The following is a 72089-nucleotide window of genomic DNA, read 5'->3' on the forward strand; positions in this document are numbered from 1 at the left end:
ATGAAATCTAGCATGGTACCATGACATGGACTTTGGTTTTAAGATAACAAATAGTTTCACAAAAGCTACAATGTGTAAAACCTTCCAAAATTATTTATAAAAAATGCTACCTTTTTTCTACATGGAAAAAACTACATTAGATTATTATTGTCAAAGTTGGGCATTTTGCTAAATTCATTTATATTAGTTAGTCATTAAATGAATCCCTAGCTATTTACTATATAATTCTAATTTGAGATACATGTATATTAAGAAATGCCTGACATTTGGAAATTTGAGTTCTTAAGTACCATGGTAGATGTTATCCAAGAAATGTATGCAAATTTCAAATATTTGGTTGGGAAAATTCTTGGGTCCCGATAACTGCCACACGTGTGGGCGTAAGGGATCTGCCCACACATTTTGTGTGGTGTCTAAGAGGAGCAGCCCACACGCCTGTGTGTGGGCAAAATAACTAGCGCCCACACGCCTGTTTTTCCCTCCCGGTCCCTCTTACACGCGTGCGTGTGGGCGAAATAGATAAGGCCCACACGCCCGGTACGTCAGGCCTCATACCTCGTGGTCCCGCACGCCCCACGTACCACTTTACCGCGCGCCCGCAGTTGCCATGGGCCGAACCCTCGTCCATGTTCGTTTAAGTGCAGTTGCCATGTTTTCTCAACTGCAGTTGCCATCTCAGGTCAAAGTTTCAGATTGCCATTTTTTGGACAACTACAGCTGTTGTCATGTGTGGTCTGGTCTACTGCAGTTGCCATGATTTCAAAACTTTAGGAGTTGCCACCTACTAACACTAGGCAGTTGCCCATGTAGCACTACAAAAAAAGGCATGGCAAAAAAACATGTTCGGGTAAAAGAGAGAGTTGCCATGTGCTCACAAGCACGCTAGGGCAGTTGCCATGTAAAAAGAAAGAGTTGCCATCTGCTTACGTGCACGCTAGGGCAGTTTGCCATGTACCATACAAAACATATGGCAACTGACATGTTCGGGTAAAAAAAAAGAGTTGCCATCTGCTTACTGGTTGCCATCACACTAGGGCAGTTGCCATGTACATTGCAAAACGCATGGCAACTGGCAGGTTGGGTGTAGGAGAGGAGGCGGGCGTGTGGGTGAGATGTCAAACGCCCACACACCAGCCCTTGTACGTGACTGAAAACTGGTGTGTGGGCGAACTGCTAAACGCCCACACACCGGCCCCTCCATGTGGTAAAACAGATGTGTGGGCGACCTCTCTCACACACCACACACGTGAGTTGTCCTACGTGGCATACAAAATCAGCTAATTCGTGCCAAGATTCATGCAGAAGTTACTGGACGGTGATGGAGGCGTGTGGGTGAGTTGGCTACCGCCCACACGTGTGGGCGTTAACATTTCCGAAATTCTAACATTTACTTGCATTTTTTATTTTCACTTAAAAAAGGTAAATGATGTAAAATATAACATTTAGTATGGTACCATGATATGACCTCAAGACTTTTTTGTTTAAAATTTCAAATAGTTTCACAAAAGCTGGACTATACATTGCTTAGTAGCTGGAGCATCTCAGAGTAATCATCATATCATTCAAATGATTTTCTTTTTGAAGATTGAAGTCCACATCGAATTTTATTCATCATTTGAACTGCCATTTGGAGGACTGTAGTTTGATATTTGCAAGGAGAAGTACCCTATGTATAAAAGAAAATCAGATGTTTGCAAGCAGAAGTTGAAACATTTACGGTGTCTCGTGCATATTTGCACACGGCAGTCACTGGTGTATTGACTGTCAATCGGGATGGGGGGTGTCCCGGGTGATTGTTGAAATCGCGCACGTACAAGTACAAACCGTGATGGCGTTTGATTCAGAGATGGATCTCTTCGAGGCGGATGGTTCTGTACATATTTATTGCACGGTTGAGTAGGTAGCACTAGTAGTGTAGTGGAGTGTGTGTTACATTCGTCGGGAGAGCTCTCGTGATCGAGCCCACACTGCACACTGATGTACACAACACTACTGCAAGACGGGGGGAGAAGAAAAGGTCGAGCTATATGGACAGATCGATCCCAAAAAAAGCCCCACGCCTCGAGAAACTGAACCTGATGATCCACCAGTGGTACACTAGTCTAGTGGCTACACCTGCACCTGGCTGGCTAGCTTGGCCAAGATAGAAGCCCCGTGCTGATCTCGACGTGCTCCGTCGTTGGTGGCTTGGTTACTCAGTTGAGTGAGCCTGGCGGCGGGTGCGTGCCGGCGACGAAGAAGCGGCCGGAGGCGGCGTCCTGGCTGGCGTAGTAGACGGTGCTGGGGCTGACGTGGCTGTGCGTGCCCTCGTACGTGGTCACCACGTACGCCGGGTCGTCCCGGTCCCGCTCCACCCGCTTCTTCACGCTGCACCCCTCCGTGGAGCACCGGTAGTAGTTCCTTGGGTTTGGGCTGTTCTTGACGGACTTCTTGCCGTACTTGCGCCACTTGTAGCCGTCGTCGAGGATCTCGATCTCCGTCCTCGTCCGGAACGCGATGCGCTCCGTCCGCGGCCGCTCTGCCGCCGCCGCCGACTCGGCGCTCCTCGCAGTCACCGCGGTCGCCGAACTTGCAGCAGCCGCGCCAACGGCCGGCACGGAGACGACGGGCGGGAGCGTCGCGGCGAACGCGCCCTCCTCGAAGAGGTACTCGGAGATGTCAAACTGCGCCGTGATGTCGGCGGCGATCGCCGGTGCAGCGGGCGGGGTGGCGCCGAGCGCGGCGGAGAAGCTGGAGGCCGGGCTGGAGGAGGTGGAGCTGATCCCCCCGTGGGAGAAGTGGGAGGACATGGAAGAGAAGTAGCAGCCGTCGCCCACCGCCTGCGCCTGCTGTTGGTAGAGCAGTGGTGCCGCTCCGACTGCCGCCATGACCGAGTTTGACACCGGCGAGAGCGCTTCGTATTTATAAGACCCCCTAAACCGCCGGTGCGCTGCTGCTGCATGGATTGAGTTGGGGAGTGAATTTGGCGGGTGGATTTGTACTCCGAGGAGAGGCGCTGGCCGTGAGCTCCTGGGGATTTTGGGCGGCTTCCCGGTGAGCTTCGTGCTGAGAAGGTTCGGCGATGGTGAGTGGGTTTCCCGCCCGCCGCCGCAGACAGGCTCCTCGTGCCACTTATCACTTATGGCAGAGTGGGGTGGGGTGGGAGGGAGAATTGTCGCCGGAACAAAGACTTGAAGAAAGGTCTTCCTCGGCCACGTAGGAGTGTGTGTGGCCCCTCCGGTCGGACTCAATTCAAGCAATCAAGCCGCATTCTTCCTTTGCGTTGTGCTCAAAATCTCTTTTCTGAACCAGCTTTACTTGATGTGGAAAGCCCACATATTCTAAATCGGTCCACAACAACCAATATCTACAGGCTTATACAAAGTTTATGTTTTCATATTTTATAAACTATGGTCAAGTTTATAGGAAAAATGCATTAACATATACAACACCAAATTAGTTTCATTAGATTCTTCATAAATATATAGTCTCGTATTGTGTGCTCGCTCCGATCCAAAATAAGTGTCACAGTTTTGAACTAGACTTAATTCAAAACTGCGATACTTATTATGGATCGGCGGTAGTATATATGATGTTGCAAGTTTTTCTATAAGTTTTGTCAAACTCAAGTTTAAGGCAGGATAACATAGAACTTCAATTAATTTGAAATAAGAGAGTATTTGCTATCCCGAGTTATATTCACTGGATTTCTATACTGGATCAAACAACCTCTAATCTCTGCTATACTGTGGCTAACTGAAATTTCGCAAATAAAATCACAATATTTCTTAGTTGTTTGATTCTTCACGAAAACATAGGTGAGCATGGACAGAGTCGGAAGTGGCGATTACACTGAGCTTGTAAGGTGCGTGGGGGTGAGCTTGGACCAAGCTAGATGCGGCATCGACGTGGAGCAGTGGTGGGTAGGGTGGAGGTAGAAGGATCGACGGTCACGTTACCAGACTAACAGCTAGGGCACTAAGGGCAGCCACCAGAATTAAGGAAGGAGGGTCACGACAACCAACGGTTTCAAATATCTAATCCCTCTACTCGCAAATCTCAAATGTTTTAATCATCTGTCAAATATTTTTCTTCTTTTTTTTCTCCCTCTCGAAGGCCATAAGCCATTGTTAACCAAATCCAAGCCGTGCAAGAACACTCCTAATAAGAAATTAATTATGAACAGAGCCAGTGGGAATTCGTCATCATATTCAACGTGCATATATTAGCCGATGACGCGCAGTGAGCCTAGTTGGTTGCCCCATGTGAGGGAGTCCTGGACTAAGGGGTCCTCGGGCTGCCGGCCTATATCTTTTGGGCTGGATTAGTGGGCCGCTCTACAACTACTAGAGGGCCGAGCTACAAAGTGACCTCGTGTCCGGACAGGAAACCCTCGAAGCCTTGGTGTGTCCTCCAAGTCAAGATAAGAGAATCTGCATGTTTATTCCTTCATTGTAATCGACCATGTGTAACTCTAGGACCCCTGATGTCTATATAAACCAGAGGGTTCTAATCCGTAGGGGCTAGAAGAAGAACCATCATCCTACTTACCTAGGGAAACCAACACCCACATGTCCCATGGCAGTGCTGACACCAGGGCCACTTCTACGGGATGAAGCTAGAGGTACTTGTTCCACTTTGTCATTCTCTGTGCTACCCGGACGAACAACACAATGACACAAAAACCTAATAAGCTAAAGCAAGACTTGCGACGAGCACAAAAGTACATGGTCTCCCCGCCTCCCAATGCTAAAATCGGCCAATGAAGAGAGGGAGATCTGACGAAACCCGGATGGGATTCTGCGACAGACAAAACCAATTAAAAACGATGAAACCCGGATGGGATTCTGCACCAGATGAAACCAATTTAAAACGGCAAGCAAGAGATCTTGTGGCGGATAGAGTCTAGATATTCTTAAATTTAACCATTGCTATAGAAAAACTACCCAACATTCTTAAGACCAAATATACTTTTGTAATTAGGGATGTAAATGACAAATAAGCAACATCCGCAAGTCCCTTTTAGTTAGTTTTAGCTAGCTCCATAATTCATTTTCCTAAAAAGAGAATAATTTTTTGAACTGTCAGATTATTAGTGGGTTTAAACGGAATTAAACGAGACCCGATTGACATCCCTATTTGTAATGTATACATTTTAAACGAAATACTTGTATGGAAAGCTGATGACCAAAACATCATCACAAGGAGTGTGTCGTTGCCCAAACTGACATACATTTGTGTTATCACGTTATGACATGTGTGAACATAAAAAACTTTTGTTAAGGCATTTTCAATGTGGCTCACCATTTCTCTCCTATATATCTAGATCGGATGATCCAGATACTTTTAGGCCTTCAAAGCTATCGTTCAATAGTTCGTAAACACATGCGGACACCTCAAGTCCGAAACCAAATCTTTGGGAGGCCAAGGAGAGTTCACTGTCATCCACGTCTCACTCAACCTTTTCTCTCTCAGTCCGCCTAACATACAGTAATTCATTGTCCACGGTCTTGAAATGCAGGATATCGTTGGAGGGCCTCCACTCAACCGGCTGTCCGTGAATATGTCCGGACGGGTTCGCGAACATCTGACCCATCGCCTTCGCATGAAGAGGCGCAAACCAACCAAATCCACCCCTTCATCCGGAAATACTTGTCCTAGAAATAGATAAAATGGATGTATCTATAACTAAAATAAGTCTAGAGACAACTATTTTTAAGACAAGTATTTTCGGACGGAGCGAGTATAAGATATCTAGCTAGCCACCATCCTGAACATCCAACACGACGTCTTTTCCCATAGCATAGCCATGTCAGGCGTAATAAAGAAACCGGTCGGTGCTCAGGTGCACCGTATACTGGACGTCGCTTTCATTTCGCATCCAATAATACAACTGAATGAATGGAATTACCGCACGAGGCCGCAAAACGGTGGCAATCAGAAAGAAGATTGAGTGATGTAGAAACCGTCGGATTCCCCGCAGTTTCCTCGGCGATATTTTTTCTACAGTCCTAGTATGTGCATGTTCACTATCGATGCCCGTTGCCATTGTCAGATTGTCACGGCCGGTACTCCTTAAAAAAGTTTGTCACGGTACTTCCGGAGTCCCTGTCATCCCCGAATCTTTCTATGTTTGGCCATCGATCACACACATAGGCACGCAGCTCGCTAACCTCTGTTTTATCTGTGGCCTGAGATTGGTTCGCTTCGCGGTTCGTTCAGTTTTCTTTTTGAAGTTCAGACCTCCACTTTATTATACTAAAATAGCAATCTCGTATGATACAATGCTAAGGATACAATCAGGGGGGACTGAATCCCAAAACACTGAAACTCTACTACGTACTAACCCCTACACGCGCCAGCATATGGGCAGCCCCATTTGCTGTCCTACGTACCCAGGTAATCTTGATCTTTTTTCCGTCGCGTGCGTCGTTCCTTGCTAACCACAACGCATAGAGGCTCTGGGTTCATTTTTGTGTTTGTGTGTGGGCTACGCCCTCCTCACTTGCTTCCCGAGTCGGCGAGAGCTTGTCTGTTTTTCTTTTTTCTTTTTTGACCCCAGAGAGAGGAGCTTGTCAGTCGGGCGCGGCTTGATAGCAACAGAAGTGGCACGCCAGCAGAGGTGGATTAATGGCTCCAGGGCAGCGACACAGGGGCGTCGCGCTCGCCCGCCCGGTGGATTGATCGACCGGAACCTGCCACGAACGCCGGCTGGGGTCGAGCTGGGTGGCCTGCCGCGCTCGTGCTAGACCGATCGATCAGCCTGCGCCATCTCTACAGGTCACCTTGTCTACGTATTGCTCTCCCCACGCTGGTGTTGGATCGATCTCGTCTGCAGTCTGCACGTCCACACCACAGGGGTGACGCCCATAGCAACGAAATTACTCCACCTACCTGGTTGATGGTGACGGGATAATTAACAGAGAAATTACCGTCGATCGCCAACTACCGTCACTTTGATCAACTTTTTTTAATCTTTGCTTTGACCGTGGATATGTCGGTAAAAAGAAAAACTATCACAAGTAAGAGCATCTAGCCGATCTCTTATAATTTAATGAAGCAAACGGCCTTCTGTCCTTCAACTCTTTGTATATTTGCTCCTCTAAAAGATGTGGTTTCTAATCAAATCTCTAAACTTAGCTCCAAATTTTTTTTCTACTAACACAAATTCATTTAATTTTGGGCCATCGAGTTAAACTCCACTGTTCAATGTATTTCATTAAATGATATCTTGGTCATATGCTTCACCAATTCTTGGCTAAGAGACTCGTCCAACGAAAACAAATTACACACTTCAATAGAAGCACCACTTTCTTAACTGCTCCTACTAATCCTATCAATATTTTCTCCATTTCTTCATTGCCTGCATTGTTACTTTTCTCTATTGGTACGACGCACTTGCGCCACTAGCTTAGCCTCCCACTGAGGCTACCGAATAAGAGATCAAAGCTCGCAAAATAATAATACTAGTAGTGTATATATTAGCACAAGCGAGCAGGGGAATTAGTCAATACCCAATCAAATCAACTTGCCATTATCCACGCCAAACGTTGTTTATAAAAAGCTCACCTGCTGCGTAAAATAAGATAACAGGATGTATTAAAGAAATACAATTTGGCTGTTATTTTCGTCTCCATCACCATCAGGTGGAGTGTATTGTCCGGCGCACAACCGATCGGGCGAGCACGTGAGGGTTCAGAAGGGGCCGGGAAGCTCGATCCGTCTTTTAACGTAGTTGCAATATAAGATCCTGTAGTTAGTGGCAACTTTGCTTTGTACAGTATGTACTACGTACATCGCCATCCTGCATTGTTCCTGATAACGAAAGGAACCCGATCTATACCAGCAATTTGCTTTACATACATACGCTGATACGCATGCATGCGTTCATCCCCCACACGCCCACATGCAGACATGCTAGCTAGTCGAATGGATCTGTTCAAATCACTGCAGCCATGATATACGTACGTCAACTGTTTGACAAGTCCAATGTGCACACCTACTAACTTAAACTGTCTCTCTGTCAGATATATGACGTTTTTGTAGTTTAAATTTTGAGACAGGGAGTGGCTTCCCCACACACAAAAAAAAAGAGAGAGAGTAAACAGTAGCTTGCTAGGTTCAACATTTTTTGTGAAAAGACCCTCAGATCTATTGAGAAGCTCAACCAGATACAAGCAGCACCCCACAAAGAACAAAAATTACAACAAAGCCCCAAAGAAAACACACAACAACCGCAATCACCAGAATGAGTCAAGGACACGCCGCCGCCGTCGCCGCACCATATGTTCCCCGGTGAACCTCCATGCCAGACGGGAAGTTCCCTACTTAGGCACAGAGGACAACCACCCCGACGAAGAAGCCGTCTCAAGCAAAGCTTCTATCAAATCCGAACCCCCCACCTCGACGAGGTAGCCGGCCACACCAAGCACCTATACAAAACTCTACCCGAGATCCTCGGCATCGCAAAAAGCAAGCCGGCGACAAGGAAGGGACAGATCCTGGGAAGACAAAAAGCCCAAAATATGAAAGCCATGTCCACGATAGCAACCATACCTGCGCACATGACACCGCGAGCTCCATCGAGAAGGGGCTGGAGCTCCAGCAACATTATTGGACGCACGGCCACCGCCACCAACCAAACGCCCTCACTCCACACACCTAATCTATATCTATCTACACGCCAAGTAGACATATATGAGGTTCTCTTCCTCTCTCATCGCCAAAGCGACGACCGGAGAGGGGAAGACATGCCCGTTGATGAGGGAGGCCAAATTGGCCGACCGCACAGGGCCCCAAAATTTTGGGGGCCCCTAGTCCAGCAAGTTATATGTGTACATATATGTGAAAAGTAGAAGGCCCAGTAAAAAACACACTCCAGCCAGCCCATTCTAGCAGCCATGCACGCAGCCCCCTGCAGCACGCCAGTTCATTTCCCTAACTCTCGTCTCCCAATTACGATTATAGCATCAGAAATCCAGATAATTTCTAAACAAATCAAAATCCCGATCGCACGTACATGAAAAGGCAACAGGGCGGCGACGGCTGGGTCAAACAGCTGGCCGACGGCGATAGTATCGAGCAAGGCGACGATAGCAGAAGGAAGACACAAGGTCAAACTAGGAGTGCGTACGCGGCAGCCGATCGGCCAGGCGGCCACGCCCCACGGCGCATCATCCTGCCAAAAGTAAGTCCTTGTAGAGAAAGCCCTAATTTATTTTGCTAGTGTAGGCTACTTTTTGGTTAAATGAAAATTTCAAAATCTTACATGTAGGTGACTCCGGTGGCCCTTGACGTGCCGCGACGAGAAGAGTCACGGTCCCAACGTTTGACCTCCTGCCGTCCCGCGCCCCCTGCCTCTTTTTTCTTCCGAAGCTTCTGGCCGGCGACACGGCAGGGTCCGGGAAGCAGGTCAGCAGGCTCCAGGAAGCCAAGGCACGGCTACATCCACCTTTTCAGTTCAGATGAACGACGACGGCGACCGACCGGTGCAACGGCAACGGCAGCGGATGCAGGCGGATATTAATCAGTAGTGATTTATGTGTGCTGGGTGAGTGCTGACAGCAACGTCTCGCCAACTCAGTAGGATTGTCGCTGCATGCGTCGTGGGCAAACGCCTGCCTCGTGGTTTCCCTCTTCCCAGCAGGCCAAGCCGTCCTCGAGCTTGGAATTCAGGGCGGCGACGGTGCACGCTGCGGCAGACGTACGGCAGGGGCGGTGCACCATTAACGACGGCGTTTGACTGTTTGAGAAGCACGGGCTGCTGCACTTGCATGGTTGGACGGCTGATATTTTACTCGAACTGTGCAGAACCTGGAGTCTAGCTAGTCGGTGGACATTTTTTTTGGTAGCTAGTCCATTGTTTGGTTCTCGGGGATTTTCAACTTCGAATATGCAAGTATTCATAACTACGTCTCTCTTTCTCTCTCTCTCCCCCTCCTGTTTGGCGGAATTCAGAACCACGTCTCAGAGTCACGCGCAAAAATTTATCCCAGATTATCATTGCTTTATAGGGCTCTTTTGAAATAGTTTGGATTGTTTACCACATGTGTCACGCGGTCTATGTGTAGGACTCAGGTGCTCTTGTTTTGGAAGAGATTTTTGCAAATGGCAATAATCCTTACATATGTATCAATACGATGAATTCATTCCACCAACCCTAGCCCTCTCGTCGTCCCCCACGGGGACTAGGGTGGCGGCACCACTTTCCTCTTCCCTCGCCTCTGCACCCTCTCTTCCCCGCCACCATGTCGGCCGGAGCCGCCAGGGCAAAGCCCCTTGTGGTGGTCGACAGCAAGGCACTTCTCTCCTTGGCTCATGGGTGGCCGACGGTGGGCGGCTGGACTAGGCGGAGGCGCTGAGATGTTATGGGACTTGGAGGAGCGACGACGAGCATCTGTGGTGGCGGCGTGCACACGTGGTGGTGGCGCAACAGCGGTGTGGGTGGTTGGTGGTGGCGCGGCAGCTGCGCGTGAATCTGGCGTAGGGCCATGCTCGGTGGCGGACCGTTGTGCCTCGGCATGTGCGGACTGTCGTGCGATGGTGGGGATGGGGTTTGATGAGCAGCAGCGAGCTGCAAGTAGTTCTTGTGGTGGTGACGCGGAATCGGGCCCCGGCGTGCTCGAAAGCGGCACTCTGGTGCTCCAGCGTGCCAGATCCTTTGGATGGCACGAGGCAACCCCCTCACCGGTGCGATGCGGGGCGGTGGCGTACCGAGGCCAGGCCATGACCAGCAGCAGGCGATGGTTTTGTGTGGTTCTCCGGTGGCCCGCTGGGGTTAGATGTAGGGTTAGGTTGTGAGCGGGTTTTGAGGGATAGACCAGACCTGGCCCATTGAGTCCCGCTACTCCGGCAACCTGTCTTCCAGGGCTGCCCACAGCGATGATGCTGGCGGGCCCCAATGATCCGCGCCCCCGACTGAGGCGGGAGTTGGAGACGGATCTGCCTCCCGTGTCTGGTTTCCTTTGCACGTGTATTGGCTTCGTTTCTAGGCGGTCCGACATGGCTACAACATTCCCACCCATTTTGGTGCCCATGTCTATGCGTGGGCTTCAGTGCCCTCGAGGCTTGACAGTGGTGGAGTATCTGTCTTGCAAGCCGGTGCAATGGTCATGTATGGTGAGGCTGCTCGGTTTGGCTCTCCGACGAGCGGCGTGGTAGTGGGTATCAATGGTATGTGTCGGCCATGTGTGTGGCGAGGCATGTTGTGGCGGGTGATCCTGGTGAGGCTACCGCCGACGGTGGCGGTCAAGCCCTAATCCGAATCTAGAGTACCCGGTACACTGATGTGAGATCCTCGTCGGGGTGGGTTTGCGACCTGTTCCCATGATGTGACAGATAGAAAAGGTCAAGTGAAAGCTTTGCGCCTTGATGCCGACGGCGGCAATGCATGCATGTGGGTGTCCTTATCCTCTCGGGGTGCCGCCTTGGCCCTCTCCTTACCCTCTGGCACTCCAAGTGAAAACCTTTTGTCTGCTTCGGTTGACGCGGCGGCGGCAATCACGTTGTGTCCCTCCCAGGGACAGCGTCGCTGAGTTTATTGATCCCTCGGACGTGATGGCATGCCTTATGTGCTTCTTCTCGATGGCACGCTGGAAGCGTTTAGTTGTGCATGTTTGTGTGTTTTTAAACGTTATTGGCTTGCTTTATCGTGTATTGTTTTTAAACGTTCTTGGCTTGCTTTAATGTTAGTTGTGCACGTTTGTGTCGTTTGACCATGTGGCCTTATTTATATTTTATCTATTATTAGGTATTATAGATGTTGTTATTTTATTCTACAATCTTGGTCAAACATTCAAATGGTTGACTTGCACAGAAATCAATACACCTTATATTCTGGAACAGAGGGAGTATAAAGTGCGATGAAAGACTGTTTCGAGTTTGTATGGTCAATACAATTTATTTCTCAAGAGCAGCTGGACAAGGCCGAGGTGGGTGAGCACGTAGGCCCCAAATAACCAAGTATTGGTACACAGGTATACATATAACTAGCTTAATCCAACGACACAAAACGCCATTTTTAATGAACAAACACACTTAATTTCAATTATTAATGTTCAATGGGATACAAATGCCAATAGGAGGCTCGAGGAACCAGACATGGCGCCCAACATCTAAAGAAGTAGCTAATCTAGCTAAACGATGATCCTTCATAATACATATGCATTGTTCATGGCTAAAACTACAAGCCCAAAACTGATTTCTTCTAGAAAGAACCTTCTTCATGATCATGTAGTAATCACCAAGATGTGTTAAAAGTTGATGACCTCAGAAAGTCAAAAGCAACCATGAGGTTATTAAGCATAAGATCTCCACCAAACACCCAGGCTGCTCTGCATGCATAAGCTTCAAGGGCCGTCGGCTCAGTAACTCCCTCGTATACCACTGTTGACGCTCTGAGGAACACTCCATTCTCGACTCTGCAAACCAATTTCCATCTGAAACTTATCAGGGTCTAACAATGTTGGAGAAGTAGCATTGCTGCATCTTTTTAACAGAACAACTCCCTTGTTTGTCGACTTGGCGACATCCCCAGCAACATTTAACTTCGACACTCCATTCGGTTTGTTTCTTCGGTTTATTTCATTGGATTTTCTTTGTTTTTTTTTGTTTTTTCTGTGTTTCTTCACAGGTTTTTTTCGTTTTTCCTTTTCCTTTTTCTTCTTTTTAACACATGTCCACATTTTTCAATACATAATGTACGTTTTTTATATATTTGTGGAACATTTTTCGGTACACATTGATTTCTTATTTAAATAGATGACGTACATTTGTTCGAACACATGTTAAACATTTTTTAGATACACATTGAACATTTTCTAATGGCATGAAACATTTTCAAACTATGTGAACATTTTTCTTACAATGTATAAACATTTTTAGAAACAACATGAAGATATTTTAAATATGCGTGAATTTTTTTTCAAGTGCCACATACATTTTAATATTACTAAGTATTTTTAACTACACAAATATTTGTTTTTACATTTTATAAAAATTTATTCAAAAATCATGAAAATATTTTGAAACACGTGAACATTTTTACAATGTAAAGTAAATTTTTAATGCTATCACCATTTTCTAAAAGTTGTGCGACCATTTTTTATACACTGTGTTAGCTTTTTTTAATGCGTGATGAATCTTTTAACTGAATGAAATTTTGAAATATAAAATACTCCTTCATTCGAAAATGTAAGATTAGTTTTTACACTATGGTAGTGTTAAAATAGTGTCAAAATGATCTTACATTTTAGGACTGAGGGAATACATTTTTATAATATTGTTGAAATATAAACTATGGTAAAAAAGAAATAAAAAGAACCTGACAATACTTGGGCCAGTCCACTGTACGCTCGCTTGAGGCGATACAAACATTCCGTCTTGCTTCAAGCGAGATATAGGAGCCCACGTATAGCGAGAACAGTGTATGATTTATAGGGACCCTCTAAATTGGCACGCTTCGTTACATATGTGTTGATTCGTTCATTTTGTTTCTTGTTTTAACTTTATTTATTTTTCAAAAATTCTAAAACATATGTATTTTCAAAACTACTTACTATTTTTAAATCATTGTACATTAAACAATAATTTATATAATAATGTAACCAGAGTGTTCACGCAACTTTTAAAAAATGCTGATAAAATTCAAAAAAATATTTGTGACACTTCAAAAAATTCAAGCCTGTCAAAACAAATGTTTGTGACATTTTTTCAAAAACATGTTTATGCAATATAAAATAAATGTTCATGGAATTTAAAAATACATTTGTACCATTAAAATTTGGTCATGTATTCAATAAATATGTTTGTGGATTTTTTTCAAAACATGTTCATACAATGAAAAAAGTTTGTGTAATTTTAAAATAATTTGAGTACATCATGAAATAAATCTTTTTATGCAATATAAAATAAATCTTAACATTTAAAAAGGTTCACTTGTTTCAAAATTGTTTGAGTAAATTATTCTAAAATGTTTATACAATGTAAAAAATGTTGACTTAGTTTAGTTTTTTTTCATACTAGTTTCAATGGGTATGTGAAAGATGTTTAGCATGAAAAAGAGAAATGCTCAAACTTGTATTAAAAAATGTTCATCATGTATTCGGAAAATGTTCAAGGTGCATCCAAAAAGTCTCCATGCGTATAAAAAATGTAGAACATGTATTCAAAAAAGTTGATATGTATCTGAAAAAAGAAAAGAAAAAAATGAACAACAAAAAGAAAAACGGATGAAAACCATAAAGAAAAGCACATGAAAAAGAAATACCTGCACGGATCCTTCCCGAAACCGCTCGACTGGGTCGTCCCACTAAGACAACGCAGCAGCAAACGCGAGAGGCGGGGTAGGCCTATGTCTCACAATAAGAAAATTGTAGGCACCATGTCTACCAAGCACACATGTACTATCCTTTTAACTTGTTCATGTATCGCTCGTTCTTTACTTATTTTGTGCCTTTTTTCACATGTTCTCTTTTACCAATCATCCAAGATGTGATGTGCTTGCCGCATCTTCCTACTTCGCCGATCGGCAATTGCCCACTAGTCCACCACACATGCTTCGTGCCTCCACTATTAGGTATTGGTAATGAATTTTTTTCTTGATTACCAGTATTTCCTCTGATCTATGTTAATTGCCGCTAATTTAGTATAAATTACTAAGTCGGTGACAATTAATATGTTTTGAAGGGAGTACTTGATTAATTTTGATCTCCCCGGAGCTAGATTAGGGCTAGGAATAGGACGAATTATTTGTTTATGAGGCTAGCTATTGGTAATGAATTAATATTTCTACGGAGGCAGGTTTGGAGTTGGATGAGTTGAGTTTGTTTCTGACCAGTTTAAATACTAAATGAAGCCTCTCCCTCTAGCCCACTCTCTATTGGTCCATTTACTGTTGGAACAGGATTTCACGATGCTTTATATTACTAAAGCTAAACGGCCAAATGGTACAAGTTATTGAGACCCGTTTTCGCACCGGAGGAACACCCCAACTCATAGGTGACACCCCCAAGAGGGTCACGCGCAAAGCCACGCTTCTGCCACGTCAGTTGAGGCAGGCAGATGTTTTCACTCTTAGCGCGGTAGGGAAAGGTGGGGACAAAGGCGGTGCCCCAAGAGGATCAAAACACCCACAAGCATTGCCACAACAAAGATGAAAAGCTTTCTCTCGACCCCACCCCCATCGCACCGTACGAGCAGAACACATGCCCCTCCACGATGGGACCCCACCATGACAGAACCAGGAGCGCATATCCAGATCAGGACTTGGCTACCACCGACGATGACAACTTCACCAGTATCGCCCACCACATCACACCTCGCCACCCACATGGCCGAAGCACATCACTAACACTAGCCACCGCAATGCTCGCTGGAGAGCTAATTCACGTAGCCCGCCATCCAGGGCTGCTACCCCGTCATCCTTGGCCCCAAGACCACCCATGTGCCATGTCTACATCGACTGACCACTATAGGAGAGGACGAGAAGGACATGCACATGTGCCATGTCTATAGCCACTGACCATTGTAGGAGAGGACGAGAAGGACATCAATTACATTTTAAATTGAACCCATATGCCAAGTATATGAGATAAAGTGAACCTATATGTTAAATGAAAGGACATCAATTACATTTTACTCTTCTATTTTATTTTGTAAAGAGGCTAATCAGGTCATGTTCTTCTCAAAACATTTTGTAAAGAGGCTAATCAGGTGGGGCCTTTGCATGAAGCTCTCGCTCCTTGCAGTTTCTTTTTACATCTTCCCATCTGTAAGCATGCAACATTTGCGCCAGAACGTGATTTTCAAAGAAATGAAAGAAGAAGATAAATCATGCCATAATGTGAATGTATATAGTGTAAGTGTGTGTGTGTGTGGGGGCGCGCGCGCCAAAGTCCACCACTAAATTGTCTGTTCAAATGCTAATGACTCTATTTGTCTTTGAAGGTATGTTCATCACTTCTTGGAACAAGGATGAGTGGTTTCACAACTCAATCTTTAAACCTAGCTTGGACTCCTCCTTCCAAGAGGTTTGTAAAATTAAATGTGGATGCATGCTTCCTGGACAACACGAGTCAAGGTTTTGTGAGTTTAATTGCCCATGTGGCGAGGCCTTATGTGCATGCTACCATGTCCTCGCGCCCTACTCCGACGTGTAAGAGGTGAAAACCATGGCTATCAAGTCGGTTTTGCATTAACTATTCATATTTTGGATACCACAATTTTTAGTTGAATCTGACTTGGCTACGGTGGTGAACATACTCGGTTGTGATGGTATATACATATTTATCTAGGCTGTGGCATATTTATATAGACATTTGCCATCTCATCAATATTTGTTCTGACTACAAAATTCAAAAGGCTTGAAGAGGACAAAACTCTATTGAACATGATTTGACAACTTTGATGGGCCATACGGGGATCGATAATCTGTCGCTGCTTTCAATATTGCCCCCTATTTGTGACTTGGTTTGTAAAGACTTTGTATTCCTTATTTGTAATATGCGGAGACGGTTTGCTACATGGAGTGCATAACCGACCATTCGAGGGGGTGATGGGGCTAAGGAACAAGAAGGTGTTTGAGGTGTGGCTCAACTCCTTGTTGGATTCATTGTGCCATTGTCGCGAGACTAGATGATTCTGTGTTTGCTTCACCAACATGCCTGTCAAAATGCTTATATTTTTGTAGTATTAAATATTTTCTCAAATGCCATGGATTTGGTGGATGGGTCCATCATGTGACTTACTTTAATCTAGATGCTAGAGACATCATAATGGTTTATTTTTGTGAAGACCCATGACTTTACACAAAAATGCATGGCACGGCTAGTAAGGTCCAAGTCAGCACTGATGTGTAAAATGCTTTCCAACACGTTCAATTTTTTTTTACTAAACTGAACATATATGCCGAGTTTAAGGTGCCTATTTAACCATTTTCAAGTTTATGAGATAAATTGAACCCACAGGTCAAATCAAAGGACACCAATTGCACTTTATTCTTCTTAAATCTTTTTTCAAAAAGAGGCTAATCCAAGTCTGTGTTCTTCTCGAAAAATTTAGAGGACAACAAGTGGTTCGTTGCATGAAGTTGTCGCTTCCTGCACGTACATATTTTGATTTCCCCATGTGCAAGTTTGTACCCAACACGGTCATAACATGAGTTTTAAAGACATCTAAGAAGAAAACCATGCCATAACATGGATCTATATAGTATAAGTGTGTGCGTGTGCCTCCGCACGCCACCGCCCACGGCCGGAGCAACAGCCACGCGCAGGCCGCTGCCCCACCCGTGCCGCCCACCCGGATCCCAGCGTCAGACCGAGGACGAACCCGCCGGAAAACGCGAGATCTGGCAAGGACGCATCGCCACCACCGCCACCAAGCGCCCGAAGCGCCGGTCACCTTGCTGCCCAGGAACGCCAGGCCGAGGCGCCCTCAGCCCATGCCGCCCGCTGGTCACCGGCCAGGGAGGTCGCCCGAGCCAGATCTGGGCCGGGGACAACCACCGCCGCCACCCTGCACGGGCACGCCCCACCACACCCCGACGCGCAGCCGCCCACCCCGCCGCACCAGGACGCCCCCGACCGGCCGCCCCGGCCACCGACGCGCCACGCCGCCCTGTAGAGCCGCGCGCCTCCGCTCGATGCAGCTGTCCCGCGCCAGCCCACCACGAGGAAGGGGAAAGAGGCCCCGCCGCCCTGTAGAGCCGCGTGCCGGCGGCGGCGAGGGAGGAGGAGGGAAGGGGGGAGTAGGGGTTGGAGGCGCTAGGGTTCGCCTCCCCGCTCGCGGGAGCGGGGCCTGAGGTGTCCACGGCTAAAAGTTCACAACAGCTTTCTCAGAATCTGCAGCTCAGCCAAACACAACCTATTATTGTAAATTTTTTCTTCTTCAGGTCTTTGTTAATCAATGCCAAACTGAAATCGTAGTTACTCGACCGTCGGATCTCATCGCAAGCTAAACGCAACATTTCAAATTTGGTGCGTCCCGTTCCCTTGGGTCACACTGCCACAGTGCACCATCGGCGCCATTCTCCCCCACCTCCCATGGATTTTGGCGAAGGCGCCATTGGTGGCGGGCGCTCCCAGAATCGCACGTTCGCCCGGGCGGCCAGACTCGTCCTCCTCCCCCTCCTCCTCCTCTCCCTCCCCCTTCCCCCACCCCATGGTGCCAAAAATAGATGGGAGTCGCCTCGCCTCTGTCCGCGCCCCACGTTCCCGCTCCCCTCCCGGCTCCGGCCCCGGCTCGCCTCCCTCCGCCCGCCCGCGCGCTCACCGCCGGTGCCGGCATCGCGCGTCTCCCCGCACGCGCGCGCTCGATCCACGCGGAACGCACCGGGCTCGGGCTGTTCCCTCCGCCTCCGCGGCCGCGAGGCGACCGGCGAGCGGCCCAAGGGAGGGAGACACCGCCGCCGCCCCGCCTCCGGCCGCCGCCGCCGTCGACGGCTCGATTCTCCCCCACACGGTCGTAGCATTCCGGCTCCCCCGCGCGTGACCCCATGGTGAGTTGTTTGGCCTGTCGCTGTCTGACGAATATCGGACGGTGAGATCCCCTTGTTTTTGGTTTGGTTTGCACGGCGCGCGCCTCGCTTCCCGTAGTTTTGCATCGTCGTGACTTTGTTTATTGGACTCGAATTGTGCGTCAATGGTGCGAGGAAAACTCAGTACATTCAGGTCAGCACGCGCGCGGCGTGTCCCATGCGGTTTGATGCACGCGAGACCGAACTGATTATGTTTGCTATAAGTATGGGCAATGAACGGAGGATCGATTTTGTGTTGCTGTCAATTGTTCGATCTGTTGGGGGCAGTTCAAAGCTGAAGGACGCGGAGTTTTGCGCTAAAATGCACTTTTAGTTAATTTGCTAGGTTCGTTTTGCTCTACGAGTGTATATCAGAAGAAGGCCTCTTGTTTTTACATGGGAAAATTGGCTGAATTTGATTAAGCAACCTTGCTTTTCTGGTTCCGTTGTGCGAGACAAATACTTATTTCTAGTTATTATCATGTTAGGCTGCGCTTAAGCATGCTGGACAGTATTGGCTGAAATCTAGTATGTTAAATTATTGACAACGCTGTTAGTGTACTGGGTGTTTCCAGATTGAGTGCGTTAGTTTCAGTTTCATCATTTGACAGGCCATTCTTAGGTTTACTGCACCTATCTGCTTTTCATAAACTATGTCCCTAATGGTGTTTTGAGCCTTCTTGCCAATACATTTACCGCAGAAACTACAAGAATTTTTTCTGACTTGTTTTTCTCTCCTACTTGCCACATGTGCAGGCTGGGACATTAAACATTGTTGTAGGCTCCCATGTATGGCTGGAGGATAAAGATTTAGCTTGGATTGATGGTGAGGTCTTCCGAATTGAAGGCCAAAATGCCCATGTCCGCACTACTAACGGAAAGACGGTATGTGTGGGCGTGTGGGTGATGTCGGTTACAAGCTACATGCATCAGTAATGGTTCTCTGTGTTGTCCAAATGTGCCCTTTCCTTGTTCATGATGGGCTACATTTCTAGTTTTATTACCTAAGGCACTCGCTGATTTTTAGGTATTATAGCTGTTTTAGATATCCTTATACAACACTTGTACCTATAGTACTACTCCCTCCGTTTCCAAATATAAGTCTTTCTAGAGATTCCAACAAGTGACTACATACGGAGCAAAATGTGTGAATCTACACTCTAAAATATGTCTACATACATCTGTATGTTGTAGTCCATTTGAAATGTCTAAAGGGACTTATATTTAGGAACGGAGGGAGTAGATGCCTATGTATTCAGTAACAATTATAAGAGTTAATACATGTATCTGTACCTACCTAAAACAGTTACATACATATCTTTAGTGTGCCCTTTAAATTGCAGTTTGGTATTATGATATACTCCCTCCGTCCCAAAATTCTTGTCTTAGATTTATCTAGATACGGATGTATCTAACACTAAAACGTGAATAGATACATCCATATGTAGACAAATCTAAGACAAGAATTTTGGAACGGAGGGAGTATATTGATATGCTTCTGGTCCTGAAAACTTTAATTTTGCGAGACCAGGTTACTGCAAGCATATCAAACATTCATCCGAAGGACACAGAAGTTCTATCTGATGGAATTGATGACATGACACGATTATCATACTTACATGAGCCTGGTGTTTTGGACAATCTCGCTGTCCGATATGCCAAAAATATTATTTATGTAAGCTTTTGTTGTTCACTTGTATCATGAGAGAAATGTTCAAAAGTAAATGGGTTTAAATTTTCTTATGTACTTTTTGTTTGAGTTCCAGACCTATACTGGCAATATTTTGATTGCAATAAATCCATTCCAAAGTCTGCCTCATATTGCTGAACCCAGTACTATGGAGAAGTACAGAGGTGCAAATTTTGGTGAGCTTGATCCTCATGTATTTGCGCTCGCTGATGTTTCTTACAGGTGAATGCCTATACTAATATTGATGGATAATTTCTTTAACATATATACTGCATGGGCAGTACCAATATTGATGGTACCTCTTGTGACATTGTTTTGAATAAGGAAACAGGCAAATGATGAATGAGGGAAAGAGCAACTCCATTTTGGTGAGTGGTGAAAGTGGTGCTGGTAAAACTGAAACCACAAAGCTGCTTATGAGATATCTTGCATTTTTGGGTGGACGATCTAAAACTGGAGGGAGGACCGTTGAACAACAAGTTTTAGAAGTGAGTTGGGAATCATAATATTCTTACAGTTCTTTCTTGTTGCTTATTGTAGTATTCTTCCTGTTCAAAATACGGTGAAGGCATTAGAAGTTATATGCCATATGTAGTTTCACCTGCAACTAATCTCCTGTATCTATTTTTTGCTTCATCGCAGTCAAATCCAGTCCTTGAAGCATTTGGCAATGCAAAAACTGTTCGGAACAACAACTCAAGGTTTGTTTTTACACTGACAGTTTTGAGTCTTCGGAGATAATTCGTTTAGAAGTTATCCAGTTTAGGATATTTAATAACTCTTTATAAGCAAGGAACAATGCTAACTGCTCCTAGCCCCCCCCCCCCCCCCCCCCCACACACACACACACACAAACACAGAGTTCTCATGGATATAAATGTATTGTAATTCATGCATCATTTCTGTCCCTTTTCACTCATACTATTTGCTTTCTGACCTGTTTGCATTTTGGACAACATGGTGAAGTCGATTCGGAAAATTTGTTGAAATCCAATTTGACCAGAGTGGGAAGATATCTGGTGCAGCCATTAGGACATATTTGCTTGAGCGATCTCGTGTTTGCCAAATCAATAGCCCAGAGAGGAACTATCACTGTTTTTACTTCCTGTGTTCAGCACCACCGGAGGTATTTTTTCTAACTCAATGTGACTGATCAGCTGCATCTCTCCAACATTTTTTCATCAACAAACCCCAATGTCAGGACATTAAAAGGTATAAGCTGGGCGACCCTTCGTCATTTCACTATCTCAACCAATCTTCCTGCATTAAAGTTGATGGAATGAGTGATGCTGAGGAGTATCTTGCAACAAGAAGTGCGATGAATACAGTTGGCATAACTGAGCAGGAGCAGGTTTTTCCCTTTTGAATAATTGATATTCTACGTGAATGTCTACGTGACCTCTTCAAGTAACATACTTTATAACGTAGGAGGCTACATTTCGGGTTGTTGCTGCTGTGCTTCACCTTGGGAACCTCAATTTTGTTAAAGGGAGAGATGCAGATTCATCTGTATTAAAGGATGAGAAAGCTAAGTTCCATCTGAATGCAGCAGCAGAGCTCTTGATGTATGCCTAATATCTACCCTGTTGTTCTATAATTATTATGCCCAACATTCATACTCTATACATTGTGGAATTCTTCTTACAGGTGTGACCGTGAGAAGCTGGAGAATGCACTGATAAAGAGGAAAATAAATACGCCAGAAGGAGTGATTACCACAACAGTTGATCCTAATTCTGCTACTGTTAGCAGGGATGGCTTAGCAAAACAAATATATTGCCGACTATTTGACTGGTAATGAATATGGCACTGTAATTCATTCGTGGCTTATGTATCGGTCTTTGTGAGTACATATGGTTGTACCTTGTGCAGGCTTGTAAATAGGCTAAATGCATCAATAGGACAAGATGCACACTCAGCACGTTTGATTGGGGTGCTTGATATATATGGTTTTGAAAGTTTTAAGACTAACAGGTAAATTCTTAGCAAAAGACTGTTTCCAATATATTCCATTGAAGACCATTTATAGAAGTCTCCTGTTATAATTCTCTGATGGAAACAGCTTTGAGCAATTATGCATCAATTTCACCAATGAAAAACTCCAACAGCATTTTAATCAGGTACATGTGGAAGCGGAACACATGCTTGGAAGTTATGATGGTAGACTTATCTTTGCTTCTGCTGTTTGGTAAATTAGGCAGTGTTGTCTTTGCAGAATGTCTTCAAAATGGAGCAGGAAGAGTATAATCGAGAGCAGATCGACTGGAGTTACATAGAATTCGTTGACAATCAAGATGTGCTGGACTTGATTGAGAGGGTATGTGCATATATGGCATTTGTTTTGTTTAGGGTGCTTAAGTAGCCTTTATATCATGTATTGCAGTCTTGTAATGGTCGTTGTCAGCAAGCTAAAATACTAGTTTTAAGATGTATTCATCAAGTAGTCTGATACTGTTTGACTTGTAGATTGGCTATTTTGTGTTTAGTGAATTAATGTGGGCATAAACATATATTTTTTCTTACCAAGTGTCAGTTTAAGCACCAAATAATCGAACACTGCTACTGTACTCTTATTTCGAGGCTTGGAGATGTTGCATGTTGGAGTTATTCAGAGTTGTTAACTTATTATGATAAGCTGCTTATCATAAGCACCAGTAATTTTGTGCAAGATAAGTGGTTTAGAAGTAGCCCTGATGTGTTGTGTCAGCGGGTAATGTATTTGTGTATGCTTCCTAGTTGTGTGTCCCATTACCTCAATGTTTGTATCTCCCTCTTTCATTTTCAGAAACCTGGTGGAATTATTGCACTTCTTGATGAAGCTTGGTGAGTTTGAAGTGTTCTTGTTGCACTACATGCAACCAGCAGCTTGTAAATAGTTGACCATCATTACTTGTTTCTATTTCTCAATTAATGCTTCTAACTGTGTTTTTTTTGTTTCTTTGTCCTGTATGCATTAGTATGTTCCCGAAATGCACGCATGAATCATTTTCTCAGAAGCTGTATGAGAAGTTCAAGAACAACAAAAGGTTTAGCAAACCAAAGCTTTCTCGTACTGCATTTACAATTCAACATTACGCAGGAGAAGTAAGCATTTCTTGGAACACATTACTCTTTGCTTCTGCATTCAATTGAATATACTCCTTTCAGTTTCCTGAGTTTTTTTTTTGCAGGTAACCTATCAGTCCGATCATTTCCTGGACAAAAACAGAGATTATGTAGTAGGAGAACATGAAGAATTGCTTAATGCTTCCAAGTGCTCCTTTGTATCAGGGTTATTCCCATCAGTACCAGAGGAGAACACAAAATCGTCGAAGTCATCAATCGCTAATCGATTTAAGGTGTGATTCTGCTAGCTGTTTCCTATGTACTCCCTCTGTTCCTGAATATAAGTCTTTCTAGAGATTTCAATGCGGACTACATACGGAGCAAAATGAGTGAATCTACACTCTAAAATATGTCTATATACATCTGTATGTAGTCCTTATTGAAATCTCTAAAAAGATTTATATTTAGGAATAGAGGGAGTACATGCTTCCTCATTGTTCTTTAGGCACTAAGTTTAGGATAAAATCCTATTTTAATCCTCGAAGTTTTGTGCACGTAGAATTCTTTGATAATTTCTTACACTTTATATGCAGACTGTATAATGGGGGTATATCACTGCATATTTGTAGCTTGGACAATCACACAACTACCTTAGTTTGCTAATCAAATCAACATGCAAATATTTAAAAGAGGTGTCTGTACTTCTCAGTTTAGTCTACCTCCCTTCTGTCACCATAAAAAATTAAGAACGGTTGTTCTATAATTTTACTATGAATTTAGTTGCAGGTATAAAGAATATTTATGCCATCTTGGTTTTTGCAAAAAAATAAAATAAATGTACTGAATATAGTGAGCAAATGCATATGCATGTCCCAAAAAGGATGAATTAAGTACATTTTATGAAGTGAATGAGTATTACTTGGTAGACATAATGAAGCGATCAAAACCATTGCTCCAATGTGCTTCTGTTTTTTCATGTAAAACCTTTGGTATGATTTTGACATCTGATTATTCCATGAAATTCTTAGGGGCAACTCCACGAACTAATGGAGACTTTGAGTTCTACAGAACCTCATTACATTAGATGTGTTAAGCCCAATAATCTTCTTAAGCCTGCTACTTTTGACAACATCAATGTTCTGCAGCAACTTCGATGTTCGGTAAGGAAGCCATTGATCACAAAGTTTCCACATAACTTTTTTGTTTCTTAAACATGTGTCGTTTTGTATTAGAAGAAGAATGTTAACATAGAAGCTCAGTACCACTGTATACTCATGATTCTTCACCCTTTCAGGGTGTTCTTGAAGCTATCAGAATAAGCTGTGCTGGATACCCTACACGGAAATTATTTCGTGATTTTCTTCAACGGTTTTGCATCCTTGCTCCTGAAATTTTGAAAGAAAGGTGTGTAAGTTGTTTGATAATAACAGTAATAATGAATGTTCCCCTATGCCTCAAATTATATCACTTGTGGCCTGCTTTTATAACTATTTTCATGATATGTTGATAGAAACGATGACAAAGTAATCTGCCAAAAGATTTTGGACAAAACAGGACTCCAGGGTTGTCAGGTGAAGCATGCTTCTACCATAATGAATCCTTTTTTATGTATTCTGTACATCACATTTTTCTTTGATCTGCATCTTGCCGAAAAGACAGGGAACTAAAAATGAGATGCTTGTTTTTAGTCGAATAGTTACCACGTGTGACAGAGGTGATGAATAATGGGGAAATATCTAGTGAAAACCATCACCATATTTTAAACCTAAAAGCTTTCTTAGCAGGCGATCATAAATAATCTCTCTGAAAAAGTTTCATGAAGATTTAGACCATTTGGCAGTAAAACTTGAGAATTACTTAGATATTTTCCTGGTAAGTATGCAAGGTGAGAGTATGCATATACAGTATAGCTAATGTGTACACCTTTTCGCTCATGTATTTTTTTCATGATACTGCATGGAAGGAATATATGCATGCATCATTTTCAGAGAGTATATAATACACAGTTTAATCATGATCTTTGTCACAATATTTCAAATAATTTCTGTTTTACAGATTGGAAGAACTAAGGTGTTCCTGAGAGCGGGTCAGATGGCTGAACTGGATGCTAGAAGAACTGAAGTGCGGAGTAAAGCAGCTAGAGTTATTCAGAGTAGATATCACACTTATGTTGCTCGTCAGAAATTCCTTGCAATACGCAACACATCTGTATCTTTTCAATCTATTGTTAGAGGTATGGTCACACCATATGACATCTAGAGGGAGACAGTTCTGACCGCAGTATTGCACTGGTGGATGTGTGGAACATATACTTACAAAGAGTTCCATTCTCCTTTGCAGTAATATTGGCTTGTAAGCGGCGTGTATTCCTGAAAAACCAAGATGCAGCGTTGAAAGTACAGAAAAGTGTCCGCTGGTACCTTGCTTGGAAGTCTTATTCTAAACTGCGATGGTCAGCCATCACACTGCAGGCAGGATTGAGGGCTTTTGGTGCTTACAATGAATATGTTCGCAGAAAACAAAGGAAAGCTTCTATCCATATCCAGGTAGACTATTGATTCATGCTCTCTCTCTTTTATTTAAGGGGAACGTTTGTAGGTTATCATTCAAGCCATTTTACACATCTATGTTACGATAGACCAATTAATAATCGGTCCCTTACTATGGATAAAAGTTAAGAATCAGTCTCCTTACATCTCACTCCCTCCGTCCACGAATAAGTATACGTTTGACATTCAAAAAAATTCCACAAAAGAGTGTACTTCTATCTTTCCAATGCACTTTAATATAGAAAAAAATGCTTCTCTCTCATCACACGGTAATCAATACCAGTAACATTCAACACATGGTCTCCTCACTTTCTACATGCACTTAGCTCATTGGGGGTGGGGTAATTAAAGAGGAGAGAGATGGTGGCTTGCACCTTCCCAATCTGTCCTAAAATTTATATATGTACAGTTATTCATGGACGGAGGGAGTATAAGCTTTCTCTGTTCATCTCTTGGTTGTACCATCGGTCTGATAATTGTTACCTGCAGGCTCGGTGGCGTTGCCACAGAGATAATTCAAATTATCTTAAGCTGAAGAGATCAGTGTTGATTTATCAGTGTGCATGGCGAAGACGTATCGCTAGAAGAGAACTCAGAAAGCTTAAAATGGTACTCAAGCTGTCATACCATTTTTATTTATTTGTTTATGCTGATTTCATATTTACCTGTACAGCTTTTTATTTGTGTTGCATAATTTCTGTAGGCTGCAAGAGATACAGAAACTCTGAAGGTGGAGAAGGAGAAACTTGAGGAACACGTGGAAGAGCTAACAAGCCGTTTAGGTTTAGAAATGAAACTGAGGGTAAATGCTGCCCCTTGAATCAAGGCATATGTAGATACGGAAATAGGATGCCATCTTGCTGATTATCTGGTCACGCTTTATTGACATATATGTCTATTTTCAGGCTGACTTAGAGAACAACAAAGCAGGAGAAATCTCCAAATTACAGGCTGCCCTTCGTGAGATGGAGCATCGAGTAGAAGAAGCCACAGCAGTGCAGGAAAGTGAATCGGCCAAAAGGGCTGTTGAAGAAGCTCTAGCTCAAGAAAGAGAAAAAATCACTATATTGACTAATGAAGTTGAGGGGATGAAGGTACTTCTCCCCAGGCTGAACTTATGTATCATTGCAACAGTATAAAATTGGAAAGGTTTAAGTATTGCACCATTCGTTGTTTCAATGAAATCAAATGCAGTTGCAGTAGCTGTTTCAGGCTAAAAGGATAAAGAAAACCTGTGTATGACTATAAAATATTCCTGTTTCAACAGAGTACAGTGTTCAAGTAACTTGTTCAGTTATGTCATCATATCTGATTGGATGATGGTTGTGCCCTTGGACAGGTACTACTATCAAGAGAACAAGAAGAAAACACTGCAACAAAGAATGATCTTGCTATTGCTCAGGAAAGATGTGAAGACCTGAATGGAAAAATCGCGGTTGCAGATGAAAACATCAAGCAGCTTAGAGATACTGTGAAAAGGTTAGTTGCTTGGTGACTACTAGATCTTAGTAGACTAAGTAACAGGTTCTTTTGGTTCCGAATAAAGCTGGTTGAAAGAAAAGAGTCGGGTGCATATGCCTCATACACATGGATAGATGGTGACGCACTCATGCATATTATCAGGAAATGGGTACACAAAGTTCAATCTGGGTTATTATAAGATCATGTTTCTCCAGACATATCTTTAGTAAAGCAATAATAAAAGAAGATCCTTTTAAGACCCCCAGCTGCAGTTATTCACAATAAGAGCCATGTGTATATTCTTCATGAGGAATTTGTAAAAGGCCTGTGGTTTCTCCCACATGTTTACATGCTGGTGTTTGACACCTTTTAAGTCTACAAAAGCAGTTTTTTGTACAATAGGAAGTTACCATAACCAAGTAAATCCACTTTCATCCAGTCCTAATATGTGGGATAACAACAGAACAACTTGCTCCCTTTCTGCTGGATACAGATTTGAAGAGAATGTGACAGAACTAGAATCTTCACTGATGACGGAGAAGCAACACAACGAGGCAACCAGAGGGGAACTTGGTGAAGCACACCAGAGAGTTGAAGAACTACTGAGACAAGTTGCAGATGCTGATGGAAAATCCGCCGTACTTCAGTCTACTGTGCAAAGGTCATATTCGTTTTGCATGACATGTAATCCTTGTCCAACAGCCACATAGTCTTATAACTGACCAACTTTCAGTACTGTTATTGGTGTGATATTTCTTGGCTACCAGGTGGTTAATTCATTATCTTATAGTCGTCGTCTTTTCTTCATGAGCACAGGCTGGAAGAAAGTCTAACAGAGACAGAGGGCACTTTGCTTTTAGAAAGGCAAGAGAGTGAGGCAATCAAGAAATCACTCACTGAAGCTCGTGGAGAAAATGAAGAATTAGTCCATAAAACTGAAGTTTTTGAAAAGGACATTGCTAGATTTCAAAACAACATTGAAAGGTCTATTGCCTAATTCCTTGGATTGCTGTTTCCTATGCTTGAAGCTTGATTGCACTCGAAAACCGGCTTTAAGTCTTAACTCACAGCTTTAGACTATCATAATTAGTAATATGAATGCTGATTATTCTTGTCAACTGACAATTTGACAGACTTGAAGAAGCTGCAAGAACATTTGAGACTTCATTGCTGGCTGAAAAACAACACAGTGCTGCAATCATGTCACAGTTAGCTGAAACAAAGGAAGAAATTGAAGAACTGCAAAAGAAGTTTACAGATGCCAATAGGACAAATGACATGCTTCAAGATTCTTTGAAGAGGTTTAGCTCTCACGTCGCATTAATTACTCAATGTAATCATACTTCTACTATTATACAGGCATCAGCTGATGTTCCAGTTAACAATATACTGTATCACTCACATTCATCGAAGCTCTAATGTTCATGTTTGTTTTTGCAAATATACAATCGTTTTTGGTGAACAAAATGGCAATAAAATGACGCAACAAGGAAAATAATGAACATTTACGGGCAAGGTAGTCAGCATCTCAATATGAGTTCCAGTTAACAACCTGACTATTATATCATAATATCATATATTCTTAACATTATGATGCTTCTAGTTTATTCCTACTTATATATATTCTTGGAAAATAAAGGCTTAAAATTAAGACATGATTTTAAAGATGGAAAAGAACAGTCAGGCCCTGAATCATTGGTTTGTATAATATAGAGGATAGTGAACCTGTTTGTTCAGGAAATCCTAGAGGATTGGTCATTGCTTGGGATAGGGTGATATATATGTCGATGTAACTTTCTGTTGTCAGATCTATAGCAATATGGCATTAACCATTTTTTAACCTTTACTCCTGCCCTCGGTAGTACGAGCTAACCATTGTTAACATTTTTCTTCCCTTGATATAGGCTTGAAGAAACTGCAGCCACAAGGGATGCCTTGCACGTAGCAGAAAAGCAAGAGCATGGTCAAACCAAAGAAGCGCTTTCTAAATCTCAGGAGAGAAATTCAGAATTGCTTAAGAAAGTTGATGAGTCTGAGAAAAGTATAAATAAGCTGATGGAGAATGTCAAGAGGTTCTCGTCTTACTTCCATTATGCATTATTAGCAGCTGACCTTAGCTTTCTGAAAACTATAAGATCATCTCCTCAACTTTGTGAGCTAAAATGCATTTCATTTCTTACAATGTATTTAGACTTGAGAAACATGCAACATCAAGGGAGTCATTGCTGTTAAAGACAAAGCAAAATCAGGATGGCACAACAAAAGCACTAGCTGAAGCTGAAAAGAGAAACGAAGAGTTAATGAAAAGCTCTGAAGATTCAGATAAGAAAATCAGTCTGCTTGAGGATTCAGTGAACAGGTTTGATTTCATTGCTTTACAATATTTATAACCTTTAAACAACCTAGCAACTATTTCGTGGCCAACTTCTCCGATTACCTCTCATCACAATACATCCTTATTGCATGACCACGTTAAGTGGCTCCAACAGTATTTTTCTTTTCTTGCGCATAGACTAGAAGAATGTGCTGCAGAGAAAGACTCTCTATTGGCAACAGAAAGACAAGAAAACAATGCTACCAAGGAAGAACTAGCCAATGCCCAGAAAAAAACAAAGGAATTAGTAAATGAGTTACAACATTGCCAAGAAATCAGAAAGCAACTCGAAGAAAACATCAAGAGGTCTGACACTTCTCATCAGTGGATACATGTCCCATATTTTCTCAATATTTTTATTCAATGTGATAGTAAATTCTCATTTTGGTGTTCTCAGGCTTGAACAAGATGCTACTGCCAAAGATGCTTTATTGATATCAGAAAAACAAACACATGAGGCGACGAAGAAAACTCTGACTGAAACTCTGGGGAGAAATGAAGAGTTAATCAAGAAAATTCAGGATTCTGATAAACATAGTCTTCAGCTTCAGCTAACTGTTGAGAGGTTGATAATCTTTCTTGGCAGTATGTTCTTATTTTAAGAAACTTTCTGAGATCCTATCAAGTAAATCATTCATCTTATGCTCTGTCCTTCTTAATTAACTAGATAGCTCTTTCATGATTACAGACTTCAAGAAAATGCATCTGCAAAGGAGGCTTTACTGTTGAGAGAAAGAGAGCAGAGTAATACAACGATGAAGGTGCAAGAAGAAAATCAAGAAAGAAATTTGCAATTACTAAAGAGATTTGAGGATGTTGACAAGAAAATTGACCTTCTTCAAGGCACCATACAGAGGTACTTTATGCACCTATGTTTTTAAGCTGCATTTCGATATGTCATGCATACTAAATCTTCGTATATGTAGATGCTAATATTTGTAATGCTATTTCTTTGTTGGTTCAATTCAGGCTTGGCGACCATACAGAGAAAGACACGTTACTGCTATCTGAGAGACAAGAGAAGGATGAATTGAAGAAAGCACTCACCGAGACTGAATACAAAAATGAAGAACTAACGATAAAAATTGGTGAAACCAACAAAAAAATTGAGCATCTGCAAAACACTATACATATGTATGTACCTTTGATTAAGTTTATGTGGTACAAGTGCATCATCTTAGTTTTTCATTGTTGGGACCTACCTGTCAGTGTCTCATTGTTCTCATCAAGGTGTAACAGAGTGACACGTCTGCTGCTACCTCGGGACCCAACATGTGCTTTCCACCTGGGCGGGCGGTACAGGTGTCCTTAGTTGACACCTTTTTTTCTGCTAGCTTGTGTACTGCATGCCCATGTAGAGAACCCTAGCCATGTCAGATGCTGATGTGGCAGCAGCCGCGTCACTTCTTTACACCTAGATGAGAGCAATGAGGCACTGACATGTGGGCTCTATCACTCAAACTAACTGGAAACCAAAAATATGGAGCTTTGCAATACATTGTGACTTCAAATGTGGAGTTCTATGAAATTGTTTACTAAATTTGAGAGACAAATGTGGAGTTCTACAACATATGTAGATTTTGCAAAATTAACTCCTTTGGTTGTTAAACCCATGAGATTAAACAGTTGTTTCGGCCCGAAAACAGGCTTGAACAAGACATAGTGGTGAAAGTTGCTTCTTTGGAAGCTGAAAAACAAGAAAATGACGCAATTAGGAAATCTCTTGTTGAAGCTCAGGAGAGAAATGATGAGCTATTTATGAAAATTAGAGACAGTGAATACAAGGCCCACCAGCTCCAAGATACTGTGCAAAAGTTGGTATTTTAACTTACTATCTTGCTTTCTACATTTTTGTGCACTAAGTACAATTCCATCATTATCAGTCATCATGTTGTCCTTTTGGAGACTAACGTCTTCACCGATTAGGCTTCAAGTAGATGCCATATCAAGACTGTCTTCCTTTGTACTGGAGAAACAAGAAAGTGATGCTGTGAAGAAAGCACTTACTGAGGCTCGTGGAAGAAATGAAGATCTAATAAGGAGAAACGAAGACCTCCTCGATAGAAATGATGACCTTATCAAGAAATTGGAAGAGCTTCAGGAGACCGTACAAAAGTATTCCTTTACATTTACAATAACTTTTTCAACTTTGGTAATTTATATGTCCAAATCATGCGCTCCATTGTGATTACTTTTGATGGAACAACTGTATCCACAACACAGGCTAGAAGGAAAATCATCTAACTTAGAGGCAGAAAACCAAACTCTTCGTCAGCATTCGATTGTGTCGACTCCATCTACCGCCAAATCTCAAGCTTCATACTCTAAAATCAGTATGATCCATGTAATGTGCCTTCAATAGAGCTTACATTCGCATGACTGTTGAATGTTCTCATCTGATTTATTAGATGCATTTCAACAGAGAAGTCAAGAAAATGGTCATATTTTAAATGGCAACGTACCATATGCTGAAATGAGGTCCTCGTTTGGTCCAGCAGAAACAAGACCCTATATGGTAGTTTAACCAAGCACATGCCAGTTTTTTATTTTTATATTGTTTGATTGAGTAGTCATGACTTTGGTCGAAATAATATGGCAGGGTAGTGCCCCTGATTTGACTATCCACAGGGACTATGATACTGGGGAGAAAATGCAAAGGGTACTACTTAGTGAAGGATATCAGGTAGGCTGGTTGATACTTGCTTACCTACCCACCCCTTCCCATTTGCTAAAATGCTTTTTTGCCCTTCTAAACATCAGCAGCCCCAGGATGATCAGAAGTTATTACTTAAGTACATTACCCAACATCTTGGATTCTCTGGGAACAAACCTGTTGCTGCTCTTCTTATATACCAATATCTTCTTCATTCGAGATCGTTTGAAGTTACAAAGACAGGTGTCTTTGACAGTATCCTACAGGCTATAAACTCAGCAACAGAGGTTTGTAGCACTCTGTTAATTATGTTTAATTACGCTATATAATGGTACTTGAGTAGCATCTATCCCCTACGCCTTGTAGCATGATACGAGACAGCTTTATGCAGCCAATTTGCCAGTACCTGAAATCCAGAATCACTACATTTGCTCTTATATTAACTGACGTTCCTCTTACTTCAAGGCTCAATATGACACGAGAAGCTTGGCCTATTGGTTATCCAACTTATCGACATTATCAGTTCTCCTGCAACGCTCTTTTAGAACCGCTAGGACAGCAACCTCAGTTCCATATAGACGAAAAATGTCGTATGATAGGATTTATCAAGCTAATCAAGCATCTGGGCTTGCTTATTTAAGTGGTCAATTATTGGATGAACCTGGTGCATCGCACCAAATTGATGCAAAATATCCAGCTTTGCTCTTCAAGCAGCAGCTTGTGGATCTGATTGAAAAGGTGTATGGGTTGATAAGTGACAAATTGAAGAAAGAGCTTAATCCATTGCTTGAGCTGTGCATTCAGGTACCGCCTCTCTTGAGAAAAAGTAATCATCAGCTGTGAAACTTTGCTTGTTGAGAATCCTGTAAATATTGTAAATATTTAGGATCCAAGAACTTCTCAAGCAAAGGCCTCAGTGACATCTGCTGGCTTGGGCCAACACAACCAACTCACACATTGGCTGGGCATCGTGAAAATCCTCAACAGCTACTTGTATCTGCTAATAGCCAACCATGTATGTGCTAAATTATTACAAAAATCAGTGCAGTATTCTTTTTTATCGATACAGTGCAGTATCAATTTGCAAAGTTATGAAAAGTCCACGCTCAATGTGCAGGTTCCAACAATATTGGTCCACAAGTTGCTAACCCAAATATTTTCTATGGTGAACGTCCAATTATTTAACAGGTATAAGCGTATGTTTGCCCCCCACTACCAATTTTTTAAAACTTTAAAGAATAAGCTGTTCTAACTTACCTTCCTCTTTCAAAAACAGACTCCTTCTGCGTCGTGAGTGCTGTTCATTTAGCAACGGGGAGCATATTAGAGCCGGATTAGCCCAACTAAAACATTGGTGCAATGATGTTGCTCAAGAGGTTGCTCACTATCTTTTATTATGGTTATGGAGGCTATTCTCAGATGTTAGCTAATGTTTTAGTACAGCTTGCAGATTCAGCTTGGGAAGCACTGAGGCATATAAGACAGGCGGCCGATTTCCTGGTCTGTGTTTCTTTTTTAAATCATAAGAAAACCTTGGTGGCTCTTATACAAACTGAACTGTCGGTAACTGACTTATTTTCCTGGTCTTCCTATTCATCAGGTCATTTCCCGAAAACAAATGAGGACATGGAGGGAGATACGCAATGATATTTGTCCGGTAAGTGCCTTTTGCTATGAGCAAGGATCTTGTTTTGTTAGTCCTCAACTTTGTATCTTTGATCGTTTCACTCTCTGTCCAGGCTCTCAGCTTACAGCAGCTAGAGAGAATAGTTGGTATGTACTGGGACGACATGAGCGGCACAAACGTACTTTCAGCAGAGGTATGTTGATAGGCTGAATCGGTGTAATCAAAACTGTTTGAAGTGTTGATTTCGACGTTGTTTCCTTGCTGTTTGCAGTTCACATCAAGCATGAGAGCAACCATGCATGAAGAATCAAATAGCCTCTCCAGCTTTTCAGTCTTGCTGGATGATGATTCCAGGTATGCATCATGCCCCCAAGGATTCCATTGTTTGCGCCCCTTTTGAACAACAACCAATGCTCCTTTTGTCACCTCTGTTTGTTTCATTTCTCTCTTTGCAGCATACCCTTTTCGCTCGACGACATCGCAAAGTCGATGCCGAACATCGAGGACACGGTGGAGAGCGATCTGCTGCCCTTTATTCGTGAAAACCAGAGCCTTGCACTTATATTGCAAAGGAGGGACTGAGTAGTTCGCCGGCCTTGGGCGAACGAGGAGTGCCTCGCTCTAGGGTGTATATATTCTTGTAGCACAGTAGTAGAAGATAGGATGCCATATTAAGAGTGTTTTCACCGAGAATTTCTAGGCTTCTAAAGCTGTTAATAATTGTTTGGTTAAGCAGTGGTGCGTCTCTTCTCAGGGCATCTTGCCTGCATCACCCTCTTCTCCATTCTTTGGGTTTGAGTAGAAGCTGTAATCCATCAAAGGTGACAGAAACATGTTAAATCTTACTGTCATCTCAGCCGCTTGGCTATATACAAGTTCACTTTTTCTGTACAATGACGGCAAGGGACACAACATGCCAAGGCTTAAGGCTGAAACTGACCGACTGGAGAATATTTCCACCATATGAACAGAAAACAGGGATAGGATTAATTAATCATTATAACCCACTATATCGAAAATCCATCTATCATATACATGTACAATTCTTGAAACCCAACGAAAAAGGTGGGTCAAGTCTCATTAGAAGACCAACTGCTAGTATGAATTCAAGTTATGTTAGGAATTATTCTTGGGTTTCCTCCGGGGTTTCAAGTCGACCACGATTACGGTTATATTGTCTTGGCTTCCTTTCTTCAGCGCAAGCCTCGTCAGATAGTCCGCAGCTGCCTGCGCGGCAGGGTCGGTGGATCCATCACCTCCATCTGATGACGATGTTGTGACGCTGTTGTTCTTGTGCCACTGCTGGATTTGCCGGCGCGCGACCTTGCACGCCTCTTCGTTTGACACGACGTCCCAAAGCCCGTCGCTGGCCAGAATGAGGCAGTCGTCATCTTTAGCCCGGGGAACAATCGTAACTTCTGGTTTTGGGATGATGTATGGCTTCAAGTATCGGTCACCTGCATCATCAGCAATTTCCAGTTCAAGTTAGCAGAGATTGCAACAAGTTTGGACAAATTGTTATCCCATGCACAGATAAACCAGCTTGGCTATTATAGGTTCAACTAAATCCCTATGATGCTGTCCAAGTATTTTATACATCAGATTTGAGTGCCACAAGAGGTGTGAACAGATACAACTAGGACCAGGCATTAGCCATGGTCCAAGCTGCAAGTGCCACTTGCATGACATGAACATGACATAAGGTACCTTTCTTGCTTCCATAAAAGATGGTTTTTCTACTTTGGCAGGTGACTTCTTTCCTTAATCTCATTTAATCTCATACTTGATTCTATCAGAGCTACATTTAACCTCATTTTGCAAGTTCAACAGCACGATTACTAGCAAAATTGAGGCAGACAGCACTTAACATGACAACACCCAAGAGAATAGAGGGGCCGTCTAGATGGCGCCCAGGCCAGCCACGCCAAATCGCGGGCGAGCCAAAAAGTTGGCGATGAAATTCGCCGCCACAGATCTGCCCTGGCGTTGGCACAGAAAACAAACTAGCGACCAAAATTTTGGCATAGGCTAGAAAATTTGGCTGCCAACCAAACAGACACCCACGCTGGTTGTCAACACCCATATTTTGGCAAGGCGAGCATCGGCCGTCATCCAAACAGCCCAGAGACTTCAGGTTTCCATAAATAGGAATCTTAAAATCAAGGGAAAAAAGTGCTACACTTTAAGTGTGCATTTTGCCATGCCTAGTGCGTATCTCACGGTTCTCACCTAAGCGCACGCAAGCATGATTACGTGCTAGGCGTTCTGTTGTCGCCTAGCGGCTAGCGTGTAGGCACGCTTAAGCGCTAGCCGATCTGTTGTCACATAGCGCCTACTGCTTAAAATGGTACCAAGTAACGACTAACGAGAAATAACAACTCAAGCACAAGCTACTTTCCTGGATTTCAAACAAAGCAGCAGCGCGCGAAGACATTTACCACTATCACACCGGACCAAGCAATTTTGCATCATACTTTGATGTTGCTATGACTACAGTTTCAAACTCAATGGGTGGTCCCTTACTATATGACGCGCGTCATATGAAAAATAGCAACACATAGTACAAGATAAATATAGCTGCATACCAATGGATCGTGACATAGCCAGTATGCCGGACACTCGGTGTCCATTCCATTGGATGACCTTGCCTCCCGCAGCCTCAATCCTGGCGCGCTCATCCTTCCTGTCAGGCTGAAACAACAAGGCATAATTAATCAGATTAACCTCAAATCATGGATGCTGCTGTACCAATACCATGATGCTCACAGAAGCATATCTACCTTCTGATCAATTGAGAGGGCGACAGGCTCCTTCCCGCGCGAGAGCACGATGCGTGAATCGCCGCAGTTGGCGACCACGACATGGGAGGAGCACACCACCACTGCAACCGCCGTGGAGCCCACGTTCTCCGCGGCGATCGGGTCTGACCGGGGCTGTCCGTGGACGAGCCTGCTTGCAAGCCCTGACACCTCGTCATCCACCGTCTGGAAGCACCTGGTGAAGAGGTCGTCCCAGTGCTCCTTCATGTCCACATCGCTCATCTCGCCCAGATCGCTGGGGGGCCTCCTCAGCTCCTTGCTCAGCACGACGTGGAGCCTCTCCCGGCAGTAGTTGGACACCTGCGCGACGACACGGAAATCCACAGATCGTCAGATCACGGGGCTCGCTCGGCTGGGGGGCCGCCGTCGGCGATGAATCCGAGAGGAGGGGGGTTCCGGCCCCGGGCGTGCATACCTCGGCGCCGCCGTGGCCGTCGAAGACGGCGAAGAGGTGGGAGGGCAGGCGGAGCGCGTCGGCGTCGAGCCCGAGCCCGTCGAGGTCGCGGCGGCGGGCGAGCAGGCGCACGGGCACGTCGGCGAAGCGGGGCACGGCGGCGCAGGCGTCCTCCATCTCCCCGCCGCGGCCCGGCGTGGCAACGCAGCCCCACACCGGCTCGCACTCCATGAGGTAGACGCTCCTCTTGCCCCCCGCCACGAGCGCCGCCCGGCCGTCCCCGAGATCCAGCCGCTCGACCCCGCCGCCCGCCGCCGCCGCCGCGCCCTCCGGATCGCGCGGCGCCGGCTCGTCCTGCCCGCAGATGGCCGCCGCCGCCGCCATCTCGGCCGACGCTAAAGAACCTGGTGAACCGAAACGAAAAAGGAAGAGCGGCAGCCGACTCGCCCAAGAAGGCAATAAAGAGCCGCAGCCGAAGACGCACGCCGGAGGAGGAGGCGGGGTCCGGGGAGGGGGCAGGGAGCTATAGGGGCTGCTAGGTGGGGGGAGAATGGTGGGGGGAGGAGGGGGGAGGATGATGGTGTGGAGCGCGCGCGCGTGTCCGGGGAGGGGGAAGGGAAGGGAGGTGGGGGGAGGGGATTGGAGCGGGCGGGCGCGCCGTACCGGGCAGGTCTTCTTCTCGCTTCCGGTCCGGTGTGTCTGCTGCCGGAGGGGTCCGCGTGGCCGTGGCCGCTCCCGATATTATGTCTTGTCGCCCGGCCCACGCCGGCCCCGTACACCTGTTCAGACCCGTGCTGATTTGTCACTTGCTTTAGGTTTTCTTTCAACAACATACATTTGTCACTTGCTTCGTTTTCAAGAACGTACGTTTGTCACTTGCTTTTTATGCTCGAGGGGGAATGGATGGTTCTCCATTGAAGAGAAATGTGGCAGGGAATGCCTTGGCACGTGTATGCTCTACTCGTCAAATTTCACCCTTGTCGGTACTCCCTCCGTCCGGGTTTGCAAGGCATCGGAGCAAAATGGCCCCTGTTTCATACCCTTTGCATGCGCATTGTGCTGGGCAATCGGTCGGTACGGTAGTGTGGCTTGAAGCGTCGGCTTGCTGCCGACGTTGCATTGGCCATGCGGGCGCAACGCGCGGAAACCGTACACGTGGGATCCTTCGGTTAAGAGAGAGAGAGAGAGGGAGGGGGCGAGGAATTGGCGGCATTAGCACACGGGCAAACGGTGAAGTGTGCGGGCAAAACACCATTTGTTCTCGTGCATGCTGGTTGGCCGTTTCGAAACTCAAATCCTCGATGACGGTTGTCTTGCCTCGGTGTTTTTGCCCTGCGATCTAACAAACCCTTTCCGAGGAATATACCGCCCTACGAAATAGTTATGCATACGACGGTTAACATCCTTTTCTGACACGATACGATATACTGTTTAGACCCGCGCTGATTCGTCACTCGCTTCATTTTCATTATATTCAAGAACATTTGTCACTTGCTTTTTATGCTCGAGGGGAAAATGGATGGTTCCATTGAGAAGAAATGTGGCAGGGCTAACACATGGGCTAGTCTGGGGATGCCTTGATACACATGTGCTCTGCCTCTGCTCATGAAATTTCACCCCTTGTCGATGCTCCCCTCATTCGTGTTGGTAAGACGGCGGAGCAAAATGGCCTCCGTTCCATTCCTTGTTGCATGCGTATTGTACCGGGCGATCGGTCGGTACATGGTGTAGCTTGAAGCGCCGGCTTGCTGCCGGCGATGCATGGGCCATGCAGGGGCGACGTGCGAAAACCGTACACGTGGGCTCCTTCGGTTAAGAGAGTGTGGGGGGGGGGGGGGGGAGGGGGAGGGATTAGCGGCGGTAGCACACGTGCGGGTGATCGGTGTAGTGTGCGACCAAAACAACATTTATTCTCTCCCGCACTGGTTGTCCGTTTCGAAACTCAAATTCTCGACGGCGGTTCTCTTGTTGTGTAGTATTGCTTCTGTGTTTTTGCCCTCCAAGTCCGACCCAACAAACCTTTTTGAAGGAAGTAATTGTCGTTAAAAACACTGAAATAGTTATATTTGTTACAGCTAACATCTGCTATCCCAAGCCACATTGTATTAAGACCGTCATATGCATGGCATCATTGAGAAAATTTTATGCTTCTGAGAAGTAGGTAGAGAGAATAAATGATATTTTTTTTGGAGGGAAAGAGAATAAATGATTTGAAGCATGGATTTTAAATGAAAAAACCCAGGGGATGTTGATACTGTTCCGGCGGCCACTTGGGGATGGGCGACACGAGCAGACCTCACAAAATAAATTGAATTGAACACCTGGGACACGAGCAGACCATAGCTATTCAAGCCTGTGGAGCACGCCACCACGTGTCCGCTGCCGTTGATTTTCTTTCCCTCCCTCGCGTTTCCCCTCTTTCCGGCGGCCCCACCCGTCCATCCGCCCCGACACGGCGCCGTCCGGGTCGCCGGGCAGGGCTCGTGCCTTTCTAGGAAGCGGGGCCCGTGCGCCCCAGCTGGGCCAATGGGGTGGCGCCACTTGACGGACGCGGCGCGGGTGGGCAGGCGAAACTGCCTGGCCGCGTACGGATGCCCGGCCCGGTCCATGTGTCGCCCGCCCGCGAGAAACTGCCAGGATAGCGTTTGCGTGTCCCAGGTTGCACGCTGCCGCTACTGTCTTTTTCTCTTATCTATAAATATATATAATTAAACGAAAAGCTGGAGAGGTTCATCGGAACTGCTTAGCGCGGAGCGGAACACGTAGTGGTACAGTGCGTGGATGGTGTGAGGTGTGGCGAAGGAAAGGAATGGATCGCGATGGCAAGGCCAAAAGGTGGTTTGGTTTTTTTTTTTTTTTTTTGAGATCAAAGGTGGTTTGGTTTGGAGTGTACATCCATGATCCATCACGGGTGGGGTTTCCTTAAAGATGGGCTCCTTTGTGCGTCCTAGTACCTAGTACGTGGGTTCGAGATGCGCTGCGGATTTGATTTGGTTGTAGAGGTTTGATCGATGGATCGATCAATCCCGGCCTAGGGCGGGCGGGCGGGCGTAAGTGCCCGACCGGATCGTCGGGCGGGCGTGGGGGCGTGTACCGGCAGCGACGTGACGGGCGAGGCCGGCGCGTGGCGACGGACGTACGTACCCGACAGGGGAACCGGACGCCGTCCCTTCGGTTCGATCCGTCGAGCCGGGCTGGGCTGGGCTGGCTATGCCTATGCTAGCACGACAGCGCGCGAGCGACCAGGCCACCAGGCAGGCAGGACCATGCGCGCGCGCGCGCGAGCGGGGACGAGAGGTAGCAGATGCGTAGTGGGATTTGCTTGCGTGCGTGCGTGCTTGCGGAGATGACCTTGCGGTGAACACTACTTAACTTTTTCTTAAAAAAAAACGACCCAACCAACCACAAACAACAAACACGCAACATACATCATACACCGTCCTAGAGAACATGTGAGTTCTTCAGCAACATCGTCATCTTTAGGAAGGAAATGACACGCAAGCATCGTCGGTCGTCGCAGCTTCTAACACTGAAGGTCGGATCTCGGACTTTCACCAAGGACGTGTGAGCAATCTCCAAGACAAACCTTCATCAAGAAACACAACACATACACACCGCCATTGCAAGATGCGACTAACAAAGGTCATATCTAGAGTTTTCACCACCAAAGCTCGAAGCCTGGTATTCGAAAAGCATTTTCTAGCCAAAGTCACTTTTTTTGCGAAAAATCCTGCAATCTATTCATCTTCAATCATGGCATGGCAGTGCAACAAATATCAGAAATAATAAAAATTACATCCAGATCCATACACCACCTAGCTACGACTACAAGCAATGAAGGCGCGTCGCCATCATTGCCCCTCCCTCGCTGGAGTCAGGCACAACTTGTAGTAGACAATCGGGAAGTCGCTGTGCTAAGGCCTCATAGGACCAGCGCACCAGAACAACAACTGTCGCCAATGAAGAACAACGTAGATCGAAAGGTTCCAACCCGAAGACACACAAACATAGACAAACAACAACCAGATCCGAACAAATCCACCGAGGATAGATCCGCCGGAGACACACCTCCACACGCCCACCAAACATGCACCACCGAAACGGGGGCTAGACGAGGAGACCTTTATTCCATCTTCAGGGAGCCGCCACCGTCTCTCCTTCCTGAGCAGGACACAAACCCTACCAAATCTCAAAGAAACGACTAAAAATGGAGCCCTCCCGCCGGCCCTTGCCAGGATCCACCGCGCCCCCATGGCCCTAGGGTCACCGAAGACGAGGCGGACCTGCGGCGAGCCGGCGAGAGGCACAAACCCTAGTTTTTTTCCGAGGAGGAGGCGGCGGCTGCGTATGCAAATTATCTTCTACTAGTTAGGAATGTTAGCCAAAGTGACCTTGTGCCACTACCACCACTTGCCTAAAAAAATGATGTTGCCGGGAGGGGCACAACCGCACCAAGGTCAGGAGAATTGGAATCCCAATCGTTCCCTGGCATGCATGTCTGTCTACAATTGGTCGCCATCTCTTTGAGTCCTTGTTCGGTTGCGTGTGAATCCTAGTGGATTGAAGGGGTTTGAGGGGGATTTAAACCTCTTCTAAGTCAAAATACGAACCAATCCTTGTCAATCCCCTCCAATCCTCTTGGGGAGTGGATTAACCGAACAAAGCCTGATGGACATTAGCATGCAACTGAAGGCATGCTTGCGAACACGAACTGTCGGACAACCTGGAGAGTCGAACGCCGTCTATAGCTTCCTCCCGCATGCTTCACAACCACTACAACAAAGATGGGAGATCCCTCACCATCGTTTATTAATGGGATCCACCGCCAGGGCGGAAGGAGGAGACTTGGTGGGGAAAGCTGGCGGTGGCACTACGACCCGGTGAGGAAACACGGAAGGTGGTTTACTCGTGTTGTACTAGAGACAGATGTAATTTCATCGATAAAATAATAGTTGCATGTCATAAATCCATCCCAAAATAAGTGTCTCGAAAGTTGTATTAAGTTTGAGACACTTATTTTAGGACGGAGAAAGTATATCATAAACTTTTAATGCAATGATAAAGTGCTCACTATAGAGACCGGCAAAATCAAAATAGTATATGCTGGTAAGGCGCTAGCCGGCCGTTGTGCCGTGTGTGGACGGAGGCACCTAGAAAGCAAGCAGGTTCTATAATTTGGATTTTGGGGGCAGGCTGCTCCAGCCGATAATTGACAAGAGTATTCTTTGTGAATGAGTTGTGATTGGTCGTCCCGGCCCGCCAGCCGGAACAGATGCACCACTTCACTTGCGACTCGTGTTACGGAGCTGTCACATCGCTCCGATATCCCTATCAGACGCTTGAAACCCACACACGTGTACCCACCTACAGGAGCTTGAGCTTGCGTGGGTAGCAAGAAGCTAAAAATCACTCAATTATCAGCTAGCAGCTCAGATTCATCGGTACATGAGAGAGACAAGTGCGATGATATGCCACGCCCAGCAACCAAACTGATGAGGACTTTTTTTGTGTGTGGAAAACTGATGAGGAATTGAGAGTCGATGACGATGGGGTAGTAAAATGACTTTTGTATTTTGGCCAATGAGATTAGAGCATCTACATCGGAACCCTATACTAACCAACTGGATGGCCGGCCAGTGACCGATCCCTTTTGACGATCAAATCGACCTCCTCAAATGACACCTATACACCCGGACTGACCGATACTCCTCATATCTACCCCAAATGTGACATGGACATATGAAGTGGTCCGGACGCATCAGTGAGGCCCAACATGACCCGCACGGACCCCACTTCGTCCCCACTAAAAATTCCCATTTGGTCCAAAACCCTAGATTTAATTACTCTCTCACTCTCCGCTCGGTTCTCCGTCGCTACCTCTCCCCCTCCGTCCCAATGTCGAGCACCGGCAGCGGCATGAACGACAATGCCGGAATCTGGCAGCGAGGACGATCCCATCGACCGGAACGCCCTCGTCCACTGGCAGCGGGTGACGATGAGCAGCTGGCCCTCTACATAGCGCTGCAATGGTCGCGGGGCAACACAGGCGGTAGCTCGGGCTTTGCTCTGTCCCCTGTCACCCGTCGTCGCAGTGCGTGCACAGGCAGTAGCTCGGGCTTTGCTTCGTCCCCTGTCACCCGTCGTCGCAGTGCGTGCACCGGCGCCGACCCGTCCCGCACCTGGCGCACGGCCCGCTCCGCACCACTAGCCCGACACCCTCCTACCCCTTTGGCGGCTGCTCCTCATGGGCATCAGTGAGTCCTCGTGTCTGTGCCGTCGGCTCCGCGGACCTGGACGTCTGAATCGGAGGTGCCCGCCACGAGAGGCACGGGCTAGGAAGAGGGCAGCGAGGAATGTAGAGGAGCAGCTCCTCGCGGTTGTCCTCCGCCGCTCGCTAACACCGGCAGAGACGGACGCCCGCCGCCTTTGTTGCAAGAACTTCAAGGCACACGATCTCGACATCGAGCGTTAAGCGAAGGAGATGACAACGAATGTAAGAGAGTGGTTGGAACCCCAGTCCACCAGAGACCACAACCCAACCATGAAAACCCTGGGGCCAATAGCTCCTGTGCGACGTTTTTGATGTGAATTGGAAGGAGTGCGACGTTATTGGAATGAATGGCTGTGATGCGACACATTTGAGCGTGTAAATAGCCCAGGGCCACATGGGGTGTTAAATGTGGTTAAATTGGTCGTCAACCAAGCCCGCCCGTTTATGTTAGGACATGTGGGTCCAACTTAATTGTTCCTCAAAACAGCTGGCCGTGCCGTGCCGCCCGACCGTGCCGGGCCCGCCACTCTGCCCCCCTTCTTCTCCGGTGGCGGTGGATCTTGCGTTCTCGGTGGCGGCGGCAGAGCCCTCGTTCTCAACGGCGGCGGAGCCTTCGTCCTCAGAAAATGGTGAGTGAATTCAAACCCTAGTAGCCCTCCCGTTCCTCTCTCGGGCCCGTAGATCTCAGCTCGTTTCCTCTGTTTTCGCTTGTTGAATCGATAGGTTGTGAGGGGAGCCCGTGGGCATACTGAGATGGAGCCGCCAGATTCAACTTCGAATAGGTAATGCGCCTCTCTCCGATCCAATTTTGCATGCAATTAGGGCCTCGTCTGCTCTTTCTCACAGGCTCACACTGTCCGCCACTGACAGAGGGGATGCTGCCGCTCGGACCTTCGAATTGACAGTCAATTTCTTTCCATCAAAGGCAAAATTAGTTGATGGTAGCATACAGAACATTGAGAGAGACACAATTGTTAAATGGGAGGTTGAGTTTACGGAGATTGATCCACAAGTTCTACAGAACATGGGAGAGACGGCAGTGAAGAAGTGGGTGGAAAAAATTGGGGAGAATATTGTTTGGGGTCCAGAGCAAGAAGTATCACTGTTGCGGTTTGATGATTGGAAAGGAGAGTATGTGAGAATAGAAGATGGTGAACAGATTGTTGAAGAAATCGATCGACAAAACGGCTGGACAAGCAAACGGGCTAGTTTTTTTGCTGAGCTCGTTGATCTGAACATTTTTTCGAAGGTTGGATATGTGCCATCACAATTGGCTGCGCAGATGGTAGATGATGTTTGGGCTACACAGAGGCCATTGATTCCCATGTGTACCGAACTTACAGTAATAGCCTAAGAGGGACAGGTGACTGGAACTGAAACTGAAACTGCAGCAACTGTTGATTGGAATGTAGTTGAATTAGATGAGCCTACTGATTTGGTCATTGCACCAATGCCTGACATTGAGATGGCCCTTTTGGCATTCCAGTCGATGACAGAGATAAGCAGGAGAGGGGCGAATCTAGTTTGCCTGCTAATGCTGATGAAGAAGTAGATGGACAGTTGATGGAACAAGCTGCAGATGAAGTAGATGATGCACATGATGATGAGTTGGTGCATGTGTATGACAAAGAAAACCCTGTCATTGAAGTAGGCAAGTTGTTCCCAAGCATGAAGGAGTTTATGATGTGTTTCAAGATTTATGCAGTGAAATATGAGTTTGATGCCAAGACTGTTTGGACTGATAGAAAGAAGTTTTATGCAAGGTGCAGAGGATTTGATGGTAGTGTGAAGCCTTGCAAGTGGTACATATCTGATAGACTGCAACCTGATGGAAGTACTGTCAGGGTTAACCAAATCCCCAATGAACATACTTGTATTACAAGTTCACAGAGAGTATCAACCATGACATCACAACTTTGGGTTGCAGAAAAGATCACCCCAATTTTAGCCAAAACACCAAACACTACTACCAAGAAACTCAAAGTAGACTTGGAAAAGATGTACCCCATTAAACTGAAATATACCACAGTGTGGAAGGCAAAACAAAGGGCAATGAAAAATTTATATGGTGTTTGGGCAAATACATTTAGGATGCTTTACAACTTCAAAGCAGAGGTGGAAAAAAGGTCACCTGGCAGTGTTGTGGAGATAGATACAGAGGTATCAGCCGAAGGTGAAGTCAAGTTCTCCAAGTTTTTTATGGCTTTGAAGCCTTGCATCGATGGGTTCAAAGCAGGGTGCCGTCCATATTTGAGCATAGACTCATCATTTTTGACAGGCAAGTGGAATGGCCAGTTGGCAGCAAGCAATGCTCTAGATGGACACAACTGGATGTTTGCTATTGTTGTTGGCTTGTTTCAGTCAGAAACAGAGGCTTCATGGACATGGTTCATGATCCAGTTGAAAAGATGCCTAGGGCCAGTGTCACCTTTGGCTATACACACAGATGCATGTAAGGGGCTTGAAAATTCAGTGAAAAATGTTTTCCCACATGCTGAGCAGAGGGAGTGCTTCGGTCATTTGTGGATGAATTTGATCAAAACATTTAGAGGAGAAGAATTTGGGCGCATGTGGCCAGCAGCAAGATCTTACACTAGACAGACACACAAATATCATCTTGATAAGATAATGGCAGCATGTGATGAGTTTGGTCCATGGCTGAACACCTACCATTCTTTGTTATGGTCCAGGTCAGCATTCAACACTGCCATCAAGTGTGACCACATCAACAATAATTGGGCAGAGAGTTTCAACAACAAGGTGAAGGAGTTAAAAGATTTGCCTGTGCATGCCATGGTTGACCAAATCAGGATCATGCTCATGCGATTGTGGGAATTGAGAAGAAGGATAGGTGATTGTCTGCAAGGTGATAAGCTTCCAGTAGTGGTACAACAGGTGGTCAATAGGAGCAGATGTCTTTCACATTTGTTTGTTAAAAAATCTTCACCTTGGGGTGCTGAAGTTCGAGATAACAAAACTGGAAGGAGACATGTTGTTAACATTGAATTGCATGATTGCACTTGCCTCGAGTGGCAACACACTGGTAAACCATGTGAACATGCCATTCTCTTCTTAGCATCCCAACCGAAGATAAACATGCACCCATATTTGCATGAATATTATTCGATAGCAAGATTCAAAGCTGCATATGCTACTCCAATTCCAGCACTTATAGATCAGTCTCAGTGGCCTGGAGTGGACATTGAATTTTCCATGTGTCCTCCCTTGACGAAAAGAAAGGCTGGCAGGCCTAAACAGAGTAGATTCAAGGCATGGTTTGAGAAAGGTGGGAGTAGTAAGAAGGGAAAGAAAGATGGAAAGCCAAAAAGGGCCCAAAAAGGTAACAAAAACAGATGCAAGTTGTGCCAGGAACTTGGGCACGGAGTGGGATCTGTCAAATGCCGTTACACTCCTGATAAGCCAAAGTATGTTCTTGTTTATTTGTATGTGTTTTGATTTGGTGCTTTTTTCCAATTACTATATCTATAATATTTTCCCAATGGCCAGGAGGAAGCGAGAAAGTCAGCCCCTTGTTGTTGAACAGTGTTGGCCAACAAAAAAAGCAAGAGTCAATGGCGGTAGAAAGAAGAGAAGTGTGCCTGAGCCTGAGCAGACTGAAGAAAATCTTGCTGCAGTCAACATTCAGACTGAAGAAACTGATGTGGAGGTGCACACCGAAGAAACTGAAATTGCAGTCAACATTCAGATTGAAGAAACTGCTCTCGAGGTTGAAACTGAATCTGAGCGTGTCGAGGTTCAAACTGAAGAAACCCATGTTGAGGTACACACCAAAGAAACTGAAACTGCTGTCAACATTGAGACTGAAGACACTGATCACGAGGGTGTTGGCGAGGTGTTGAAAAGACCAGTGAAGAAAACCAAGATGATCAGTGAACTTGTGTGTATAGTAGAACCAAAAACAAGAAGTGCTAAGGCGAAGAAGGGCACACGATGTGGTAGGAAGAGGTAAAACAGAGAACAATTTGAAAATTTGGGGCATGTAATAATATTTGTAACTTGGTGCGTACTGGTAGTCACTATGTATCCCCTGTTGGGGAACGTAGTAATTTCAAAAAATTTCCTACGCACACGCAAGATCATGGTGATGCATAGCAACGAGAGGGGAGAGTGTTGTCCACGTACCCTCGTAGACCGAAAGCGGAAGCGTTATAACAACGCGGTTGATGTAGTCGTACGTCTTCACGATCCGACCGATCAAGTACCGAACGCACGACACCTCCGAGTTCTACACACGTTCAGCTCGATGACGTCCCTCGAACTCCGATCCAGCCGAGTGTTGAGGGAGAGTTTCGTCAGCACGACGGCGTGGTGACGATGATGATGTTCCACCGACGCAGGGCTTCGCCTAAGCTCCGCAACGGTATTATCGAGGTGTAATATGGTGGAGGGGGGCACCGCACACGGCTAAGAGATCTCAAGGATCAATTGTTGTGTCTATGGGGTGCCCCCTGCCCCCGTATATAAAGGAGCAAGGGAGGAGGAGGCCGGCCCTAGGAGGGGGCGCACCAAGTTTGGAGTCCTACTAGGACTCCCTAGTCCTAGTAGGATTCCACCTCCCATATGGAATAGGAAAAGAGGAAGGGAAAAAGAGAAGGAAGGAAGGGGGCGCCCCCCTTCCCTAGTCCAATTCGGACCAGACCAAGGGGAGGGGTGCGGCCACCCTTGAGGCCCTTTTCCTTCTTTCCCGTATGGCCCAATAAGGCCCAATACGTATTCCCGTAACTCTCCGGTACTCCGAAAAATACCCGAATCACTCGGAACCTTTCCGAAGTCCGAATATAGTCGTTCAATATATCGATCTTTACGTCTCGGCCATTTCGAGACTCCTCGTCATGTCCCCGATCTCATCCGGGACTCCGAACTCCTTAGGTACATCAAAACTCAATAAAACTGTCATCGTAACGTTAAGCGTGCGGACCCTACGGGTTCGAGAACTATGTAGACATGACCGAGACACGTCTCCGGTCAATAACCAATAGCGGGACCTGGATGCCCATATTGGCTCCCACATATTCGACGAAGATCTTTATCGGTCAGACCGCATAACAACATACATTGTTCCCTTTGTCACCGGTATGTTACTTGCCCCAGATTTGATCGTCGGTATCTCGATACCTAGTTCAATCTCGTTACCGGCAAGTCTCTTTACTCGTTCCGTAACACATCATCCCGCAACTAACTCATTAGTCACAATGCTTGCAAGGCTTATAGTGATGTGCATTACCGAGTGGGCCCAGAGATACCTCTCCGACAATTGGAGTGACAAATCCTAATCTCGAAATACGCCAACCCAACAAGTACCTTTGGAGACACCTGTAGAGCACCTTTATAATCACCCATTTACGTTGTGACGTTTGGTAGCACACAAAATGTTCCTCCGGTAAACGGGAGTTGCATAATCTCATAGTCAGAGGAACATGTATAAGTCATGAAGAAAGCAATAGCAACATACTAAACGATCGGGTGCTAAGCTAACTGAATGGGTCAAGTCTATCACGTCATTCTCCTAATGAGGTGATCTCGTTAATCAAATGACAACTTATGTCTATGGCTAGGAAACATAACCATCTTTGATTAATGAGCTAGTCAAGTAGTGGCATACTAGTGACACTCTGTTTGTCTACATATTCACACATGTATTATGTTTCCGGTTAATACAATTCTAGCATGAATAATAAACATTTATCATGATACAAGGAAATAAATAATACTTTATTATTGCCTCTAGGGCATATTTCCTTCATCCCCGTATTTCTATTCGAACTTGTTTGTTGGTACCTTATCTAAACCAACCAAATAAAATTCAAATTTGGGCTCAAATTTGAATTAGGGATGGGGTATTGATGTTTTAATGCTATCTAAAGTACCTCAACTGAAATATGTTTGCTTGCTGATCATTTCGAGCCCTTTTGGTAAGTTGAACTCATAGTCATGAAAAGTGTGTCTCAAATGACCTCCAAAGGTAGGGTAAACGGCCTCATATTTAATCAAGTTTTTTTTGGCACCTTGTCTAAACCAGCCAAATAATTTTTCTACACATCTATTCTACCTATATAGTGTAAATCTAAAGTCTCACTATTTATTGAATTATTTTTCTATTTTTTTTTGAAAAAACAAGGTTTAATAGAAAATATATATATATAACAAGTTTAAAACATGAAAATGAGAAAAGTAAGTTAAGATCTTTCTTAGTCAATCCAAAATGAAGTTTTGGTGAGGTTTTCACACTTTTCATTTTCAAAACCCCACCTACTCTCGGGTGCCCACTACTCTCTCCCTTGAACTCCATACTACATTGTTCGAGGAATGACAATTTTGTGAAGGATTTTTCGTAAAAATGTATGTAAACCATATTTATATTTTTTTCTCGTTATTATACGACATAATAAGACTATGTGCGCAAATTTTATATTTTTTTGATTTTTTTTGAATTAGTTATGCTCAACCCTAATAAGTCAAACCCCTCTCAAAACCCCTCAAAACCCCGCACACTACCGGGTCGTCGATCGTTGTGCGTGGACGGTTGAGATCAGGCGCTAGGGTTAGCTACAGTGTGCATCGATCCGCATGAGACGCGCTGATTGGTTGAATCAGTGTGCATCGATCCGCATGAGACGCGCTGATTGGTTGAATCGGTGGGGTTTGGATCAGCCTCTCTCATTGGGGCATCAGGACCGTTCATTTGAATCCAACGGCAAGAGTTGACGCGGTGCATGGACCAAGCCTACGCAGTGCCCTTTCCATCGTTGCATGCGTGCCCGTGCCTACCCGCAACATGCATGCCCACCCGCAGAACTGCGCCCGTGCGTTGCATGCATGCCCTCGACGTAGCCCTGCTCCGCCACCCCTATCGACGCAGTAAGCTGTCGCATGCCTACCATTAGAAACGATGCAGCGTCGCATCAAAGCATGCACCCGGCCACAATGCAGCAGCCCGATGAAGACAACCAAAAAGCCAACGCTGCATGGCGTGCTGTACGTGGCGTGCTCCTCTTTGAGGACGCAATACTGGCATGGGGTATCGATGTGGGTATCGATGCAGTTCAAACGGCGTGCTGCCCGTTACAAGATGGGCAAATGAAGGCGTCCATTATTGTCACGTCTCCCATCGACCGAACGTTGCCCTCTAGCCAGGCCCTAGCAAGATGGGCAAATTAATGGGCTACGGCATGAATGCACGGGCGGCACACGCAGAGAACCCGGGGCAGGCGTGTCCCCTTGACCCACGACAGCACAGACGCGTGCGTGAGCCCGTCCCCCTTGACCCGCGACCGGTGGCACAGAAGGATCGCAGCCCGTTTCCCACGCTCGTGTACACACTTTCATGGGGCGCCACCAAACGCCGCCCGCCCATTAATTCTAAGGGGTGAAACCACGCCGCACTTGGGGCTATTTAAGCCGGGCACTATCGACTTCCTCTCCCTCCTCATCCACACCCCATCCTTTGCCTCCTCTGCCCTCCTTTTTCCTTCTTCTTCATCAAACCCGATCGAGCCCTCGAGCCACCCCGCCACCATGCAGTACAACGCCCCCACCTACCGCTTCCCCCCAACCGTGCCGGAAAAGGCTCTACCCGGCCAGAGTGTATGTAGAGAGAACCCTTAGGGTTTGGGCGATCTCGAGGTGGAGGGGCGCAAGGGAGTTAACAGAGTTTTTCCTTGCGGTCGGCTTCCGCCACCTCCCCCGCGGCTCTCCTCGGATGTACCATCTTGAGGAGGTCAACCACAACGGCGTTGTGATTGGGCTCCTCGCCACGTTCACTAACCCTTTCGATGCTTTCCATCTCCTCGGGCGATCGTATTGGGTTGGTTGTGAGTTCATAGCTTTCACAACCTACAATATCTTCACCGACTTCAACGGCATCTTCCCCAACAACGGCGTTATGCACACGCTCCCGTACCCCATCAACAACGGGGAGGAGTGAAGGGCGGCGCCCGGAGGAGCGAGGTGGCCCCGGAGGAGGAGGAGAAGAAGAACCCGAAGAAGAACCCGCGTTTGGTGCCCCCCGATCTATCTAGCTTGCTATAGATCTATCGTATTAGTTTTTTTAAGTTGTAATCGTTATGCTACTATTATTAAGTTTTATTAGTACTTTAAGTTGTAAGGCTATCATGGAGTTGTAAGGCTATCGTGGAACTATGGGTTGCAATCGTTATGCTTCTATATAATCGTTATGCTACTATATATATTGTGTGTTTCGTGCTATTATTTGTGGATTGCTATGGGTTGTTCTTGCTTATTATTCGTGTATTGCTACGGACCCGGGTTGCTACACCCCAATCACCACACACACCATCTTCAAAATATTGGCCAAACCATGGACATGCAACTAGGAGCCCCATGCAAACCCACTATGGACATGGGTGCAACTAGGAAATGCAAACTAATTTACTTCGGGCACTTCATGCAAGCATGCAACTCATTTAGTTCATGGAACCATAGACATGCATACAAACAATTAACATTTAGTTTTAGTGCATCAAAAAATGATCCATCACAAAATTTAGTGCAAGAAAAAGGCCAAAAAAAACAAGTAACATTTTAATGGGCCCCATTTTATTTGCCGAAGTTAGAGGTGGGCTGGTGCCCCTACACGGGTGGGCTGGTCTTGGGCATGGTTATTTTCTCAGGGCCCATTTTCTCACGGCCCAACATCTATTCGGCAGCCCAGTTTTGTTTTTTACTGGAAACTGAATTTGGGTGTGTACTCTGTTAACTGAAGAACAAAAACAGAGGAAACAGAGCATGAACACTGAATAGGGCCCCTGAGAATATCATTACAATAATTCAAGCAAGTTTTGCTTCACACTAATTCAAATTCATCTAACAAATGATCCCTGGCTAACTCAAACTACTGGGCACCCCTGAAACTAGTTGACACACTAACTGAAACTCTAACAAATTCTAGCGATTGATGAACATCAAGTAAAATAAACCCATAGCAATGACACAACCATAAAATGCTCCAGCCATCGTATTTGCTTGCTGCTTCAAATCGATCAGATGCTTTAGTTGCTTGCCAATTTTCTTCAATTCACACTTCAGTTCTGCACTGTGCATCATCGGATCGGCTCTGTCTGCCAAATTGGGGGCTTGTTCCACGGCAAGCCGCCCCCCAAAATTGAGCTCTTGGGTTCCGGTTGATCCCTCCAATTTCAACCTTTCAACATAGTCATCGAGCCACTCAAAATGCCCACATTTCTTCAGAACCTGAAAAACAGGGGGCCGGCGGCGCATGAATTCTAGATCCACCACCTAGATCCACCGCCCTAATTCGAGGAAAAAAGAAAGAAATCGGGAGAAATTAGACCATATGATTGGTCAAGAACACAGATCTAACCTGCCCCGGCCGTGGCTTGCTCAAGCATTTCACAAACTCGCGCCCACGGTTGCCATTTTCTTCCCTCACACAAGTCAAATGCTTCAAAGGCTCCATGCGCGGGCAATCGGGGCATCTTGTCAACGGCAGTGGACCGTACCGCGTCCATGATTGGCGGGAGGCCGAAGTCGAGCTAGACATCACTCGCCGGCGGCGCGCTTCGTTGCCGGAGCAGAGGAAGAAGAAGGTGGGAAAGAAAAGGGGCAGGGCAAGCAATGGAGGGCGGGGGGGGGGGGGGGGGGGGGGGGTGGGCTGGCTCGGGTCGGGGCACGCTGATGAGCACGGGCATGCTTGCGTGGATAAGTTGTGGGTCCCACCCGCATGTGAGTAACTGCTAGGTCCCGCGTGTCATAACTCGAATCGCTAATCCCTCGTGTTTTTTATTTCATGGTTAAACAGAGCCATGTCGCATTGGAGCTATTGTTTGCTTCTAAAACGTCGCATCACAGCTAGTCATTACAACAACGTCGCACTCCTTTCAATTCGCATGAAAAACGTCACACAGGAGCTATTGACCCGAAAACCCTGTGTGTTTGTATAAAGCGACGGATATTCTTCCTGTGGGCAACAATGTTTTCCCATGATGGCGACCGAGAGATTCATCGCAGTGAGTAATTCTGAAGCACCATAAAATCTGCTCTTTTTGTAAGCAATGTGTGCATTTATGCGTCTGTCATTTCTGGAAAAGAAAAGGGAAAAAGGTGTTTAGTCGAGACTTGAGAGCGTTCACGGCGCCTAGACAGGTTCTTGCGTTGGTTCAGTGTTAGACGTAAGTTTCTTGCATCGTTCCTTTTACATTAATACGGAGTATAAAGTACCAATTATAGAGACTAGAGAGTGTGAGAGTGAGACCGTTGGAAGAGTCGCTAGCCCGGCCGGACGGCACGCGCTGCCAGCCGGCCCTTGTGCCGTGCAGCGACGGAGGCACCTAGAGAGCAGCTAGCCCCGGCAGATAATTTGCAGGAGTATTCTGCTTGTTTGTGACTGATCGTGCCGGCCGGTCCGAACAGATGGATCACTTCAATTGTGACTCGTGTATGTGACATAGCTGTCACCTCCGGTTTCACTTTCAAAGGCTTGCAATCCAATCCACACACGTACGTGGTTCCTTGCGTGCCTGGCAGCAACAAAATCTGCAAATCACCCAATCATCCGCTAGCAGCTCCGATCCATTATTGGCACCGAAAATATCCGCTGGTAAGAGATATAGACTGGTGAATCTCTCGGTTGTTGCGTGCCGAAATCTCTTGGGACGGTCGATAAATATGGCGCGCGCGGCAGCCAAGCCGATGATGATCGATGGGTGGAGTAGAAAAAATGACAACCTCGCCAGCCCCGTTGGAAAGAGAGGAGTATTATTTGTGAATGCTGAGTTGTCTGACCGTCCCGGCCGGAGCAGATGGATCACACACGTACTCGTACGTGCGTGCTTCCTTACGTGGGCAGCAACAAGAAGATAGAAAACGTTCAACACAATCATCGGCTTGCAGCTCGGATTCACTGGTGAGAGAAATCGACAAGTGATAATCTCTTGGTGCTAGCTGCATGTCGAAATATATCGGTCTGCGATGATATGGCGCGCGCGGCAATCGAAACTGATGAGGATCCATCCGTCGATAGAGTAGTGAAATGACAAGCTATAGCTAGCTCGATTGGAAAGAGAGGAGGAGATGATCTTGCACCCCGGGACCGGGAGGCCGGGCCATGGGTCGTTTTCGTTTCACCGGCCGATGCCTACGTGTTATCCTCCTCGCGGCGGCCTCCCGTTGGTCCAGCTCGCCGGGCCAACTTTCGCGCGTGGGAACACGGCGAGGCAGACGGGCGTCTTCGTCTTCCTCCCGCGGGGATCATGCGTAGCTTTCGTATCCGCGCTAGGTAGCATCCCAGTCTGGAATTAATACGTACGTGTTGTCACCACTGCTATCTTTTCGGTTTTATCATATCGATCTTTAAATGACTTGTACTTTAATCTTTATGATACGAATGAGACACATATTACCATGAAGAAAAAAATGAAGCACCAACCAACTGAATGCACGTGCTCTACTAGCATGTTGCATGTACTCGCATTGTAGCGGCCGGACTGGAGCACGTACCGGCGTGTGTTCGGGGACGGTCCATTCATGCCGTCGGGTCGACGAGGCCGCAGGACGCGCGCGCGGCCGGCCGTGCGATCCCGGACGGGAGTGCCGATGGAGCTGGCCGTTTCAGGGGATCCGGATCCTCGTCGACGTTGACCCAGAGGTGCACCCGTCGCCATACGAATCTGCTCTGCCGGCCAGCCAGACTACGTACGTGCCGGCCTGCCTCCGGCTGCACTCCTCCGGCCGGGGGCAAGTCCCGCCCTGCAGCGGGGCTACCACCTCGGCGGCGAACGCGAACCGGAGGGCCGACGCCTTGTTTTTCTTTTTCTTTTTCCCCCGATGCGAGCGAGATTCTGTGGTCTGGACAAGGTGGGGAAAGATACAGGCTCGTTCGGCCCATCTACACCGGAGCTGAGGACGGCTAAATTAGTCCCACGTAAATAGCAATGGGCTCCGCCTTGTCTCGCCGAGCTCAAATGGCGGGAGCATGCGGTGCAGCTAGTTGGGCCGAATGTGCGCGGGCGGCCGTTTAATCAATCTGCTTGATTTAAAACCAAGCACACTCTGTGTGGGGCAGCAAGCTCAGAACTAGTACAAAACAACTTTTTTTTCTATCTTTCTTTTCTGCAATATATGTTTATCTTATTTTTCCAGAACATTTATTTTGCCTCGGTTCAGAACATAAATCGAAATTGTTACCAGAGAGGTGATGTTTTGTAGCATGCGTATTTTGTGTAAAAACTATTACAAATTCTCAAAATCTCATTGTATCTTCTGATGTTGATGAATCGACGGCCAAATTTGTGGCTGCATTTGAAGTTTTTAAGTTCAAACAAAATATTCTTTAAATCAACTTTTAAAAAGAAGAACTTTGTGAATTGATTGATCGTCCCGGACGGAACAGATGGATCACTTCATTTGCAGCTCGTGTTACATAGCTGTCACCTCGTTTTGATATCCCTATCAGACGCTTGCAATCCACACACGTGTACCTACAGGTGCTTGAGCTTACATGCTTCCTTGCGTGAGTAGCAGGAAGCTAGAAATCACTCAGGCCTCCTTTGGTTCATAGGGTAGAAATCGTACGAATAAGAAAGTCATAGAAAATGAGATGATATACACCTCAAATCCTATGAATAGGAATATGAAAGAAGATGCCCGTTGATTCGTATCATAAGATATTTTTTCCATTGAGTCTAGGCTAACGTTTATTTTCCTATGAAATGTGGAGGATTATATTTCTATAAACCAAAGGGCTCTAAAGAAATTTTCCCGATAGAAATCCTATCCTATGGAATTCCTACAAAATTCCTCCAAACCAAAGGAAGCCTCAATTATCAACTAGCAGCTCGGATCCATTGATTCACGGGAGAGACAAGTGAATCTCTCTCTCTCTCTCTCAATCCTTAATTAGTGTTGACCCCTATTGACTTTTATATACCAATAAAGTGCCAACTATAGAAACGACTAGAGAGTTTGTGAGACTGAGACCGTTGGAGGAGTCGCTAGCCCGGACAACACGCGCTGCCAGCCGGCCGTTGTGCCGTGCAGGGACGGAGGCACCCAGTGGCGCCTAGGGAGCAGCTAGCCCCAGCCGATAATTGGCAGGCATGAGTATTCTGTTTGCTACTGAGATGTGATTGATCGTCCCGGCCGGAACCGGAAGAGATGGATCACTTCACCCATGACTCGTGTATGTTATTAGTACATAGTTGAATCATCTATTTTGGAACGGAGGAAGTACATAGCTGTCACGTCGTTCCGATTTCACTATCAAACACCTGCGGTCCACACACGTACGTGCGTGGTTCCTTACGTGGGTAGCAAGAAGCTAGCTAGCTAGAGAGCACCCAACCATCTTCTAAAAATATCCGTTGGTAAGAGAAATCCGTCGGGGCAAGTGAATCTCTGGGTTGCCGTGTGCCGAAATCTCCTGCTTGGGATGATCGGTAGACATGGCTCGCGCGCGGCGACCAAAGACCGAACCGAACCGATGAGGATGGATCGATGGACGGAGTAGTAAATTGACAAGCTCGAGACGAGAGGAGATAGTTTAATTGTATTGTATTGCACCCCGGGCCATGCATGTGCGTCGTTTCCGTGTCACCGGTGGATGGCTACGTGTTATCCTCCTCGGGGCGCCCTCCCGTTCGTCTAGCTAGCTCGCCGGGCGTGGGAACACGGCTCACATCACAAGACGGGCATCTTCCTCTCCCTGCCGGCCGGGACGATCATGTGTGGTACGTCGTGGCATGCTGTGGCGCCACCGGTAAGTTGGAAAGAACAATTCTTCCCTTATCAAAACTGTTACAGGTTACATGCCATATACTATACGAGAGAGAGGAACGATCGCCCCCCTAGAGTTCAGGCATGCAGGCCCGGGTCATCGTGGATCCTATTTACTATTTACACGGACATGCACAACTACAGTAACGTTGCATACAATTCAACACGGTACGCGTTGCGTCTCGGCAGTCGGCACCAACCAGAACCCGTAAGCACGTACTCGGTGTGTGCTTGCCTGCTTGGGAAGGATCCGGTTCATTCACTCGTCGGAGCGAGGAGGCCGCAAGACGCGACGCGCGATCCCGGAGTGCCCATCGCGCGCTCATGCTGCCTGCAGGGGGGCTCCGTCTAGGTGAACCGTTTCAGAACTTTCAGGGGATCCTCGTCGACGTTGATCCAGAGGTGCAATCTGCTACGCCGTCGACCCTGACCAGGCGCGGCGCCTGGCTCCTGGGACGTTGATCCAGATGATGATGTATGTATGTTGTACTCGCATTTTTTAAAAAAGGAAAGAAGTTTAGTTGATATGACCAAAGCGTAGCTGAGATGGTAACGTTCTTTCGGGTGGAACCAGCCCATCAGGGTTGAGTGTATGCGTGTGTACATGAGCATCTGCCGTTGTAAGCAGAATCTCGAGGTGTATTGCCCGTGTTGTTGCAGGGTTGACGATGTATTTTTCTTGCATTTTTTTTTGAGAAATTTCCAATCTATTCATTTTCAATCATGACAGTACAAAGAACAACAGAGGTAATAAAAATTACAACCATGTTCGTGGACCACCTAGCGACGACTACAAGCACCGGAGCGAGCCGAAGGCACGCCGCCATCATCGCCCCTCCCTCACCGAGTCGGGCAAACCTTGTTGCAGTAGACAATCGGGAAGTCGTCGTGCTAAGGCCCGATAGGACCAGCGCACTAGAGTAGCAACCATCATCGATGAAGAAAGTCGTAGATCAGAAGGATCAAACCTGTAAACACCTAAACGAAGACGAACGAAGACCAGATCCAAATAGATCCACCGAAGACTAACACCGACCGAATCCCGTAAGATCCGACGGAGACAAACCTCCACACGCCTTCCGACGATGCTAGACGCACCATCGGGACGGGGATAGAACGTGGGAGACATTATTCCTACTAAGGGACGTCGCCGCTGCCACACAGCCCCAACCAAGATGCTGACTCTAACAAGAACGGAAACAGGGTCCCTCCCGCCGGCGGGGGGGCCGATCGAGATCCTCCGCACCTCCATGGCCTCGGAGATGGGACGGACCGGCGGCGACGTCAACGGGAGGAGAAGTGCTTTTCTTGTGGAGGAGGAAAGAGATCTCAGTATTGGTATTTTTCTTGTATCATTACTCTTAAATTACAAAGTGTCAATTATTATAACTACAAAGTGCCAATTATTACGACTCTAGTGCATGCAGGCAGGCTCGAAGGCACGTGTAAAGCAGATCGGATAATTTGGTTCTTGGAGAAAAGCAGCTCCGACGGATAATTGACAGGAGTATTATTTTTGACTTGTGTTACATAGCTGTCGGCTCGTTCCGATTTTCTTACCACACACGTACGTGCTTCCTTACGTGGGTAGCAAGAAGCAAGATATCCCTCAACTCAATCATCAGCTAGCAGCTCGGTTGGTAAGAGCAACGAGTGATCCTCTCGGCGCTGCACTCCGAAATCTGTTTCGATGATCGGTTGATGGAGTGGTAAAATGACAACCTCTCTCGATTATTGATGACTGCTGGTAGAAAGAGGGGACGCACTCGAGGAGGCCGGGCCATGGGTCGTTTTCGTTTTCGATCACCGGTCGATGGCTACGTGCTATCTCTCATTGGTCCACCTCCGCTGGGCCAACTTTCGCGCTCCGGAGACGGGCATCTTCTTCTCCCTGCGGGGATCATGTGCACCTTTCGTAACCGTAGCTAGCTGGAGCCCGAGAGTACGTCTACCATGGAGATGCTCGGGCGAACAGAAAAGTTGCCGGCGATCTGCACCGCGGGGTCGACCGTCCTCGACAGGGTGCACCCATCACATCACCAAACGAATTTCTCTGCCGGCGAGCCGAACTAGATGCAGAGCCTGGCTCCGGGGGAAGGTCCGGCCGTGCAGGGCGGCGACCACCTTGTTTTTTGGCCGACACGGACGGGATTGATTTTATTTTTTAAGGGTACAAGATTGACTGTATGGGCTGGACAAGGTGGAGAAAGAGACGTGCTCGGCCCATCTACACCGGAGCTGCGGCTTGAGATACGAGGATGACTTTTTAGTCCCACTCCACCTTTTCTATGGGAGCAACTAGTTAACGAGTCCTCCTTCGGAAGCCTCGCAACGATCAACCATTTGTCACGTGTCGCGCTCTAGACGCTCCCTCCGGATTTTGTTCTTTTTTTTTTATTTTTTCGCACGCGTTTTCGGTTTTTTTAACTATTTTTTCGGGTTTTTTCGACGTTTTGGTTTTTCCCCAGTCTTCCTTAGCTTTTCGATCAATTTTTTTTTTTAAAGAAAAAAACATTTTTACGCGAAAAGACGCGTTTTTTTTCCGCGAAAGTCACGGTTTATTTTCGCGAGAGGCACGGTTGTGCTTTAGCGAGAGTCACGGACATGCCATTCGGAAACGAAAAAGAAAACGCGTTTTCTGTTTTTTTGTCTTTCGCGAGAGTCACGGTTTTGCTTCCGCGAGAGGCACGGTTGTGCTTTCGTGAGAGTCACGGCCATGCCTCTCGGAAACGAAAAAAATGCGTTTTCTGTTTTTTTTTCTTCCATGAGAGTCACGGTTTTGATTCCACGAAAGGCACGAGTGTGATTTCGCGAGAGGCACGGGCATGCCTCTTTCGGAAAGGGAAAAAACTGTGCTCCCGGTTTCGGTTTTTTCGCCCGGTTTTTTTCGTGCGATTTTTTCGTGAAAAAAAAGTTCGTCAAAACCTATCAATATGGGATCTAGTTTTGAAGATCTCGACGCGAGGAATCCAATGTTGAAAACGGTTCGAGATTTGGACGCACGGTTTAAAAGATAAAACGTTTTGAATAAACAAACAAATTTAGTCCCACCTGCCACCTGGCTAATTTTGAACGCCCAAACCCAGAATAAATAACAACCGGCGGCGCCCTGTCTCGCCGAGCTCAAATGGCGAGAGCATGCAGTGGAGCTAGCTGGGCTGGGAGAGCGCGGCCGGCCGTTTAATCAAACCAAGCACACCCAGTGTGGGGCAGTTAGCACAGAACTGGACTCCACTCTAGTGGTGCTAGCTGGGCCGTTCTTGCGCGCACGGCTGTTGATTTAAAACCAAGCACACACGGTGTTGTGGCAGCTAGCTCAAAACTGCATTATCCTTTTTTTGAATATTTCATTTATATTTTCATTTTACCACCGGCTAAACTCAGAATTGTAAAATATTTCTTCCTGTCTTTCTTTATAATATTTATTTTATATGTTCCTTATACCACCAGCTAGCCCAGAAACTGCAAAATATTTTATTCCAAACTTTCTATTTCCGCATTATTTTTTTAGAAAAATATCTTATTTTTCTGAAATATTTATTTTATCATTATTTTCTTAGAAAAATATCTTATTTTTCTGAAATATCTTATTTTATCTTGGTTTTACCAGTAAAAATTATTACCAAGGAGGATAGGATATTCGTACCATATATTGTTTGTGATAAATTAGTTACAAGCACTCTAAATCCCAACGTATCTTCTGCGCCTTAGTTATTGTTCAGGTACCAGAGAATAAAATTACTCTCAGTCAAATCTTCTACCATTCATCAGTGTTGCTTTGTGATCCATGCTCGTGTCCCCTTTGTGATCCATGCTCGTGGATAAGGGCACGTATTTGACTGACGTTTTGTTGTGTTTTCAGTCGATTTTGTAGCCCGGTTGTTTCAGTAGTTGGGCCGTCTTAAGGCTTGTTCACTAGATGAAAAATTAACAGTAGTGAGAGTTAATACACAGCGCTTCTGCTAATTTGCAGCAGCGGGGGTGGCAACACACGTAACAGTTAAAACAATAGGAGTGGCGTGGGCTCGACAACAAGCGCTATTGATAGGTGGTCTTCGCCGGGCCCACCGGTGCTGCCTATAGTAGCAGCGCGGCTCCATGAAACCCCCGCTACTGCTGAATAGAAAGCACTAGCGCGGGGGCCCAGCACGCGCAGGCCCTATTCCGCGCTACTGCTAAGTCAATCTTATCCCTCTCCCGCGCCCGTGGACTTTCTCACTCCCTCACTCACTCCCTCTGCCTCTTCCTCCTCCCGCCGTCGCCGTTGTCGCCACCGCATTGCCGCCGCCGTTCTCATTTCTCCTTCCTCGGTAAACCGCCGTCCTCCTCCCACCGCCCTCCTCCCTTCTCCTCCAGCATCCCTCCTCTCCCTCCTCCGGACGCCATCCTCCCCCTCCTCCTCTCTCCTTTCTCCTCCCTCCAGCTTCCTCCCTCCCCCCCTTGTCTGGCCGCCCTCCTCCTCTCTCCTCCGGCCGCCATCCTACCTCCTCCTCCTCCATCCTCCTCCTCTCTCCTCCCTCCTCCTCCTCCTCCTCACTATATGCAACATAGTAAATTTAGGTATATAAATGTATTCGAATGCTATATGAGAAATTTAGATATATGCAACATAGTAAATTTAGGTACAAAAATTTTTAGTAAAAAAATTTAGTCATAGAATTTTTTAGGTACATAAATGCATTGGAATGCAATATGAGAAATTTTTAGGTATAGAAATGTATTGGAATGCTATATGAGAAATTTTTAGGTATAGAAATGTATTGGAATGCTATATGAGAAATTTTTAGGTATCAAATTTAGCAATAGAAACTTTTAGTAAAAAAAATAGTAATAGAAAATTTTTCAATATAGAAATGTATTGGAATGCTATATGAGAAATTTTTAGTAAAAAAATTTAGGTATAGAAATTTTTAGTAAAATATAGAAACGTATTGTACACTTAAATTATTTTTGTGTCATTATCACTTTGTCATCAAAGAATGCTATTTGAGATTTGATGATCTAAATTTTTCACTCGGTGGAATATGCAGGCTTTGTAGTGATGATCGTCGGAGCTTCCTCTACTTCCTCTAGAGCCGAGTCGCTGAGCTAAAAGTCCACCTCCTCCTTCGGTTCTCCTCGGACATGTGTATGATGATATTTGGACATGTATTGGTTGTATCTTTGGACATGTGGCCTATGTTTGCAGGGAACACCCCCGAGTGGCCTATGTTTTGCTGGAATGTTGATTCATTTCCGTTCCGACAAATTTCAGCATGACTTGTGCTATAAAGTAGGAAATATCGAGTGCCCCTGATTTGCCGGAACATGAATTAAACGACATTCCGGCAAACCATAGGCCATTCCGGGTTGACTGGCATTCTGTCGGGGCTCCTTGTGTGACTTTCAGTTTGTTCTTGAAGCAAGGATGCCGACTGTTGTCGTGGGGGTCGTTTCCTCTCCTTCTTCTCGTGATATACCTTGGTAATGCATGAGAGAAGGAGGGGAAACGACCATCACCGACGGTCGAAATATCTGTGAGGGAGTGTCCACCATATACTGCCGAAATATCAGAGAGGAAGAATCCCGACTGTTGTCGTGGGGGTCGTTTCCTCTCCTTCTTCTCGTGATATACCTTGGTAACACACCAGAGAAGGAGGGGAACCGACCATCACCGACAGTCGAAATATCTGTGAGGGAGTGTCCACCGTATACTGTCGAAATATCAGTGATGAAGAGTCCCGACTGTTGTCGTGGGGGCTGTTTCCTCTCCTTCTTCTCGTGATATACCTTGGTAACACACTAGAGAAGGAGAGGAAGCGACCATCACCGACGGTCTAAATATCTGTGAGGGAGTGTCCACCATATACTATCAAAATATCAGAGAGGAAGAATCCCGACTGTTGTCGTGGGGGTCGTTTCCTCTCCTTCTTCTCATGATATACCTTGGTAACGCACCAGAGAAGGAGGGAAGCGACCATCACCGACGGTCGAAATATCTGTGAGGGAGTGTCTACCATATACTATCGAAATATCAGAGAGGGAGAATCCTGACTGTTGTCGTGGGGGTTGTTGGAAATATGCCCTAGAGGCAATAATAAAGTGGTTATTATTAAATTTTCTTGTTCATGATAATCGTTTATTATGCATGCTATAATTGTATTGACCAAAAACTCAAATGCATGTGTGGATACATAGACAACAACATGTCCCTAATGAGCCTCTACCGGACTAGCTCGTTGATCAAAGATGGTTGTGGCTTCCTAGCCATAGACATGAGTTGTCATTTGATAACGGGGTCACATCATTAGGAGAATGATGTGATGTACAAGACCCAAACACTAGTACGCGTCGATGCTATACAAACGGTTTTTAACCCCTTTTCGCAACGGTATTTGGAACCGTCGCCTAGTGAGTGACGGTGATAGGGGGTCCATCCCACACGACCCAGAAACCTTCGGGGATATGCCCTCCTGGCACACACACTCGGCAAAATGAGTTAGTGTGCGACCGGCGAGCGCTCAAGTAAGGAAATACATACAGTAGAGCTAAAAAATACAATTATACAGGCGAAATTGTTTCCGGTCGCAAGTACATCCCACACAGTCAGTCCCCGCTAAACTTTTCCGTTCGTATGTACATCCCACACACCTGTTAAATCGTTTGTGATAGCGTTGCCATTGCACATGATATTAATAATTTTATCGTTTGCGTTATTGAATGCATCACACACGGTCCGTAGAAGAAATTGTGTGGCAAAGACTGTCCATCACACATAATTTTTATGTGGTAAACTTTTACGCAAGGTGGCTTAACGCAAACAGTTTTCAAGAGAAAGTCGTGTGTGATTGTTCATTGATCCAACACGGTTTATTCCTAGAAACTGTGTGCGTTGCCTGAGGTCATCGCCCACGGTATTTTTTTCAATAACCGTTTGCAATAGCAAAACCCAATTAGCAGGCTAATTGCCCTATTATTAATAATCCATTTATTAATCTAATTGACATTCATATTAAGCACATAATATATTTCATTTCCATATTAAGGAAGCAAAATTTCATAATTGAAAAACATCAGAGTACAACATGATATAGCTTCAGCACTCAGCTACCCCATTACACAACTGCACCAGCACCAAGTTTCACATGCAACATGTAGAACCTTTCGAAATTAGCATCATAGACGGTATATAGACAGATGCATCTCATCTGGAAAACTGCCGAAGCGGAAGACAAATATTGAGCGTTCATTCATGTTGAAGGTCTTTGCAACTTTAGACCAGTGCCTGTGGATGATTGACCGTCCGTCCTTTGTCTTCTTCAGGAACATTTCAATATTGAACCGTGGGTGTTGTATGAAAACCTTCCTCGCCTTCTGACCATAGAGGTGGTTTGAGAGGTAATCATCAATGAACTGCTTTGGAAAGGCCTGAAAACAAGGATGTGCATAAATATCTTCTCTATATTGGAAATGGGGCAAAGAAATAAAAAAGGCAAGGTATAATAGTTAGTACCATCTTGTAGTGAACTGATGTCTTCTTCATTGTGCAGACAAAGATCTTGTTGTTTTTTGTCGCTAATTTCTTTATCCTAACAATCTTTCTGAGTTTCTTGATTTGATTGATATTCATGGACAACTCATTTTCCCATATGCAAAAAGGGTCGAACAGTGGGTCAAAACCCCTGACAGCAGGACCTACATGTGCAAGACCAAATTGTTAAAATCCCAAATATTAGAATGGTTCCTACAATCGCACAATAATGTACTATTAGACAACGGACCATGCACGTGCTAACCTCGATTGTAAACCTCAATGCTTCCCATTGTTTCCCTGCAACACATATAAGGTAGTTAGTCATCAGGTTAAGTAAGGGTTCGCATGCTATCAGTAAAATATGTTGATGAAAAATAAGCACATTACAAATTTATCAGATTAATTCAAGCCACATGGAAAATCCATTTATCCAAACCAAGCATGATTAAGAACTAGGAAATATAGCACTTGTATATGTTTCTCATGTATTAAGTGCAGCCAAATTCGATTTATTCCTCACATGCACAACAATACAAAATTATACCCATGACTATTAGACATCGCATTGCAGAATTGAACCAAGCAGTTAACTAAACACCACAACAAATGAATCAAATATTAACTGAGCACCACATTGCACAATATAACATACTCCTAATAGAAGATCAGAAAGTTAACCAAACCAAACATGCTTAACATTTGGAAATATAGCAATTGTATTTGTTTCTCATGTATTTACTATAACCAAATTCAATTTATTCCTCACATGGTATACAATAACAGAATGCACCCACAACTATTGAACATCGCATTGCAGAATTGAACCAAACAGTTAACTAAACACCACAATACAAATGAACCAAACGTTAACTGAGCACCACATTGCACAATGTATAACCAAACCAAGCATGCTTGACAACTTGGAAATATAGCAATTGTATTCGTTTCTCATGTATTTTGTAAAGATAAATTCGATTTATTTCTCACATGGAAGACAATACAAAATTGCAGCCTGAAGAATTGAACATCACATTTGCAGAATTGAACCAAACTGTTAACTGAAGACGACAACTAATTAACAAAATAGTTAATAAGTGAGCACCACACTGCATGACATATAGAACACATACACTAGAGCAACAAATTGCATGGTAAAATTAGATAGCACAATTCACTAGAATTTGTGAAGGAAAGGCAGGAGTAGCACACGCAACGGGTAAATCGAGCATGCTTAACCGGCGTAGCTAGCAAATGGCAAGGTGCTCCTCCAAGATCTGGGGGTCGGCACGAATGGCAGCCATCGCGACCTCATCCGCGCGTGCGGTCGCGATTCACTTCTTCCCTGCCAAATGCTCCTTGAGATCCTGGCTATACTGCGTGCATCATGGCTTAGGGCGGCGCTTATTTGGTGGAGGGGTCGGTGATTTGGGTGAAAGGTGTCGCGCTCGCGGCCGCGGTCGGGGCATGTGGGATGTGGAAGGAGGAGGAGGATGGGGGTCGGGTGTGGATTACCTGCCTGGATAGACGAGGCCGAGCAACGTGAAGGAGGGTCGCCGGCTCGGAGGCGGCGCTGCAAGCAAGGAGTGAAGGTTTCAACTTGAAGGAAGGCGGAACAGGGGAAATGTGGCTTTTGGTAAGGGGGAGGGGGCGGGGAGGTAGATATTTCTGCGGAAGCCGAAAATTTGGAATCGCTTCAGCGAAAAAACTGGCGCGCAAAGTGTCATCAAACACGGTCCCTTATTCAGAACTGTGTACGATATGTGAACATCACAAACGATTCAGATAGCTTAACCCGTGTGTGATGAGTTTGAACGTCAAATTTTTTGGTTTGAATTCCCCTGGTTACAGTGGTCATCCACGTCATTGCATAATTTGGGTACACAAAGAAGACTACAGCACACCCACACTTCTTAATCGAGCAAGTTCAGCCATTAAACAGAGCTAGCTAACCTAAACATTACTCTAACAAATTAAAGACCGACACTCTACGGCTGGTGCTCGTCGATCTCCGCCGCCGCCTCCATGTCCAGCTCGCGCCCGACGGTCTCCTGGGGAAGGGGCTCCATGGCATCCATCGCACCATACTCGGCAAGCATCTCGCCATCCGCGTCTGCCATCTCTCTGGAAAAGGCCGCCACAAGCTGGGCGTGGGCGACCGCGATCTGGGCTTGGACGGGCTCCGTCGTCGCAAGGTATGCGGCGGAGGAACGGACGGCTGCTCGAACGCTCTCGGCGATTGCCAACTCCTCGGCCGTGGGTTGCCAACCGTTGTCGGAGAAGCTTCATTCGATTTGTGCGGTGACCGCCACGAGCTGGGCGTGGGCGGCCTCGACATGGTCGTGGGTGGGCTCCATCAGGACTAAGACTGCCGCTGCGGAACGTACAGCTGATGTGCCGCTCTCGCCAGTTGCTATCCCCGAGGCAGATGTTGCTGCTGCCACCCGAGAAGCAACAGCGGTCGTTTGGGCTGCCTTGGCCGCCCGGTCGCAGATTGCGGCCGCGCTCATGCACCTTGTTAGCACGCGCATGGCAGCTGTGACCGCGCTCTCGCCGGAGTGGGCCACCGAAGTTGCCCTCACAACGCGGGTCCGCGTGCCCATTTTTCACCGGCGACGATTGAGTAGTGAAATGATATTTGGGGAGCGAGCTAGTGTGCTTGAGACGCCGGCTGTGGACTGTAGCCGACGCACCTTCTCGCATAAGCCATAGGCGTACTATACACCGACGGTGCTCTAGGATATTTTGTGCTGTATCTCACATGGTTGGTGATAATAAACTGTGTGCGATCTACTTGATTTTTCATCTTGATTTGAATTACATAATGGGGTCACAGCGGCAATGGACGGTGTTTGAATTGCTAGACCTTTTATCTGGAGTGAACATGCAACTATATGTGTGTCGTAAAAGAATTGGAATTATTCAGGTTTCGTTTGAACATTTTATACATTAAATTGGTTTTCTAGCCATTTCAGGTGCACAATTCAAAATTAAACTACATGCACATGCTCCGGTGCACCAACATGGGTTGTAAAATCATATATGTGTCCATGGGTTTATGCTTATGTCCCATGCAAGAAATGGGGATAAAATTCGAACACCACGACACCGTAGCTCTCCGGCAAACTGATATGTCTCCAACGCATCTATAATTTTTGATGTATTCATGCCATGTTTATAATATTTCTACATGATTTTGGTATGATTTGGTTAGAACTAACCTGGACTGATGCTGTTTTCAGCAGAACTACCGTGGTGTTGTTTTTGTGCAGAAATAAAAGTTCTCGGAATGGGCTGGAAATCAATGGAGATTTTTTCTGAAAAATATAAAAAATACTAGAACAAAGAGTTACTGGAGGGGAGTCCCATGGGCCCCACGAGGGTGGAGGGCGCGCCCACCCCCCGGGCCGCGCCCCCTGCCTCGTGGACTCCCTGTGGGGCCCCCTAACTTGTTCTCGACGCCAACCTCTCCTATAAATACCCAAACCTCCAGAAAATAACCTAGATCGGGAGTTCCGCCGCCGCAAACCTCCAGAGCCACGAAAAAATAATCGGGACCCCGTTCCGGCACCCTGCCGGAGGGGGATCCATCATAGGTGGCCATCTTCATCATCCCGGCACTTTCCATGACGAGGAGGGAGTAGTTCACCCTCGGGGCTGAGGGTATGTACCAGTAGCTATGTGTTTGATCTCTCTCTCTCTCTCTCTCTCTCTCTCTCTCTCTCTCTCTCTCTCTCGTGTTCTTGATTTGGCACGATCTTGATGTATCGCGAGCTTTGCTATTATAGTTGGATCTTATGATGTTTCTCCCCCTCCACTCTCTTGTAATGGATTGAGTTTTCCCTTTGAAGTTATCTTATTGGATTGAGTCTTTAAGGATTTGAAAACACTTGATGTATGTCTTGCATGTGCTTATCTGTGGTGACAATGGGATATTCGCGTGATTCACTTGATGTATGTTTTGGTGATCAACTTGCGGGTTCTGTGACCTTGTGAACTTATGCATAGGGGTTGGCACACGTTTTCGTCTTGACTCTCCGGTAGAAACTTTGGGGCACTCTTTGAAGTTCTTTGTGTTGGTTGAATAGATGAATCTGGGATTGTGTGATGCATATCGTATAATCATACCCACGGATACTTGAGGTGACATTGGAGTATCTAGGTGACATTAGGGTTTTGGTTGATTTGTGTCTTAAGGTGTTATTCTAGTACGAAATCTAGGATAGATCAAACGGAAAGAATAGCTTCGTGTTATTTTACTACGGACTCTTGAATAGATCGATCAGAACGGATAACTTTGAGGTGGTTTCGTACCCTACAATAATCTCTTCGTTTGTTCTCCGCTATTAGTGACTTTGGAGTGACTCTTTGTTGCATGTTGTGGGATAGTTATATGATCCAATTATGTTATTATTGTTGAGAGAACTTGCACTAGTGAAAGTATGAACCCTAGGCCTTGTTTTGAAGCATTGCAATACCGTTTACGCTCACTTTTACCACTTGTTACCTTGCTATTTTTATATTTTCAGATTTTAAAAAGCTATATCTTGTTGGGGAACGTAGCAATAATTCAAAATTTTCCTACGTGTCACCAAGATCAATCTAGGAGATGCTAGCAACGAGAGAGAGGGAGTGCATCTTCATACCCTTGAAGATCGCTAAGCGGAAGCGTTCAAGAGAACGGGGTTGATGGAGTCGTACTCGTCGTGATTCAAATCACCGATGATCCTAGCGCCGAATGGACGGCACCTCCGCGTTCAACACACGTACGGAGCGGGGACGTCTCCTCCTTCTTGATCCAGCAAGGGGGGAGGAGAAGTTGATGGAGATCCAGCAGCACGACGGCGTGGTGGTGGAAGTAGCGGGATCCCGGCAGGGCTTCGCCAAGCGCAAGCGGGGAGGAAGAGGTGTCACGGGAGGGAGGGAGGCGCCAGGGCTTGGGGTGCTGCTCCCATGCGCCTCCCCACTATATATAGGGGTGGAGGGGGCTGGTTTCTTGCCCTCCAAGTCCATTGGGGCGTTGGCAAAGGTGGGGGAAAGAAATCCCATCATTTCCCTTCCCCACCGATTGTTATCCCCCTTTTTTAGGGATCTTGATCTTATCCCTTCGGGATACGATCTTATTCCTTCTAAGGTGGGATCTTGGTGCGCCTTGACCAGGGGTGTGGGGACTTGCCCCCACTACCCACGTTCATGTGGGTCCCCCCATGCAGGTGGGCCCCCACTTTGGAACCTTCTAGAACCTTCCTGGTACAATACCGAAAAATCCCGAACATTTTCCGGTGGCCAAAATAGGACTTCCCATATATAAATCTTTACCTCCGGACCATTCCGGAACTCCTCGTGTCGTCCGGGATCTCATCCGGGACTCCGAACGACTTTCGGATTTCCGCATACTAATATCTCTACAACCCTAGCGTCACCGAACCTTAAGTGTGTAGACCCTACGGGTTCGGGAGACATGCAGACATGACCGAGACGACTCTCCGGTCAATAACCAACAGCGGGATCTGGATACCCATGTTGGCTCCCACATGTTCCACGATGATCTCATCGGATGAACCACGATGTCGAGGATTCAATCAATCCCGTATACAATTCCCTTTGTCAATCGGTACGTTACTTGCCCGAGATTCGATCGTCGGTATCCCAATACCTTGTTCAATCTCGTTACCGGCAAGTCACTTTACTCATACCGTAATGCATGATCCCGTGGCTAACTCCTTAGTCACATTGAGCTCATTATGATGATGCATTACCGAGTGGGCCCAGAGATACCTCTCCGTCATACGGAGTGACAAATCCCAGTCTCGATTCGTGCCAACCCAACAGACACTTTCGGAGATACCTGTAATGCACCTTTATAGCCACCCAGTTACGTTGTGACGTTTGGTACACCCAAAGCATTCCTACGGTATCCGGGAGTTGCACAATCTCATGGTCTAAGGAAATGATACTTGACATTAGAAAAGCTCTTAGCAAACGAACTACACGATCTTGTGCTATGCTTAGGATTGGGTCTTGTCCATCACATCATTCTCCTAATGATGTGATCCCGTTATCAATGACATCCAATGTCCATGGTCAGGAAACCATAACCATCTATTGATCAACGAGCTAGTCAACTAGAGGCTTACTAGGGACATGTTGTGGTCTATGTATTCACACATGTATTACGGTTTCCAGTTAATACAATTATAGCATGAACAATAGACAATTATCATGAACAAGGAAATATAATAATAACCATTTTATTATTGCCTCTAGGGCATATTTCCAACAGTCTCCCACTTGCACTAGAGTCAATAATCTAGTTCACATCACCATGTGATTAACACTCAAAGTTCACATCACCATGTGACTAATACCCAAGAGTTTACTAGAGTCAATAATCTAGTCCACATCACCATGTGATTAACACTCAATGAGTTCTAGGGTTTGATCATGTTATGCTTACGAGAGAGGTTTTAGTCAACGGGTCTGCAACATTCAGATCCGTGTGTGCTTTACAAATCTCTATGTCATCTTGTAGATGTAGCTACCACGCGCCACTTGGAACTATTCCAAATAACTGCTCTACTATACGAATCCGGTTTACTACTCAGAGTCATCCGGATTAGTGTCAAAGTTTGCATCGACGTAACCCCTTACGACGAACTCTTTTACCACCTCCATAATCGAGAAAATTCCTTAGTCCACTAGATACTAAGGATAAGTTCGACCGCTGTCATGTGATCCATTCCCGGATCACTATTGTACCCCTTGACTAACTCATGGCAAGGCACACTTCAGGTGCGGTACACAGCATAGCATACTGTAGAGCCTACGTCTAAAGCATAGGGGACGACCTTCGTCCTTTCTCTCTCTTCTGCCGTGGTCAGGTCTTGAGTCTTACTCAATACTCACACCTTGTAACACAGCCAAGAACTCCTTCTTTGCTGATCTATTTTGAACTCCTTCAAAATCTTGTCACGATATGTATTCATTTGAAAGTACTATTAAGCGTTTTTTATCTATCCTTATAGATCTTGATGCTCAATGTTCAAGTAGCTTAATCCAGGTTTTCCATTAAAAACACTTTCCAAATAACCCTGGATACTTTCCAGAAATTCTACATCATTTCTGATCAACAATATGTTAACAACATATACTCATCAAAAATTCTATAGTGCTCCCACTCACTTCTTTGGAAATACAAGTTTCTCATGAACCTTGTATAAACCCAAAATCTTTGATCATCTCATCAAAGCGTTCATTCCAACTCCGAGATGCTTACTCCAATCCTTAGAAGGATTGCTGGAGCTTTGCATACTTGTTAGCATCTTTCAGGATTGACAAAACCTTCTGGTTGTATCACATACAACCTTTCCTCAAGAAAATCATCGAGGAAACAATGTTTTGACATCCTATCTGCAAGATTTCATAAATAATGC

At 45.7% G+C, this 72089-nt stretch overlaps 3 protein-coding genes across 3 annotated transcripts; 1 reads left to right on the plus strand and 2 right to left on the minus strand.

Moving 5' to 3' along the window:
• Positions 1 to 1817: 1817 nt before the first annotated feature.
• Positions 1818 to 3139, minus strand: LOC109732738 (uncharacterized). Its single transcript, XM_020291920.4, has one exon. The coding sequence runs from the start codon at positions 2865 to 2867 to the stop codon at positions 2196 to 2198; it is 672 nt and encodes a 223-aa protein (XP_020147509.1). The 5' UTR covers positions 2868 to 3139; the 3' UTR covers positions 1818 to 2195.
• Positions 3140 to 18140: 15001 nt separating this feature from the next.
• On the plus strand, positions 18141 to 34786 carry LOC109732739 (myosin-17). Its single transcript, XM_040390267.3, has 49 exons — positions 18141 to 18475; positions 19250 to 19378; positions 20025 to 20168; positions 20260 to 20405; positions 20515 to 20671; positions 20826 to 20884; positions 21150 to 21309; positions 21385 to 21534; positions 21612 to 21748; positions 21831 to 21977; positions 22056 to 22157; positions 22246 to 22303; positions 22399 to 22500; positions 22969 to 23006; positions 23141 to 23267; positions 23354 to 23521; positions 24257 to 24388; positions 24523 to 24632; positions 24739 to 24799; positions 25284 to 25461; positions 25569 to 25774; positions 26267 to 26386; positions 26481 to 26579; positions 26683 to 26871; positions 27117 to 27256; positions 27732 to 27899; positions 28055 to 28222; positions 28372 to 28539; positions 29143 to 29310; positions 29430 to 29597; positions 29751 to 29918; positions 30010 to 30177; positions 30301 to 30468; positions 30582 to 30746; positions 31259 to 31426; positions 31539 to 31727; positions 31836 to 31956; positions 32035 to 32127; positions 32212 to 32295; positions 32373 to 32552; positions 32731 to 33069; positions 33152 to 33280; positions 33383 to 33453; positions 33542 to 33641; positions 33709 to 33765; positions 33866 to 33922; positions 34005 to 34085; positions 34164 to 34246; positions 34348 to 34786. The coding sequence occupies exons 1-49, from the start codon at positions 18473 to 18475 to the stop codon at positions 34472 to 34474; spliced, it is 6450 nt and encodes a 2149-aa protein (XP_040246201.1). The 5' UTR covers positions 18141 to 18472; the 3' UTR covers positions 34475 to 34786.
• A 73-nt stretch (positions 34787 to 34859) lies between these two features.
• Positions 34860 to 37807, minus strand: LOC109732740 (protein phosphatase 2C 50). Its single transcript, XM_020291922.4, has 4 exons — positions 37127 to 37807; positions 36673 to 37011; positions 36478 to 36583; positions 34860 to 35349 (listed from the first exon to the last, which is right to left on the minus strand). The coding sequence occupies exons 1-4, from the start codon at positions 37487 to 37489 to the stop codon at positions 35009 to 35011; spliced, it is 1149 nt and encodes a 382-aa protein (XP_020147511.1). The 5' UTR covers positions 37490 to 37807; the 3' UTR covers positions 34860 to 35008.
• Positions 37808 to 72089: the final 34282 nt, after the last annotated feature.

The sequence above is a fragment of the Aegilops tauschii genome, chromosome 1, assembly GCF_002575655.3.
Source record: "Aegilops tauschii subsp. strangulata cultivar AL8/78 chromosome 1, Aet v6.0, whole genome shotgun sequence".
Lineage (NCBI taxonomy): Eukaryota > Viridiplantae > Streptophyta > Magnoliopsida > Poales > Poaceae > Aegilops > Aegilops tauschii.

Coding starts and splice junctions, on each gene's coding strand:
- LOC109732739 (XM_040390267.3), top strand. Junction 20,672..20,825: donor TTGAACAACAAGTTTTAGAA/GTGAGTTGGGAA, acceptor GCTTCATCGCAG/TCAAATCCAGTCCTTGAAGC. Junction 22,158..22,245: donor GAAAGTTTTAAGACTAACAG/GTAAATTCTTAG, acceptor TGATGGAAACAG/CTTTGAGCAATTATGCATCA.
- LOC109732738 (XM_020291920.4), bottom strand. CDS start 2,867: ATGGCGGCAGTCGGAGCGGCACCACTGCTCTACCAACAGCAGGCGCAG.
- LOC109732740 (XM_020291922.4), bottom strand. CDS start 37,489: ATGGCGGCGGCGGCGGCCATCTGCGGGCAGGACGAGCCGGCGCCGCGC. Junction 36,584..36,672: donor CCCTCTCAATTGATCAGAAG/GTAGATATGCTT, acceptor TTGTTGTTTCAG/CCTGACAGGAAGGATGAGCG. Junction 35,350..36,477: donor GGCTATGTCACGATCCATTG/GTATGCAGCTAT, acceptor CTGATGATGCAG/GTGACCGATACTTGAAGCCA.